Source organism: Leptonychotes weddellii, chromosome 6 (genome assembly GCF_054177405.1).
Source record: "Leptonychotes weddellii isolate Sample4059 chromosome 6, ASM5417740v2, whole genome shotgun sequence".
Lineage (NCBI taxonomy): Eukaryota > Metazoa > Chordata > Mammalia > Carnivora > Phocidae > Leptonychotes > Leptonychotes weddellii.
The window spans coordinates 11,638,186-11,710,274 of NC_138374.1; positions in this window are offsets into that span (position 1 = coordinate 11,638,186).

Sequence of the window (72,089 nt, forward strand, 5' to 3'; positions counted from 1 at the left end):
TTCTACAAAAAGATTAAGAACACAAATTTAATTAAATCCCTATATTTTAAGTCTGTGAATAATATTGTTTCAGAAATACTTAATTATTTTTTTTGTTGTTTTGGATTAGCTGTTTAAAGACAAAAGACTTGAGGCTCCATTTAGCTGCTGCCAAAAATTAATTTAAGTAACCTAATTGACTACTTGCTGTAAGCTACATACAGTCTTGGTGCTTAAATAATTTAATTCTTTGCAAAAGCGGGTATGAGATTTACACCCTCTTATAAAACAATGCTAGATCATACTATTACCAAACACTCACGGAGCCTCCATCCAGCCAAGCTCAATCCTGGCACTTGGTGTGCCCACAGCCCACACTGTCATCTTTCACACATCATGGGTGCTCAAGGAATATTTGCTTGTGATCCATGGAGGCCACAAAGCCAAGCCTCAGGCTTGCCTTCAGGGAGTGAATGTTGGGAAGACAAAGCTTATGGGAAGTATAAAGGCCATCTATGATTCATAACCAAATGAGTGACTCTGCCATGAGTCCAGAGGGGAGAGAGTAAGAACACTAGGGATGCAAAGGCCTGGGGAAGCCTGCAGAAAAGGAGCAAGCTGGTTAAGCTGAGGAATCCTTGGCTCTGAAGGAAGAAGAGAGGAGAATGGAATGGGAGGGGAGGAAAGGAAGGAAAAGACAGGGAGAGGGAATACCGTGACATTGACGCTTAGTACACATTCTTTTGTGTGTTAGCTACTGGTTGTGGATCTATGACCTGGGTCTCCACCTGAAGGGAGGAACTGTGCATAATGATGATGAGGATGATGATGACAGCAATCACGATGGTGAAGATGTTGACAATGATGGCAGTGACACCTACTGAGCTCTTACTATGATCCAGGGACCCAGCTGAGCATTTTATAGGTATTATCTCATCTAATGTTTACAACAGTTCTATGAGGAAACACACATAAAGTAGGTTCAAAGACATTAGGTAACCTGCTCTGATCATATAATTAGAAAACCCCAAAGCAGGGGCCTGAATCCAGGCCGTAAGATTCCAGGGTCGCGGTCACACTTGTTAAGTGGTCCTTCATGTTTCCTAAAGCTGTTGACACAGGGTCTTGTTAAAAAAGTGGGGGGAGGGTGCCTGGTGGATTTTCATCTATTGATTTCTGAGTCTCTGAAGCAAAGGATGTTTAATGGAAAGTAATGCAAAGGGAGAGAAAAGGCCAGCTAAGAAGAGGGTGGGAACCAAGGAGGTTAGGGGGAACTGGCTTCCTGCTGGATGTGCCATTTAAACCAAAACATAGAGGAAGAGCAAGAGCTAGGCAAGCTAAAGAGGCGAGTGTGTGTGTGTGTGTGTGTGTGTGTGTGTGTTTGTGTGTGTGTGTATGTGTGACAGAGACAGAGAGATTGAGCATTTAGAGATAGGGGCACTGGCAGGTATAGGAAGGGAGAAGGATAAGGATGTCTCCAGCTAGGGGAAAAGTCTGTGCAAAGGGCCTAGTGTTTTCAAGGAACTAACGGAAGTCAAGTGTGGCCGTGTAGAGAGCAAAGATGAGAGTGGTCTGCAAGCCACTGGACAGGCCAGTGGGTCTGGCACTGACAGGCCTTATAAACCACACGAAAGAGTTTGGACTTGATTCTCAGATCATGGGAAGGCACTGTGGGTCTTTAGGCTGGGAGGACATGATCAAATTTGCAGTTTTGAGCATCACCGGCTATTGAATGGAGAATGGGCTAGAGGAAGGTGTGGATAAAGATTGGAGAGAGGCAGGAGGCTGTTGCAGTCATTCAGGGGAGAGATGGGGAGGCCAAGGGGTTGGGGAGGAATGGACGGAGACCAGGCAAGGCTAGAAGCAGTAGGAAGTGATGACAGATTACATAGGAAAGGGGTCCCTGCTGTCTCCCAGGCTTCTGCCTCAAGCAGTTGGATTTTCACACTTCACACACCTCACTTTTTGCATTATTATTTCCCCACCTTCCTTTCTAGCATGTAGGGGGAAGATCTACTCAGAAGCATGGTGCAGGAAGATGGGCCATTTGTCTAAAAATTCAGACTTGCTGTAATATTAACTATCTAAGTAGTTTCCTCTGATGATCCCTACAAATTCTTATTCAAGAATTTATTGTCCAAGAAATGAGACTACTCTGTACTTTTCTTTCAAAGGATCCTCCATAAGGCAAAGACTTACGGAAAACAAACTTCATACATTCCTAGTGTCTTTCCACCCATTAAGATCAAAGTCCTCAGAGTCATTGGCTCGGGTTATAATGACCATTCAGAGTTTAGGTAAAAATTAATGAAGCACACATTTTGGTTCAATGTAAGGAAGGACTTTTCAAAGAGGAAATGAACTGCCTCAGGGGGGCAAATGCAATTCACTGCTAAGCCTCAGCTCAAATATCACCTCTTAAGATGCCAGCCCTGAGTCCTCCAGGCAGAGGTGGTCATCCCAGCCTTGGTGCTTCAGCACACTGTGTCCTCTTCCACTATGATGTTTACTTCCTCTTATTACATCTTATTACAAAAGATCATCAACTTCTAGCCTTATCCATTATTGTGGCCTGGTATATGGAAGAACCTCAAATATTGTGTGGATGGATGAATGAATGATGTTAGAGGTTTTTAGAGGTTGGATGGTAATGTGGCTGTGATGTGAGGAAATTCAACCAACAGTTAAGGGGTTGGATTCTAAGACTTTTAAGGTCCTTTTATAAAAGTCAACATCCTTTCTAGCCATGAACAAGCTCCACTCTTCCTGTTGCCCTCAATCCTCATAATCACGGGCCAGTGCTACAGGAATTTCTTCTGACACTTCTGAGCCTGAGTTGGAGCCTGAATCTACCCACCTTGCTGACCCTATACCTGTACAGACTTCACTTCATAGCTGTTTTCATTTCCAATTTGGATTTGGCAATTAGGACAGACCTTCACAATTCTTGCAAGGCATGCCAAGAACACTCTTTTCCCCGCTCTTTGTTCTATACTTTCCATCGAAGGACTAATTTCCCCCAATACATAAGCTTAGTCTCCGTATAGCCAAGCCAGGTGAGAACCCAGATATCCTCTAAAAGATGGGTTTAAATACATTTCCTGAAACAGTTTCTGAGTGCTACATTAGGGTGGATATTGAGTTGAGAATGCTCAATATTCAAGTCTTGGGCTTGTTCCTCTATAAATGTTCTCCTATGAGTATTACAGAAAAATCCAGCAGAAGAAACATTTTGTGACATAACCAGGTATATTAGTTTACTGTGGCTATTGTATCAAATTACTACAAACTAGGTGGTAATTTAAAATAAAATAAATGTATTCTCTTACATTGTTGGAGGCCAGAAATCTGAAATCGAGGTGTTGCCTGGGTCATGTGTCCTCTGAAGGCTCCAGGAGAAAACTGTTCTTGCCTCTTCTAGCTTCAGGCATTCCTAGGCATTCCTTGGCTTGTGGTCACATCACTCCAATCTCTGCCTCCATGATACATGGACTCTTCCTCTCCTGTCTCAAAACATCCTCTTTCTCATAAGGATACATCTGAGTGTGTTTAAGGCCCACCCTGATAATCCAGGGTATATTCCTCCTCATAAGATTCTTAACTTCATCACTTTTTTTTTTTTTTGGTCATACCAGATAATATTCACTCTTTAGCCATATAAGGTAATATCCACAGGTTTCAGGGATGAGGATGTGAATATATCTTTTGTGGGAACACCACCCAGCCCACTACACTAGGTAAAACTTATTTTGTCCTATCATTTTCAGAAGATATTCATGTTTTTTTAAGAAGATATTAACGTTACTGAAAAAAGTCATTCTATGCTAGAGCTGGCAAGCCACTGAGAAAGCGGATGAAGCTTGAGACCAGAGAGGTGAAGTGACTTTCCAGAGGTCACCCAGGTCTGGTAGAGCTGGGACCAGAGGGAAGACTCCAGGCATCTAGTGCAGGGAGCTCGAGTCCCATATCACGCAATAATTCCAGTGGAAGTATTACATACGTATGTATTTAGTTAAAACAATTAATTGTGTTGAACTTGCATGGGTGACAGAATGACTTTATGGAAGGGACGTCACTCGAGACAAAGCAAGGCTATAGCCATTTCATTTATTACCGTCCCTTTGTTGTCGGTAAATGTCAATCGGCAAATAAAATGCAAATGGTTAAATATCTCACCCTGCAGTACTTAAGAGTGATGTGAGCGAATTCCATAGCATACATGTGCACGAAGAATAGAGATTCTTATTTTCATAGAAGAGAGCCTAGAGGGGCACTGGAGATAGACCAACATAGGCTTGAGGTGTAATTATTCCATTTTGGTCATGGATCTCCAGTAAGGTGATTAACTTTATCCGCAAATGGAGAAATGTCTATCACAGTGGATTGCTACGAAACTCAAATATGAAAAGTCCAAAAGTACCAAGAAGAAAAGCCTGGCATGTGGCAGACTCTCGATCAGCAATAGAGAGTAGTATCATTATCATCCCTGTATTGATACACGGTGGTTGGGAGAGAAGTACTTGTTAAACAAATTATGTATGTGTATCGGAAAGTGACAAAAAAACCATTAAGGCCAGATCTGGTAAAGATATGAAAAACATAAGAAAATACTTGGAAGTTAATTTTAACATACTATTTTTTAAAAAACCAAATCATGAAAATTTGGCTGGCTATCTTGGGAACTGAAATTATTTTCAAACTTCACAGGTCTTAAGGACTCTTGGGCCATATTTTACTCTACAAAAAAGTGTAATATGCCTATTTATGTCAACAAAACTTCATTGAACACTTAGCATATGCAAAGAATTATACTGGGATTTTCAAGTGCCAATTTTAAAATTGTATTGAGAACAAAGAGCTATTTCATCAAATAAATGAGGGTTCTAAATGTACCCGGACATTTGAGGATAGAACAACTTTAACAAAATTGTGGAGCATGTAACTTTTGTGGAAGCCATCACGTCTGCTTTTGTCTGCAATGGGATCAGGCAAGAGTCACTCACTGTATTGGCTAAAATTGTCAGGATCAGATCAGAAGACCACTGTATAACTTAACATAGTAAAGGATAAATACTGTATGATTTTTGAAATAAGGTAGGAAAATCAAAAGAGGACAAAACTGGAAATAATTGAAATAATCAAATTCACTTCAAAAGAGGCAATCGGAAGTAGCAAAGAGCACAGCTGTGAAACTAGCTGGTCTGGTCCCTTCACTGACAGGACCGAAGACAAGTGGCTTCTCTTTCCCGGGCCTCAATTTCCTCATCCGTAAAATGGGGATAAGAATGACTGACTGCTTCATGGGATTGCTGTGAAGATAAAAACAGCACTGGGGGTTAGGGTTAGTGAGTAGCTGGTACATATTAAGTGCTCAATAAATGTTGTCCATCTATGAAAGGAATCAGTAACAAAGTTAACTCCACTTAAAGAAATTGCAAACCAGTATTTGCGTCTAAACTTTAAAAAATCTATCCTTATCATTTGTATTCCTATTTTATTTGCATATAGTTGCTAACTGGAAGGATTTGTTTCATTGTCCATTTGGTTCATTCACATATTCATTTTTTACACACACAGAGGCAGGCATGTACACACACCCTCACCACGCGCCTACCACAGTGGAGTTTTCCACCAGTTCTTTGCCCTGGAAAGCATACTCATCTAACTATTAGGTCTCAGACACCCAGTAATATCTCACTCCTCTGACACCCTTCCATTTTACACCCCAGAAGGAGTCAGCCTGCATTGTTGTCCACTGTAAACCCTGGCAAGGAGTTCAGAATTTTCCTAGAGGAAAACAGATTCTTGTTTTTTCATAGTTTGAATTTTACGAGGACGGCTCAAATGTTCAATTCAATAGCTTTAGCTATTTTTTTTTTCTACAGAACCTACATTTCCAAGTGCAAGTTAATCCATACTTGCCCATGGTCCTTGGGCAGAAACAGAATAGATAAATCAACAAGTGTCATTTTGACCCGTTCCTTACAACTACCCACTTCATGAAAACTTACCCTAGTGTTATTCAAAAGGAAAAACCTAGTGGACCTGACGTACAGTTCCACCCATTTCTTTTTCATAATTGGCACTAATAAGAATGAGTCACTTGTTTGCACTGGGGACAGAGTGAAAGGGAGAGGTGAGAGCACTCGGGTAATCATGTAATGGGATTTAAAAAAATTTACCCTAGTGCCTTTGCTCTGGATAAAGGAAAAATAAATTGCTGACTGCCTTCATTCCATCACAAAGGATGATGTGCTGCTCAAGAACTCTGCCTAAGAATAGGAACTGGGGAAAATTAAAGGGGAAAATAAAATTGCAAAGCTGCTATTAATGTTTTGCCTTGCTCAGGGTGTAGAATCCTTTGCGAAAGAAAATACTTTGATAGGTTTCCTTTGATGATTAAAAATTTGGAAGGAGATGCTTGGTACAAAAGACCCAATTTACATTAGATAGTTAAAAGCAACAAGAACCACAACTAGGAGATGTTCCTGGGCCCTAGATGGGAAGGAAGCTTTGGAGAAGTGATTGATCTGGGAAGAGAGGGAGTAGGCCCTGGCCACATGGCAACCTGTTAAGCAGATCCTGAGGAGGAACAGGGTTTGTGAGCCATCACCATTGATGGGGATGGGAAAGGGTCTTTGAAGAAGAAGTGACTACTATTTAATTTTCAGCAGTTTCTTGTTGTGAGAGATTATCACCTTCTCTAATATTATCACCTTCTGTGCCTACGTCATGCAGCAGGCTTGAGTGCTGCTGCTTTGGAGAATAAAGAAGACACAATGACACAAGGTAAAGTAGACTGAGAGAGGTGAGCAGCAGGAGGAAGGATGGGAATGCAATGGGAGGACTCCGGAGGAGAAACCTAGTACACTGTAGTTACATGGTACAGAGGGTCCCTGACTTCCCATGGTTTGACGTACAATATTTTGACATTATGATGGTGTGAAAGCGATATGCATTGAGTAGAAGCCATGCTTTGAATCTTGAATTTTGATCTTTCCCTGGGGTGAGAATATGCAGAGTCTTTCTCATCATGATGCTGGGCAGCCGTGAGCCACAACTCCAGTCAGCCACGCAACCATAAGGGTAAACAACCCACACACTTACAACCATTCTGTTCTTCATGTTCAGTACAGTGTTCGATAAATTACATGGAAGAGTCAACATTTTGTTACAAAATAGGCTTTGTGTTAGATGATTTTGCCCAACTGTAGGCTAATGGAAGTGTTCTGAGCGCGTTTAAGGCAGGCTAGGGTAAGCTATATTCAATGCATTTGGGGATGTAACACCATCATAAGGCGATGAAGATCTGTATGCTCAATAAATATTTGTTGAATGAATGAATGCATGAATGGATAGACTTCTGGAAAAACTGGGATAGGAATGCTTGGCTTCCAGGAGCCTGCAGTATTAGGGATGGTGTCGAGTCATTTTATTTGGGTATTAATAAAAAGAGAGCTCCCACACTGGGTGCTATATGCAACTGATGAATCTCTAAATTCTACCTCTGAAACTAATGATACACTGTGTGTTAATTAAGTTGAAGTTAAATTTAAAAAAAAAAAAAAAAAAGAAAGCTTCCAGAAGCTTGTAGGAGTTGGGGATATGCAGGCTATAAATTGTTAAGATTTAGACATTGGGAAATGATCAATATGAAGAGGATACTTTAAGGCTGAGGATAAGAAGAGTGAGAAGTTGAGGATGCCGATTTTAGAGAATTGTGTTTTGTATTTCTGCTTCTTGCTTATGTGTTGCTGGGAGGGAGAAATGGGACATTTTTCTTGGATGGTTCTTTAAACTCTTGACTACATTTGAAGTGGGAAGGGCCAGTTCCATTAGTGAGAAGCAATACTCAATGACATTTCATTTCTCTCAAATAAAAGAAGATGTATCATGTGACACCTGGGTATCATGTAACATCTAGGATAAGGTAGACAGGCACCATTAAATCTCATAGCCTTGGAGTCCTGGACTGGGGCTGGGCATCTGTTTAAAATCATAAGGACATTCCACTAAATCATCCAAGGGGGGAGAACATGGAAAAAACAACTGGGTTGCCAGTCCAACTTCTTGAGGATGACAGAATATATGAAGCTGCCACTTTTTATCTCTATCCTGAAACTGTGGCATTTGGACAACTTCAGACCAATGGCTCAAGAGAATACTGGCATTATGAAATGAACATGATCGCAAACTAGCAAACATTGTGTTCTCCACTAAAATTCCCTCAAAATAACATATATGGAGGGTGAAATGAATTAATGGCTGACAACAGTTATTCTTAAATTCCAAGATTTGAGCAACACCATTCCCTATTTTTACTTACCAAGACACTTTGCATTTTAGAATGGCCTCATTTCAGACTGAGTCCATCTGAAACAGAAGCTCAGAGGAAAGACAACAAGACTTCCCTTAGCCCTGTGGTTCTCAGTAGGGGCGATTTTACCCATCAGGGGACATTTGGCAATGTCTGGAGACATTTTTGGTTGTCACAAATTGGGGAAGAGGGATGCTGCTACTGGCAGGTACGGGTAGAGGCCAGGGATCCTGCTAAATATCCTATGATGCACAGGACAGTCCCCCAAACAAAGAATTATCCAGTCCCAAATATGAATAATACCAAGGTTGAAAAAGTCTGCTTTAGCACTAAAGGTTTGATGTACTTCCAATCAGTCTTCATTTACCAAGAAGCTCTTATGGAAGCTTACTCTGTGTCCAGTGTGTCCTAGTATTGGGATTCTAGAGTTCCGCTCTCCAGGACCTCACAGTCCAGAAGAAGAAACAGGTATTGATGAAGACGAATACAACAACAAAAAAGTGTGTTAGCAAAGGTATATGTGATGGATTTTGGCAACACAGGAGAGGAAGAGAGTAATAGACAATGAGAGTTAATTGTTTTCAGGGATTGAATTGTACCCTTCATTAAGTTATTCATTCAGCAAAATTTATTAAACAGACAAGATGTGCTGAGCTTTGTGTTATCTAGAGATAATATTGTTCTGTGAGTCCTTGACTGGTGATTTTCAAGGTGATGAAGCCAAGCTTTTGAAAGCTTACTTGATTGAAAACTCTTCTTCCATGCAGATAGATATAAGGTGGTTTTCCTTGTGCATAAGTAGTGATATTTCAGACTAAGTTTCTGATCTCCTGGGTTCCTTGGATTTGTCTCAGAGACCACCCAGGGTGGGAGCAGAAGATGGGGAGATGTTAGTATGATGGGCTTCAGGTCCTCCTAGCCCTACCTCTGCCACTTCAAGGCATTTCTGTTTCTTACCTACATACGTATACTAGTGTATGTGAAAGGATCTCTTTTTTTAAAACTTTAAAAGTTCTTGGTTAAGGAATTCACATTGCCACAGTAGAAACCAAGAAATAGCACCTGCTGTGAGTTTTGAAGGACAACAGGCTATAATGGGAGGATGTGACACAGGCAGACAGGAAGCTCAGGTTCCAGTTCATCTTTGCTCTTGACAAGCCAAATGACCTTGGGCAAGGTACTTCATCTCCCCAGGCCTCAGTTTCTTCATCTGCATGAGACAATTATTGTTTTAAATTGTCTCTGAGGTAGCTCTCAAATATAAGAGGCCATTGTGTAATTATCTGATAATACTGATGAAATAAACAGGGTGAGAAAGTGTTTGCATTGCATCCATGACAAGGGTAAAGAAGATCCTCAACCTAAAGGTTAGCTGGGGTTGTCATGGGAGTCCAGTTCTAAGAGAATGGAAACATCAAATCTGAGTCCATGTAGTAAGCTGATACACAAAGAGTTAGGGCTTCCTAATGTTCCAAATTCAAGGTCTGGGCAGCATCCTTGGATCTTTCAGGGGTCTCACTAAACATGCAAATGAGAAAGAACTGACTGCTCTCAAGGTTACATGTCAATATTGAATCACAATGGAAGATATTTATAAGAAACTCTGCGTTTCACATACAACATATACAGCTCAGCGGTTTCATCAAGATATCTAGCAGAATACTCAGCATGATTGGCCCTTTCTTGCTGGTGATCTGGTCTACCCAGGAGAGGCTGTTGAAGGGCAATAACTGAAGAGCAGAGAAGGGAAAACTTCTTCCCCCCTTTTGTTTACCTTAACAGGTGGCATGGCCTCCTTAACTCGCTACAACTTCCCTTGCAATTGCACTGACTTCAGCTCATCAGGCGAGCACATTTCTGATAACAAGAAATAGCCCTCCTTTCCTTCATCCATCCATTCAGCAAAGACTTATTGAACACCTGCTATGTGCCCTGGAGGTCAGGTGCTCACTTATTCCTATTGCCACCCCTGTAGGTAAAGGTGGTTATCAAACAATGACCGTGGCCCTTCCTGCAATCCGTGTCGTCCAGAAGCATTCCATTTTCTGAACCACAAGTTACTGAACCTTAGCATTGCAATTTTCCCAGCATTTTTCCTTTTCGTGTTTTATAACTTCATGAAGTCACATCTCCCCCGGGCTATTGGAACAGTTCAGCTGAGCCTGAAACCTCTTGAGAGAGAAGAAATTAGAAAAAAGAGGGGGATCTTGATGGCAAAAGCTATTAACGAGGCACCACCCTCACAGATCCAACAGGTTCTGTGATACCCTTACAAGCTTGGTTAGTGAGGCGTGCCTCCCCAGGGGGGTATGAGGACACCCAGTTTCTCTAAAGGACCCGCCAGGCCAAACTTCCTGGAGAAAAACCCACTATCCATAAAACACATTTTGAGTAGCACCAAAGTGCATCGTGACCCTTAGCTTTCTTCTTCTGAACAAATTGTTTAAAGACCAAGATGTGTTGGGGAGATACCAGGCACGAAGAATTAGCAGCGGGTGCTATTTATGGAGCTGCTGGGCTCTGCCGAGTTCCCTCTGCCCAGAGAAAGCCATTAATCTTCTCCAGCAAAAGAAAAAAGAAGTAATAAACTTAATAATGATTTAGAGTAAAGGAGGGAGAGAAAGCACTGAGGCTAATACTAAGGTGGATCTCAGCCAAGAGATTAGTTTTTCCCTGTGGAAAACAATGCACATGCACACACATGCACACGCACACACATGCACACAACACGCACGCTTAAAAATGCAGGCGGGCCTCGTTCCCTCCCACCTCCCTAAGCCCACCGCTGCTGTTCAGCCTTTCAAAAGAAGCAGTTAAATGCCTTTCCTTTTTCTGAAGCTGACAGACATACGTCTCTAAATCACACACTGCCACAGAGAATACTTTCTAGATACGCTGCACTCAAAACAAAAAAGCAGAGGCATCCGGGGTTTATTAAAGCTCACAGTACTATTGCTTATCCTGCCCAATAAACAGAATGGAAGCGAATTAATTCCTAGTCGATTACCTTTATCAACAAAAAACGCCAAGACATATTTAAAAACATTTATGTGTTCCCAGAGTTCAGCTACTTGTTCCAGTGTGAAGGTCACAGGAAGCTTGAGAAAAAGGTTTCTGTCTTCATATAGAAAAGAGATTCGGCCAGGTACATAAGCATTAAAGCCCCTTTGCCATAAAGAGTCTTTCTCATTAAGAAATTCTCTTTTTGTCTAGTTCTCATGTCCTGTAAACAAATAATGATGAGCAAGATACACAAAGAGATAACGTGTTTTTTTTTTGGAAAAGATGCATAAAAATAAATATGCTTCCAGAGGAAGTGACTGTCCTCATTTGAGTCTTTAAAGTTCTCCGAGTGCCAGTGAGCGGGAAGTATTTTCATTGCAAACAATTCTGCCTTTTTAAATGTTAAGTATCCTTTATTCCTGGACACCAACCCGAGACAATAGAAAGAAAGAGAGACCTGGGCATCCAGGCAGAAAACAGGCCTTGTAACGCAGCCAAAATGAATTTGGGATTCTTGTGCACTCCAATGTGAAGGCAGGAGTGTTGAGTAGAAATGTGTAATGAACTCCAAGTGGCTGCCTTTCAGATCTCAAGAGCTGAGACTGACTTGACGCTGGGACCGTTGCTTCCCCTGCTCAAGTATTCAAGCGACCACGGCACCCGAGAATAACAATGAGAGAGGCACAAAGACCACCACTTCGGCGTGGTGTTCACGGAGGAGATGGGCTACGTGTGCAGGAGCAGCCAACCCCGAGCGCCCTCAGTGTGTGACAATTGCTAAATTTTGATAGGGCTTTGATGTAGGAAAGAAAATCGGGATTGGATGGCCATTGATTAAGTTTATGTCACTTTGGGGAAGCAAGAACACTAGGGACTTCACATTATAGCACCTAAGAAGGAGAATAGTAAATCATAGGACTTAGTTAAGTAAAATGTCTCTAATGAGACATGAGACTGTCATTATGTTGTCTACATTGTTAACTATACGAAAAATATCATCTCCTGCTGTACTTATGTTAATAATGCCTATGATCTCAACGACTGTTCATCATGACAAGCCTGTAAAGTAGACGTGGCAGGTATTATTATCCTTATTCTGCAAATAGGAAACGGTAGCACGGAGAATAGTTTGCTCTGTGTGAATAGGAAGGTAATAGAAACTATGCTTGAATCTGGATCTTCGGGGATCGATTTTGCTGATCATTATGCCATAGCAAATTTAACACGGAACACAAAGTCTCTAAATAACTCTAAAAGTCTCTAGATGCAACTATGGTGTCCTTGGGTCAACTGTTTGGAACATGGGACTGATAAGTCAAAGACAGTAATAACTGTAGGCTGAATTATAAAACAAAACAAAACAAAAGCAAAAATCCCCACCAAACGAGTCCTGTTTCATTTGATAGCCACAAACCACAGCCCTAACTTCCTCCAGTGACCTCGCAGGTATGTACTCGGGATCAAAAGTATTTGAAATAAGGCAAGAGGGTACATAGACTGGCAGAGATTTCTTATCACAAACGGGAAAAAGGAAAAAAAAAATCAAGACGATTTTGAATTCCTTGTAAGTCAATTGATGAATTTTCATAATAAAAGACATTGCATGATCTGAAGGTGGCAAAAGTATAACTAATTTTGAATTTTTCTGCCCATATGGGAGGAAAGAATACCACAACAGTGTAGTCTCCACGTCTGGCTGCCACCCATCCTTTCACACATTCTCAAAACTACAGTCACTCTGGTCCTTTGCACGTATCACAACCCAAAGGATGGCATTCAGATAAGGCAGAATTGCCTTTGTTCCCATTTAAAGCAGTTTTGAACTTTCTCTTCTAAGTTTCAACAATTACAAGGACCCATGACCCAGCTGCACAGCTGACATTACGGGGAGGCTCCATCAACGTCTAGTCCACAGAGCCACTGGCATTTCATTAGATTTTTCTTTGACGGTTCCTTTATTTTCTGGGTAATGACCAATGCCTCTAATTTGCATTTCCCCCTTTTTGAAAACGCCCTTTTAAAAACTTGCTGACTAAATAGAAATGTTCCAGAAACTGGTTAATGAAGGGTAAGAAGCATTCTCATTTTTACTTCCTCTAAGACGAGATGATCTGTTTCTGAACACACTTTTCAAGGCTATTCACGAACCATACCCAACTTCCATCGAGGGAGTTTTGTTTTGTGGGGCTTTGTTTTGTTGGCTCCTTCATCGCGAACATAATTCAGAGCAACATGCATTTATACCTACTCAGGTCTGTATGACACAGGACACTATCAGAGGGGGAGAGCGAGGGGGGAGAGGGCTGAAACAAGGACACACCCTGGATATAAGAATTATACCGGATTGCAGAATATCCCTATTCCAGAAGAAAACCCCAATGCTGTGTCCAAACAGCAACATAACACATGGAACCCTCAGATCCCATTTTTAAAATGTCCTATCTCTTCCAGGATTACAGAACTAGTTAGAGACAGTGACTAGATTAGCCTCTCCAGTCTTTACTCCTAAATTAGGTACTCGACTACTACATGATAGTGTATCAACAAGATTTTGGGATAACGTCCGGTGAATCATGCTTTGCATCAAAATTTTCTCATTTATTTTTCCGAGGTCCCACCACTGATTACAGGGGGGGGAAAAGTAGCTCTAAAGGTTCATTTTTTTCTGGTAATTATTTCTTAGATATTGGGTGGGGAGGGTCACCAGGCCATGCATGAATCTGTTACTATTAAAAACCCACAATAAGAACCACACTAAGAGGAATTCAACCCAAAGGAAAGAAGACAAACTAAGAACATGAGTTTCATGTTAAAAAATATAGCTGAAACCAATGACATTTAATTCTTTCTGTTTAATCTCACAGTTGTTGCCATTTCCACGTATACATAACATTTGTTTTAGGTGAAAATAAGCAAAAACAGCAAAATTACACATGGCTGTCCAACATTGTAGTTAGATTTGTTCCATGGAAAGATGTTTTTCCCTAAGTAATACTTACGAAAGTAATCCTATAAACCAAATTCCTATGCTGAAGATAGCCTGTTTTTTGTTTTTTGTTTTTCTTAAAATAGGGAAAAGTTCATGGTATAGGTGGCTTTTAAATACTCATCTCTGGAAGGTCATGAAAGTTCGACAGCATGAAGATGCCCCTCACAGGGAGCGTGGCCACCTGCGATACACCTTAAGAGGCTGTCAGTCCAACCTGCACGTTGAAGGGTGAGATCACATGAAGGAAACAGTCCTTGAAAGCAACAGGGCTACAGAGAAGGTAAGAAATAGTTCATTAGGCCAGGAAGTGCCCGGGTTGTTCCACTTGGCTTTCTAGCCTGCGGTACCAACCGGAAGAACAGGGATGGGGGCATCCAGCCTGGCAACACCGGCGTTCTTTACTATTTGCCCCCAAGCAGGTGGGAGGGAGCCTATTTGGAAGGCTGATTAATCAGTAATTCAAGTAGATCAAAATCACAAAATTAAAAGACAGAGTTCAATCATATCCTTTAACAGAAGGAATGTCCTAATTGCTCTGGTGCCCAACCCAGGGTTTGAAGGGAGTGTGAAAGTCAGAGGGCCACTCCTCCACTAACCTGGGGGAAGCGATTTAGCAAGCCCTTTTACACCAAATCCCGAAAGACTCCCTGCCCCAATCCTCTAAAAAAATTGCACTTCACCACGTTTGCCCTCTTGCCGCCAAGTAAGGCTCCGGCACCAGCAAACTGCTAGGATTTACTTTCCTAAGAATTGTCAGACAGACATCCAAATTCAGCGGAGACACTCAGATGTGTAATGTGGCAACAGTCTTGGGTCCTGCTTGACACTCACCAATGGCCGATTCGTGAAAGCTCCTGCAAACGGGACCCAGTTCAGTGTGAAGAGGGACAGACACATCCACACGGTTCCCACCAGGGCTGTCGGAATCTTGGAGTCTGGCGACAGCCACACTGCATAATCACCCAGACGACCCCAGCGCCTGATCCTGGGGCGAAGGGCACACTCCATCCCATCGAGGTCCTTTGCTGCAGTGTGTCACTTGCACCCACGCGGGGGTCATTGCTCCGGCAGAGTTCTCCCCGCCTCCTGCTCTGGAAGCTGCAACCTCGGGCCAGAAGACAGGCAATTTGGGCACCTGCTCTGCTCCCAGGCAGCTTGCAAAGCATGGGAGCTGGATTTTGAACATCCCCTGGTATTTATCTCTGGCTAACGAAGATGCTTTCATGACTATTAGTAGAGACGTGATGACAACAACTCTGAACTTGATGAGTCATGTAGAATATTTACTTGGGCTTTTTATACACTGCTCTGAACAATATCGAGTCCCCCCCATACGTCACTTAAATACCTTTAGCTTTCTCTGTGATGTCATGCGAAGCATGTTTTTAATAAATGTTTGGGTCTCACTACCATATTCTACTGGGACAAGCTAGATACTCATTTGCTTCTGTCCCTTTGCAGATATTTTAAATGAGAAACGAGAGTTGATGCTAAACCTTAGCGGAGTAAAATTTATGAGGTATTACTGGATAACCCTATAATCCGTAAAGAGCATCATATTTGTTTTCCCTAACTTTAAGGGATTATTTACTCCCATTTTTTTCTAAGGCAAAGTTATATTATTACTGGATAACCCTATAATCCGTAAAGAGCATCATATTTGTTTTCCCTACCTTTAAGGGAGTATTTACTCCAATTTTTTTCTAAGGCAAAGTTATATTATTGTTTTATAATTTCCAGGGGATATAGAAAACTCCACGGACATTCTGGTAAGTGTTATTATTACTGCTTCCAGATGGGGAAACTGAGGACTTTTTTTTTGTCTCAGAAAGCACAGTCTATCCATGGCAGAGATGGGGTAAGGTCATAGGAAAATCCAGCAGTCCACTCATTGAAACACAGTGGACTGTGACTCCATCCTCACTGTGATGAGATCCAGCATCCCATCAGCCTGGCCCACTAGGGAGGGATGGATTGGCTGTAAGGATTTGGGTACAATTGTTATAGAAACACCGCAGATGTACAAGGCAAACTCTTCCAAAGGAGCATTTTCCTGTGCTGGAGATATTTTTTTATTATTCTGATGTCTTTCATCTTTACCACTTCCTTGACTCAGTTGCTTTCTCTGCCTTTTGGAGTTAAGCGACTTTTGTAGTTAGACAATGGGAGATAATAAAAAAATTAGGAATTAATTAAGGAGGTCCAAAAATATGACTCTCAATTTAAATACATATATGTGTATATCAACTAACAAGTCAGTGACGGGGATGTCACTTGTATATCTTTTTTAAGATCTTCACAGATTATTAGCAATTAAAGCATAAGCACAAATGAATATACTTGGTGCATTTAGGTGCATTGGGGTTTGGGATCTTTGTGAGCCTGTGTGATGTGTGATTTGGGGGTATTTGACAGCAATGTCAAGAGATGGCTCTAGCTCTCTGCGGAGAACTGTAGCTGTTTTACTTGACTTCCCCTCCCTCCCAATTTCATACCCTGCTCTCCTCTCAAACCTATCCAACAAAGTCTGCTAGGTACTGTTTGTAAATTTGCATAAAACAATATAATTTTTTTCTGCATTTTTTCTTTATTTTTTAAAATGTTTTATTTAAATTCAATTAAATTAACATATCCTATATTATTAGTTTCAGAGGTAAAATTCAGTGATTCATCAGTTGCAATCAATACCCAGTGCTCATAAGATCATGTGCCCTCCTTAATGCCCATCACTCAGTTACCACGTCCCCCGCCACCTCCCCTCCAGCAACCCTCAGTTTGTTCCCTATAGTTAAGACTCATAGTTTGCCTTCCTCTCTGTTTTCATCTTGTTTTATTTTTCCTTCCCTTCCCCTATAAAAAATATAATTTTTAAGAAAATGGAGCAACAGGATATGCTAACATAAAAAATAATATGCAGATATATAATAATAATACAAACCCAAAAGCCGTGTTGCAAAAGAGACAAATTAGAAAACTTACATTGACTTTAGAGCTGATTAAAAGCTGCCCTTTAAAGCTACACTCTGGCAATCCTGCATTTCCAAATCACTTTGGGTTTCACAGATGTTTCATGATCATTGGCCTTAAAGGGCACTTAGCTGTTTTGGCAGTGGGAGCCCTGCAGACCCATGACAACGATTATGCCAGAAAGGAGGGGTAAGATTTTTCTGGTCAGAGGAGTTTTGCTCAAAACGGAAAACCCCTTGAGATACATCGATTGGATATTAAAAAATTGTTTAACGATTAGTTTATACAGTGCTTGGAGGGGAAGCAGGAAGGTCCTCGATGTCCAGATATATTAAGACTGAATTTCTTAGGGGAAAAAAAGAAGAAGAAGAAAAAAAAAAAATCCTTGTTTTTGTCTTTTGTCAGGAGCATGTGCCAGATGAGAGATCTCGCTGGCAATATTGTTGCTAGATGTACTCACTTATATCTTTAAAACAGAATACATGTCAGTGAAAACATAAACAGGTGACCATCCTAGTTGCTCAAAGAGAATTCTTTTCAAATGACCTGACTTCAAATACTCCTTTTTTTTTTTTTTAATTGACATCTGAGTGCTTTCTCAGCACTCAGAATTGAAAGCTCTGTAACTGTTTTTGCTACAGACCAATTGATTTTTCTTTCTGGTATGACTTCACATATCATACTGTTTCACAACCACATACATCAATACAAACTGATTTTTAAAAAGCTCGAATAGGAGTCATTTGTGGGCCACATCTGTGTATAAATATAAGTAATGGATATTTTTTCCCCAACACGACAAAATAATAAGGAGCATGTCATAGTAAAGTTAACTTATTTCGTTGATGAAACACTGCCCTGCTTTATGCCATACAATGTTGTTCATTTTGTGCGGAAAATACAAGTAACTACCAACCCCACGGGAAGAGTGCGACAGGGACGTGGGTTTCCTATTTGATTTTTTTAAATTGCATGTTTGTGGAAATGATTATTCCAGTTTCTAATTAAAGAAGAGCCTTGCTATCAAAATGCCTTTCAGCACGTCGTTTGGGGCTAGGTAGCAGGAACCCGGTTTGAGACGGAAAGAGGCCGCACAATGCGCTTATTAAGGAACTTTCCTGGCGGACCACTGAAAAATATCATAAAGTGTGACTCATCACATCTGCATCAAGTTATGAAAAAAGTAAGGCTTGTTAACCTGCTGTTTGGAAACCAGAACACTTTTATCAGTTCATATAATTGCTAACCCCTTATTCACTGCTCAACACTGGAGAGTTCTTTACCTCCTAAGATCCCACTAATTGCTGACAGATTTGATTTCTCCCTGACAGCAGGAGTCCTGTTTCTGGCCTTTAGATCAAGTAATTGCTTTATTTTTCTCCCTCTGCTCTAAAAAACGGAATTCCCTTCTCCCCTGCTTGAACCCCCTTAATGGCTTCTTTTTCTGTTATTAAATCCTTGCCATTTAAATCACATTTAGCGATGTTTTGAATAACTGATTCCAATTACTAAAGCTCTTACCAAGAAGCAGCTGAAAATGCAAGTCATTACTTGCCCACAGACAAGCAGCTCTACCTTGCAGCCAAGTCTCTGGTGAACTGTATTGTGTTTCTCCCCAGTACGGGGCAATTTCTCCGCACAGGAGGCTGATGTTCAGCAAATAGACAGCTGCTGGAGCTCTCCTGCACTATCATTTGTGCATAATAGATAGGAGATTTTATATTTATTTTATAAATAGCCCAATTCCTTAAAGAAATCATTCCCTTCTTCCCATTGTGGCTGGGGTGGGCCACTTGGAACAACGGCAGAGATGAGCAGCTGACCGCTCTGTGACCCACCGTGAGGTTGTTCTTCAAAGGTCTACGAACACATGGCGGCCCAAATAAAACAGCGCAACCCGGCCGCCCGGCCTGCCAAGCCCGGTGCTCGGCGGCATCAGATTTTGCTTTGACGGTCTGGTTTGCTTTCCCTTGACACTGTGGAATTAAAAAAAACAAAAACAAAAAAAAAACCTCTCTCTCTGCCATTTGTCTTCCCCCTCGTCCCATGCTATTGGGTGTCGCTATCCTTTTTGTGTTCTTTATTTACTTGGCAAAGGGATGCGGCCGATATGTTTCGTGACATGACCATAGTTCTGTTATCATCGTATCATTCCTGGGCTCTGCAGAGATTCTGGCTCGCACTCACATAGGATGTAAGATGGCCAGAAATGTTAACTTCGTTCATTTTGGTCCATCTCATCTGACACATGGTTTTGGCCTTTACTGATAGAGATTTTCTTGCTAGGTTTGTACTGATGAAACATGATTTGGTTGGGTATAATATGTCATTCGGGAAAGCCTTTGTGACACAAGGTAACTGAGCAGGTGTGGCATAATTTATACATCTTCAGCCTTCTTCTTTTAAACATTGAATAACCGATTAATTGTATATACTATACATAACTGTTGGGTTTAAACAGTTGACAGGGACTGGCCCTCACTGCTAGTAGGCCCAACTAACCTGAGGAACTGACAAATGTGAAGGCAGACCTCATCCTTCTACCTTTATTAACTAACAGTATGTCTCAGCTATGACTGGGGCTAAGGAAGGTTATCACGAATTTCAAACATGACATTGTCAGAGAAATTGAAAAGTCCCTCAGCTTTACGTATTATATCCAAAGGTAAAGAGTTTTGTGTATGAGGCTGTATTACAGAGGTTTCATATCACCGTTATAAAAATAAGTGATTCATGTGACAGTTAATTAATTCTCTAGGTTGTACCGGACTTTCCTCTATTTTGATGGGGCTCCAACAGGGCAACAAGTAAATTCTATACAAGAGAGTGATAACTTTTCTACCTAACTCATTGACATTTTAGTTTTCCTCTTTTTGTCAAAGTAGTTAATTTAAGATAAACGTTTAAAATCCATTATTCTATTATTTGACCCTCTTCAAAACAGTGACAAAAAGCACACAAGCCTCTGGAAGAATTTAAGTGAGACGTCAGAATGACAGTGATTCAAAGGTCTCACACAGCCCGTGGTGTAGGAGAGGGGCAGAGACGCCGAGAGAGAGGTAAACAGCAAATTCACCCGGGATTTTGTCTTTCCTGTTTTTAAACATTGCCTCTTAAATTATTTATGTTTGATATTTGTGAAAAGTGCTACCTTGGATGGCTCAGAAACCCTGGTATTCTATTTGTATGTGGAGAAGGACGCCAGGGTGGTGGCGCTGTCCATCCTAGAGGCTGTATTATTAATGTGCTTCAAACTTAAAAGCCATTACCTCATTCCCCTCATCGAGCCTCAGAACCAGGGTGGTGCTTATTCATCTACAGAGACAGGCCCTTGTTATGATTCTGGGGCTGAGTACGTATCAGCAGAAATGGTCCGGCCTTCGCCAGCATCTCTTATAAATAGGGAGCTTTCCATTTCGGCCCTGCACCTGGTCTATCTTTCACCTCCTTTTCTGCTCTTTGTTGAGAAATTCATTTACAGAGGGGCTGCCAAAACCTCAGTGCTCAAAGGGTCCCCAAATCGGGGGCAAACAGTATTCTGTAGGGATCATCCAGATAGCATAGCTTTATGACTTTTTAAGTCCCAAACTCATCAGGTCATCCAGAGGGGGGCAGGGAAGAGTCTCGCTCTGGAGCCAGACGACTGATTTGAAATCTGCTGGTTATGAGCTATGTAACCTCTGGCAAGTTGCTTCTTCTCCCTATGTCCACATCCTCATCTCCAGTGGGGATGATTTTAACGGTATCTACCTCATAAGATGAAGGATTGTGTCAATTAAGCTCCGAGAACACTGAGAACAGCTCATGGCATGAGATAAAGTCTCCAAAAGTACAGCTTTCATTGGTCAACCCAGCACTGCCTCTCCCTGGTCAGCTTCCCTCCTTGAATGGCATTCACCTCCACTTACCTGCTGGAAGTAGTCAGGGTCCTCTGGTATGTGCTTTTTCCTTCCTTATCAAAGGAAGGAAAGACTTTATTTAGTTTAAGGAGAAAAATGACCCATAAAACATTAGGTTATTCTCACCGGGGGTACTTTTGCATTACTAGGGATCTAAAACTGGCATGAAAGAGATACGAACAGTGTCCTTTTAGAGGCCAGCCAAGAGGTTTAAGGGTATAGGAGGGGTATAGGGGTACAGGAGGAGTTTTCCTAGGGCCCTGAAATCGTGGCATTTGGCGGGGGGGCTGCCTCCTCTATGTATTACCAAATACAATTACCAAACACTCCAGTGGAAAGAGTAAGATGTTCATCCATCATATCATGTTGCTGAATAGCCCAGATCAGCCCACAGTGCCTTTTGATCTGCCTGTCTGCACCTAGAAAATCCTCTGAGAAGGAGGATGAGAAATTAATGAACTGCTTCCTGGACATGGAGTCAGCACCATCCTTTCCTGGGGTTGAAAAGGTGCAACTTGACATTCCGATCCTCCTCAGTGGAGCTCATGACAAGGGTAAAGGACAGTTTGCAAAATGCTTTCATTTGCATTTCATCATAACAATTTCACAAATGTTTCAGCATTCCATATGGCAGTTGCTTTTTGATCCCGAATATCTCTACAGACTAGTATCAACAAGGATGGGAGAACTTGCACCTCTTCTCAAAACACAGGCTTTCCCCCAAGGGGACTTTCATGTAAGTGGCATTTCTTTTGTTTAGTCTAGGAGAGGTGCTGTGGACCAAGGAAGAGTGGCCAGGAAGGAACCAGCGCACACTCTCCCTCCTCAGGACAAAGGAGTCATCCTGCTGGTCCTGGGGAAAGGAACGACGTGGACTGAGATTTGGAAGACCTGGCTCCCCACTGATGAGCTGGGTGGACTTTGGCGAGTCCTTTCCTTCTGGCCTGAGTCTTCTTAGTCATAGGACATTGAACTGAATGATTTACATAGTCCTGTCCACTTTCAACATTTAATGTTTGGAAATAAATCAGTCTTCTGTTTCCAGGAATCCAGTGTTTGCCTGCTTATCCTATTTATAGCTATATAGTCTCCTAGAGAGAGAGAGGCACATGTAATATTATTAAAGAGTATATTAAATATTCCAAAGAGGGGCTCCTGGGTGGCTCAGTCAGTTAAGCGTCTGCCTTCAGCTCAGGTCATGATCTTGGGGTCCTGGAATCGAACCCCACTTTGGGCTCCCTGCTCAGGGGGGAGTCTGCCTTTCCCTCCCCCTCTGCCCCTCCCCCCTCCCCCGCTCATGCTCTGTCTCTTGTTTTCTCTCTCAAATAAATAAATAAAATCTATAAATAAATGAATGAATATTTCAAAGAATTCTATCAGGCTGTGTGTGTTTGTGTATGTGTGTGTATACATATCATCCCTGTTAGTCACTTTAAATTAGTTCCACTAAGACCATCATTGTTTCTCTAGAGTTGGTTTTTGATATTTGAGAAGAGCATGCAGGAGGGATGCTGAGCTTATCTGAGTAAAGTACCTCAGAGGTGCAAAACTTCCCTAAATATTTGGTGCCATTTATGAGAAGGAAGGAAACTGGTAAGATTATTACATCTTTACCTCTGAAGTTCTCCGAGGGCATAATGCTGCTTGGCCGTCATGTTTGAAATCAATCTTAGAACTCATCAGGAAGATAGATTTTTTTTTATTCAGCAGTAAATATTTTTTTTTACTTGGATTTAAGGAGACATCAGACAATACAATACAGCATTTACTATTTTTTATTTATTGATACTATATAGTGATATTACACAATATTATATGTCATATATAATACCTGATATAATATAATATAGTATTATTAATAATAATAATGGTACAGCACCAGGATTGACCAAAATAGTTGGGTTCTTAAGAGTTTGTCAGTTCTTTGTAACCTGGTAAAACTATCATGAAATTCGTTTAGAGCATTTCATTTAACAGACCACATCTGTGCCCTTAATGAATAGTAATTAAAACTCACAGCAGCATTCCCATTAGGTGGCAGAGGCTTATTATACACATCTTCTAAAATAGGTAGACTTTAGACCTTGTAGTCTGCCCTTCTATGTGGGTGCCAGCCCTTAGGAGGAAATTGAGACTTAATTTGAATTTTTCCATTTCTGGAGGACTAGGTACTCTTTTCAAAGTAACTATTAAGACTAAGAAGCAAAATTCTGGCTTGATCATTTGCCATGACAGCATGGAGTGGTAAAAAAGTACCAGTGACAGATTCTAGTCCTGGTTCTAAGTGTTGTGTGACCGACCAGGGTAAAACATGCATCCTTTCTGATCCTTAGTTCCTCATCTGTAGCATGAGAGGTTGGATTAAATCCTGCGCAAGATCATGTTTGGCTCTAATTAGCACTGAATTTCTCACCGCTCCAATACTCCTTCTGGCATCAGCCACCATGGCCAGCAACATTTCCTGGTAGACTCTAGCTATCCTTGGGAATCGACTCTTTCTATTAAGAAAGGTATAAATAGTCTCTGGGTAGCCCACCCCTTCAACTCAGGGCTTTAGTTCCTTCTTGTTAGGGGGATGATCCCTCTTTTCCTTCTTTATCCTGTCTGGCCTGTGGCCCCTGACTCTGTCTAGACAATGGTTCCTCAGCTGCCTTCTGTTGGCAATATCTTCTGGAACCAGGCTGCTGTCAGTCAGCAGACTCTGACCTACTGTTTCTGGTGGATTTCTTAGCTATGGTGAAACTTCATGGGTCTAGACCCTTTCTATCTTCCTGGTCCTTTCCTTAGCTTTCCTAGTCCTTGGTCTTGCTCCTACAAGCTGTTGCTATTCCCCAAGATGGCAATGATCTCTCTCAGCAAGATGTGTCTTGTTTGGGCTCCTCCAGAAGCCAACTCTGAAATAAGGATTCGGATGGCAAGTAGTTTATTTGGAAGGTAAAGGAAACATGGGTAGGGAAGTGGGGGAAAGGGCAGGGAAGTAATTCAAGTAAAAGAAGAGAATGATCAAGCAACTTACCACAGTAAATAACTGGACATGAAATCCCACAGAAACCAAGGTGGAATATGTGCTCTGAGTTGCTACTCCTAAGGAATTGGACAGCTTCAGCCACCTTTCCTTCTTGAGACCTTGTTCTTTCTGGCTGTCGACTCACTACTTCTTTCCTCAACTAATGACCAGTCTTTGTCCAATGGCTGAGTTTTCTGCTCCAAATCTCTGGTATGTTGCTATTGTTTCTGTGTGGCCTCTCTCCTGAACTATTTTATGAAAAGTCCAGTGGTTTAGCTTTCCAATATTTCCCCATTTTTCCTGGCTTTGGCTCCAGAAGTCCAGGAGTAAGGTTTAAGGGGTCTGATAATGTCATACTTCACATTTGTAAGGCACTTTATGGTTTATAAAGGAATTTCATGGCCCCTTATTAAAGAGCATGGAGATGAGAGTCAAAAGGATTGAGCTTGCATCTCGGTTCTCATACTTGCTAACTCTGTGATGTTGGGCAAGTCATTCCTCCTTGCTTAGCATTGGTTTCCTCATCTATACAGTAAGAATAATAATGGGACCCCTGCCCTCCTTATGTCCCAAGGTTTGCTGAAAGGTTGAGCAGGGCACTGGGGTCTGGACAACCATCAAACACTCAGTCTACATCTTGGTTACCTGGTTTTCCATAATGTCAGTGCCCACAGCAGCCTCGTGAGGAGGTTGGTAGGATGATGTTTTCCTTGCTTTAAGGACCAGGGAACAGAGAATCTCTTCTAACTCGAATATCCGAAACTGTAGTTAGTTCTCCACTGCATGTGAGGGATTATTGTAGCTTCAAATCAAATCAAATCTAAAATACATTTGTAATGTTATGTTCTCAAAGAGAAAAGCAAATACATGGCATTCTCTGAATTAGTACTGTCACAAATCTGAGATCTTGGAACAACTGGGAGAGTATGATACTTGGATCCTTTAGAAAAAGTTTTGCTCTCCCTCTGCAGATTAACCACACAGTTAACAGGATGGGTCATTTGAGATTCTAAAATGTCCTAATAGGGTTGGGCTGAGAGACCGAGAACTGTGTACTTATCTGTTATTGCTTTTTTAAAATAAAATTCTCCCCAATGACTTTTAATTTCCTAGAGAGGGGGCAGCCAGCCTTTTGAAGAAACTCATTTATTTCAGGGTCAGTCCGAGTTTCTAATGTAAACGTCTTTAGGGGCTGATTTGGAAGAAATAGGGCAGGACATCCCCACTATTGCCTGAAGGCAATTTGCATCTCTTAAAGATGAAGAGGCAGAGATTAAACATAAGCTGAAACTCATCATGACTTATATATCATGGGATTTTTTTATATATCATTTCTCACAAATCCATTTTTAGAAGTTGAATATGTGATTTTTAAAGTCAAATATCTGCAAAGGAAATTGGACTGACCCGAATCTGCCTTCAGTGTTTAATGGTAAGGATGTTGTGAAATTTGAAGCAATTTTGTTTTCCATGCACATATTCTTTTTTAAGGAAGAAAATCTTTCTTTGCTCCACATTCCTCTTTGTGCCCACAGAAATGCTTGATTTGGTTTGGTCTGAGTCAAACAAACTGTTCTCATCACAGTGGAGCAAAGGAAAAAAGAGCTTTTCATTCAAGTTATGGGTCCTGGAAAAATTTGTATAAAAGCATTCTGTGTAAATGTAGTTGTTGGCCACTCTTTTGTGAGCTATCTGTAGAATAGTTATTTTCTCCTGCACCCAACAGGAAAATAATGGGGCACGAGAAAATTCAGCCTATTAAAGTGTAGGGAGTATAGAGAAAGAGCTTATAGAACTCCTCCCTCCTTCCCCCCGCCCCCATCATATGAACGTTCGTGTACATCTATGGAGAATTCTTTCTCTATTTCCATGCTTTCCTTCAGACAGTGCCCTGTCAACCGCGTGGGTTTAAGAGGTGAACTACAAGATGGGAACCATATCTAAAGCTGAATTTCATGTGAAGGTATGGAATACAGATTAAATCTCCTCTAAGATTTGGTTAACATATATAAATAATTATGATTCTTGAGTCACTTTAGTGAAAGGTAGATTTTTAATAAGAAGGAAGGTAAAATGAGCCAAAAATAGAAATTACATGATTAGCCATTTCCTCTAATGCAAAAAAGGCTTCTCAGCAAACAACAACAACAAAATATCATCAGTGATCACATGGGAAGGAAACTAAAACCTCAAACCCTTTTAGAGACGGTTAAACCCAATCATCCAGTATAATTTGGAGATCATAGAATAACTTCTCCAGTGCACCGGGACACAGCTACTGTCAACTCTGAAGCTCTTTAAAAATCTCTAGTGTGTCAGGAACAGCTGGGATATTAAAACTGGAGCTTGAATGGGCCTGTCTGGTAAATCAGGGGAGATTGGAACGCTGGGGAGGAGCCCTGGTAGTTTCTCGGTGGCAGAGGTATAGGCAGGCTGGTAGAGCTTCCTGAGTTCTGGGAAATGACCTGGGGAGAAACTCTTAGGATCCTTGGTCCAGGAGGGAAGTGGAAATGCCATCCAGTCCGCCCACCTGCCTCCAACCTAGACCAAACTTCTAAAAATCCCATGGTGCTTATACATTGTCATTTAGTAGCTTTGCTGCTGAAGAAACCTTGAAAAAAAGGCAATCCGTTCGTTTTCCCCTTCTGAAAATCCTCCATCGACCTAGAGGAATTAGGGGCTCTCACATCATTGTTGATTCTCAGATGAAACATTGCACAGAAGTGCTGGGCAATCGTCATTCACCAGCCTCCCCCCCACCCCCACCCCGGCCTTTTCAAACAAGCTTTGGAAACACTTAAGTCTTGGATGTTTTGTCATTCTGGCTTGAGATCTAGCATGACTTAAAAACACTAACCAACAAGTAAATGTCAAAAGATGAAAAAATCTTCTGCCATGTTCTGGTTTTCATAAAAAATATAGATTTAATAAGTTTCTAAAGGAGAACAGAATGGCCACGTTAGAATCCTGCCAAACTTACAAACTTTGACAGTCCCACATACTGAGATGAACAGGAAAATGCATTTCACAAGAAATAAAATACATTTTTTCATCTTCTGGATTCATTGAAGAAGATGAAGAAAAGACATCTGTCCCAAATTTCTTTGAACGAACTGAATGGTATTTCGTTTTCCTGAGCCAGTAAGCTTACTCTTTCTACTGGATTACCTTCGAGGACTTTAAAAAAATAATTTAAAAGCTATCATCAAACAAAATCAAAGAGACAAATTGAAAAATCTTTGTCTCTATTAATGTCGCAGGACTGGAAAGAAAAATTTCCGTAGATGTAGAAAGAATACCAATATAAGTAATCAAATATTTATGTGGTTGCTCACCGCAGGGTTGCATGAAATAGGTAAGGTATTTTGTGGTATTATCACTTTAAAAATAGGATAATTATAGCCATTTCATAGCTCTTGTGAAGATCATATAAAATTAATGCTTCTAGCTACAGAAATGTAAGGTCTATTTATTGTTACTTAATTTAAGATTAGTTGATGGCAGCACGGGAGGTGGGTCACAGTGTGGACTCCAAGAGCAACGCTCTCTTGGTTCAAACCCCAACTCTGCTTCTCACTACTTAATCATGAGGCAAGTTTCTTAATCTGCCTATTCTTCATTGTCATCATCTGTAAAATGGAGATACTAATAAGATCTGCCTCATGTGGCTGTTGTAAGAATTAAACGAGGTAATATACATAAGTGCTGAGTGTCGGACACCCTGTAAACATGCTGTAAGTTATCTCTATGTCCCCGTTGTTGCTGATGTGGCCATCATCATGGCCATTGTTGTCATTTGTGTTACTATTCCATGCTTTGTAACTGGCCTCTCTGGGGACAGGCTACAGTAACCTAAGTGGTCAAGGTTACAGGCAAGGATGTTTGAAAGCAAATCCCAGGGCTCACATTCTCTGGATTTCCAAGTCATAGGTGAAATGAATGGGAGTAGGTTAAAAAGTCCCAAAGGGACAGGACAAGAAGGGTTATGATCTGAGTCCAAGAAGTGTGGGGAAGTGTATGAGAAAGCCTAGTCTGAAGACACTTCCTCTCCCCTACCATCACCAGCACTGCTTTGGGTCTGGACCCTGAGGCTATAGTCAGGGGGTTGCCCTGAGGACCTAAGGGCAAGGCACCAGGAGTAGACATGTCCCATCATCATCCTCTTTCTGAAGGATTTTAAAACATACTCTGGAAAAAATATTACAAAATAGCAAATATTGAATATGTTTTAAAGCACTTCTCCAAAATGGTAAGGAAGTCTCAATTTGATCTTCAGATAAGTAAAATTCTTTGTATGTATACATGATGTATCAGGGTCTCGAAGGACCAATTCAAGTAACCTCTCCAGATAAAGTAACCTTCTGGTCCACCAGGGGACTGTATCATCTAATCCAACAGTGTCCACTCCAGGAGGAGAGCCTTCCCACCATATATATAAATCTGTGTCTAGTTTGTTAATTCAGTAAACGTTGTAAGAAAAAGTCAAATCATCGAAGACATCAGTAAAACAAACTGGCATTCTGGCTTTATGTAGACAAAAGATCTGAAGTGTTGATTTTCAACTAGCACTTTTGTCTCTGTATAAACTACTATTGTAGACACTTTTCCTGTGCTTGATTATAGTCCTTTTCTGTTTTAATAGAAAAATCATTCAAAACTCAGTGACACTGCAAATTTTTGTTTTTATTTTACTTATATTTGAGGAGAAGAGGTAGACTAGTTCCCTTGGTTGTGCTTCTCTATCTTCAGCCTGCTTTGGAAATGTCCAGGGTGCTCCTTTTAAAGGCAGATTCTCAAGCCCCACGCTATGAACAAAGTCAGCAGCTTTGACCTGTGGGAAAAAGTCGATAGGTATAGAAATAAATATTAGGGCAAGAAACGTCTTTCAGAAAAATTAATGCCATGTGGAGTGCCTCTCTGTTTGCAAAATGAGCATTAGAGTCCTGTGCTGAAATGTGTTGTAGATGTTCTGATACAACTATCTCCAAGACTAGTTCCAAAACCTAACACATCAGTCTTTCTTGTTTGTTATATATTTTTGTCTGATTATACAAGTTCTGTTTTTCATAAAATATATATTTAATTATTTCTAAAGAAGGGCATAATTTTATGGTAAGCTCTCTTTTTTTGGAATTAATTAGTATATAAGTAAAGGAATGAATGCCCAGAAAAAATACAAGAATGAGCAGAAAAACATTAGCTGGAGACAGGATATTTCTCCCTTTTGAATATATATGTTTTACATAACAGGAAATTCTGTAGTTTATTTTTAGAAGGATGTAACATATATGCCTAAAGAAATAACCATAATCTGCTCTTTCATGAGACTATAAATAAGACCTACTGAAATTCCTAAATACTACTTTTTCTAGAATGTTCCCAGCAATCACAAAGATGGCCTCGTCTGAATAAAACTAACACCATCTGAGAATATAGCCACTAAAATCTTTAAATTCACAACCATCATACATTTTATTACTTGAAGTTTAAGGGTAGAATATTCCTTGAACTAAAATGGCCCCTCTTTTCTACTTTTGATAAGTAAACCCAATCTGATGACTGCTCAAGGACAATAATATCTGTGCACCCAGATACTCTCTTTTAGCTAGTTGGCACCTATCCTAATATTCTTTCTGTCTCTCCACCTAGATTACATTTAAGCTCTGAGGATAGCCTCTCACCACCCCCTTCCCCCCTGCCAATATTCCCCAGGCTTTAAATACCTGTCAACTCTTTGAGGGAAATTGAACATGGTTACATTCAGAATTATTGGTGTTTCTGAAATGACAAAAATGGATGTAAATGCACCCTGTTCTGCAAAGAAAATTAAATACTTGGATGATATGGTTAAGCAGAAATTTACTAGTGTGTCATCATGTTTGATAACAGCTTTGCTAACAGTTATTATATCAAAAATCATTATTCTTTCCTTATAAAAGGCTCTCACAAGAGAAATATTTCTGGATCTCATATGTCTTAAATTCTAAACCTTGAATGTTGTTATCACTAATACCTAAGAGATTAGCCACAATCTGATGGATGCCGAGGACATTTACTCTGATATGTCCAAAAGCAGAGATGAGAAAGAAGAGGTAATTATGAGAATGAATGCTTGTATCTTTATTGACCTATAGCCTCATGATATAGGAAGGCTAATCGAAGAATTAAGTCATCTGAGGCCATGGTTTCCATTTTCACTGCCCATAGATTAGAGACTATATAGCAAGGAGAAAAACATCACTGGAACAGTCAGGAAGCCTGAGTCCTAATTCTGACCTTCTGGTCAATTAGTTCTATAGCATTGGGCAAATAATTTAAATCCTGTTGGAATTAATTTCCCCACTTGTGAAATAAATGAATTGGACGACATAATCCCAAAATTCACCTCTAGCATTAAAGGTTTAAAATGAACATGAGAGTGTGCATGTGTGTGTGTGTGTGTGTGTACTCTCCATGACTAACAATAAAGCCAGCTAACAAAAAGCAAGTGAGTAACCAATAATATTTTTCGATTTGTTCAGTTGACTGACAAACAAAACTCTATGCAGATATTTATTGTTTTTCAGAAATGCCTCCAGTCTGTGAGGTATAAGAATGGGAGAGCAGAAGTTAGGTATTCATCTCTTAGTCAAACCAAACCTATAATCTAAATCAGATTGATCTAAATGTTAGAGATCTCCTTGGAGCTATCTGTTCAGAATGCTTGCACAGGAAGCCAGGAACTGTTCCCTTGCAACAACAGTGGACAATTTGCCTTTAAAAATTACTTTTATATTTCCAAAGTAGCTTACATTACCAAGCAAAAATACACAGAAGTGCTCTAGCTGCAGAAATTATTATTCCGTATTGAATGATCCATTGACAGTTTCTCACTGCAAAAGGAAGACCCTTTGTTCTTTAGGGCCTTAGCCAAAGTAAAGAGAACCATACCAACCAATAAGCACATTAAAGTTACATGAATTTTCCTTTTGAAGTAAATGTACATAAGAATTTGTATGGATATGCTACTGCTACAATAATTTCCATTCAACACTATAAAAATGATGAGAAGTTCTTCTTCCTATCAGAGAAATGTTAAAAGCGTTACCTATCATCCTTGTTCTGTCCTATTTTGCCATAACCTCTGACTTAACCAAGGTGCCGAAGGCCTCAGAAGCCTTCACTTATTTTCTTCTACTGGAAGGTACTAGAGTCACCTCAAGAAATAGCCCCAGGATTAATAAACTCTAGTCCACATTCATTTGTACTTCCTGCCTTGCAAGAAGGTGAATGGAAAGGGAGATGTGGTAAGTCTTCCCAGGAGCCCCTGGGATTAACTGACTGAATTAAACAGGAATGTCAGGTAGGGAGAGGGAACCAGAGCGGAGGAAGACAGTTTGGAAGCACAGCCTCCATCAGAGGCCTCACTATGGGAGGTCAGCAATCATGTCATCCTCCAAGATGACCAACAAGCTCTCAGACTCAAGGAATACCACCCAACCTAGCAGGACATAGAATCTGCTTCTTACCAGATGATGGATCTTGAGCCAGTGTGCTAAAGTTTTGACAGAAATGTAGCTCTGCAAGGTATGCAAGCTGACCTTGTGTTTCTGAACAATGCCAAAGCTGAGATAGTCACTGAGTAAAAATAAATAGAAGACAGGTTTGTTCCAAGTCCATAGAACATTTGACAGACACTGTCATGAAAGAATTTGCTATGGCTTATCACATCTATCATCTGCTTGTGGATTCCAGAAAATAGTTAAAAAGTTAGAGAAGCTTGGATTTTGTCTCTGTTTTTAATTTTTTTTAACCCTAAAAAATTGTTTTCATTATCCTTATTAAAGTTCTAGAATTAGTATCTTAAGGAATTGTTAGCACAGGCAATATGGAGAATATTGCCTATTTGGAGAAATAGTATTAGCCAATCTGAGTGATACAGGAAGAGGATATGTTTCCCTTAATAGTAGGGTACGTTGTTCAATTTAGTCATCTAATGACATCATATTTTCAGTCAGAAAGTGGTAGGAGATATTCTGGAAGCGTGTTTGAGGTTGAACAAAGTTTTAGGGCGCCTGGGTGGCTCAGTTGGTTAAGCGACTGCCTTCGGCTCAGGTCATGATCCTGGAGTCCTGGGATCGAGTCCCACATTGGGCTCCCTGCTCAGCGGGGGGTCTGCTTCTCCCTCTGACCCCCTTCCCTCTCTTGCTATGTCTCTCATTCTCTCTCTCTCAAATAAATAAATAAAATCTTAAAAAAAATGATATCCTATTTATGAAGTTGAACAAAGTTTTGGTATGTGCCAAGATGTAATTCCCACAGGTTGAATTCTACCTTCATTCCTTTGAAAACATTCAGATTATAAGCTGTCATACAATGAAATTGACCAAAAGTTCTGCAGAAAAAGTAGTTCTGCAGGTCAAATTATTCTGAACAAAACAATCATTACTCCTTAAACGAAACCTGAAAATTCTTGCCTTCTGGTTCCTGCTTAAGCTGTTTCTACCTACCAGACTGTCCTCTTGATATTGATGGTTGCATAAGCAAATCATATCGTTCATTCAACAAACATTTACTGAAACCGTGTTCTACGCAAGACATCGATCTGGGTGGTGGATGATGAACAAAAGACAAAATGCCTACACTCGTGGAATTTCCATGAACGTGGAAAGAGATGGATGATATCAAGTTTACATGGCCATATCAAGGTAAGACTTGGTGAGAGGACGTCCAAGCTACTCGTCCCATGCTTAGGATCCATTTTTTGCCACTATATTCTCCCACACACACCTGTCCCCATTTCACTGACCTGCCCCAGCACCAGGTGGCCAAGGAAAGAAGCCACCTGGCAGGCACAGGACCAGCTTTTTGTCAACACAGCAGTCAGCTCATTCCTCCACAGGGAATTTCTTGCTGGTGGACATCCCTGTGAGACTCAAGGATGCTTTGGGCCCATTTCCAGAGGTCTATCCACATGCCCCTTCCAGACTTTTGGGTCTCCAATCTTCTAGTTTTACTCGTTATAGGCTCCTGACAAATAGTGAAGCTACTTGTTTCTGCCCAAAAGTGTGTGTATATCCATACCTTTCAGGGCAATTCTGCCTCCATACAAATTGGACAGTCAAGCATCCTGCTCACAGCTATACCTGCTGCAGGAAGTCTCCTTCTCCAATGACTTTAGGCGAACACCAGCACATCGTGCAAACCCATCTGGGAACCAAGCCTGCATTTTTTTTCCTGAAAGTAGGTTGTACCTTCCCTACCTCTGCCCCATGATGTCATAGGTGTAAGTTGGAGGAGAGGTATTGGTGAATGCCATGGACATCTGGGCTATGTGTTTATATAATATACTATGTCTTCTGGACACAGTCCCAAATATACTTGGCCTGAGCCCAAATACACCTTTTCATTACACAATAGATTGCTACTGTGCCCACCCCGTTTTATGACACAGGATTCAGATTATGAAGAACAGTTCCATTTGCACAGTCACTTGATGACCTGCAGGCAAGCGCTCAATTTCTACAAGGGCCAAGTAGCACCCCCAGGAGGCTAATTTACAAATGACAAGTGATTCTCTGTCACAGAAGGCAGGACCTTGCTCCAGAACTTTAGACGTCTACAATGTAACCTTCCAAAGGGCTTTCCAGAGATGCCACAGAGTTTGTGCCTTCAGATTACGCTTACTCATTTGGCCCAAACTCCAGATCGGTTGCCGCATAGTTGGGACCTTAGTGGAGAAAAGAAATTCTCAGGCATTTCCAATTCTCATCTCCTGCAGGCAAAGCAGTCCTCTGTAACGCAAGGCCACCCTCCAAAGAACTTCAGGTGCTGGGTGTTAGAAGCAAAAACACACCAAAATGTGAGACAGGGTGCACAAAAAAAGGGAGAAAGAGAGTTGAGAGGATCTGAGGGGAACACCATCGTAACCCGCCATGTCTGCTGTGTCCACCATGGTCCATTATATTTTGCCAGACAGGTGGAATGCACAGGGGTATAATGGAGACCACCAGCACCACAACTTTAAATCTTTCAGGGTAACCCTAGCAACTTCCCCTGGGATGTAGTATTACTTCTGATATTCTGTCTTGATCCAGGGAAGCAGCACTTTTTACTACATAGCTCTTACTCCATAGATCAGGGAATCAGGGTGAGGCTTCTGCCACCTACTAAGTAAACTGATTCTAATTACACACTCAGGAACTGCAGGCATGACAAGAGCCTTTGAACCACAAAGGAGACTTGGCCCTAAACTCAGTTTATCACATGACCTCTATTAGCTCCAAGTGAGGGATCATGATGGCACTTCTGGGTCCCAGATATTAGTCTCCAATAAAGCCTCCCATCCAGAAGTCTCTGAAAAGTCTTGAGTATTTCTCTCTTTCTCCAGGTCTCTTGACTTCAGGTCCATCTGAAAAAAATTTGGGAGATATTTATGATTTATTATATTACAGTTAATTGCAAGAACCTTCTTCTAGAACAGTGTTTCTCAACTGTGGTCCTGTTGACATTTGGGATTGGATAATTCTCTGTTGTGGGGGACTGTCCTGTGCATTATGGAATGTTTAGCAGTTTCCTTGGTTTCTACCCACTAGATGTCAGTGGCATCCTGCTCCCCCCAACCCCAGTTGTGACAACCCAAAATGTCTTTGGACATTGCAAAATATCCTTTGAGTGCAAAAATGTCCCCAATTGAGAACCCACATTGCTAGAGGACCCAGCCTCCTTTCAATCAACAGACTCTGGGTCTGCAAACCGACTTAGATCTGGAAATTGGGTGAAGGACCATGATTTTCCAACGCAGTGCTGACATCAGCTTTCTGCTTGCCAGCTCATATTTTTAAATTATGATTATTTCACCAGCTGGGTAGCTGGCAGTGGGCTCTTCACATAGCTAACACTCTCATTAGCCATAGCCACAGGGCCCTCTAAGGTCAAGGCATCCAGCTTGCTACTCCAGCCTTGAAGCCCATGTTAGGAATTACATGTGTCTTGTCTCTAAGGACCAAGAGCTGTCACCTGGCTTTTGCCACTCCAGACTCCCATGATTCCCAGGGAGCCTGTTTCCATGAAATATCTCCTATCATCCTTCTAGACTGGAATGGTGAAATGCTTTCCCTGAGTGAGCAGTTTGGAGTCACATTCATAAAGTTTTTATGAAGGTCCTTCAGGAAGACATCCACAGTGGTTTGTTTGTCCTCCTCCCCTTGTCCCTAACTCCTGATTCCTGGAGATCACATTTCAAAATAAGCCACCTGCATCAGGCCTTTGTTTCAGATGTGTCTTTTGAGGAAACAGGCTAAGACTCCTGTTATCAAGATTGACCCTAGGGGGTGCCTGGGTGGCTCAGTCCTTAAGCATCTGCCTTTGGCTCAGGTCATACGTCCAAGAGTCCTGGAATCGAACCCTTCAGCGGGAGGCCTGCTTCTCCCTCTCCCTCTGCTGTTCCCCCTGCTTGTGTTCTCTCTCTCTCACTCTGTCAAATAAATAAATAAAATCTTAAAAAAAAAAAAAAGAGTAACCCTAGGAAGCAGACCCTCAAGGTAGGATTTTGTGGCTGGATCATTCACTAGCCATTTGAGAATAAGACTCCCATTGCTTGTGGTAAGTGGGGTGGTGATAACCCCTTGGATGTAGATACAGGCAAAAGTTATTTGTGGTGCTTGAATGTTATGGGGACAATAATAATTATACAGATTATGGAGTGGCCTGGTCTTTGCTAAGTGCTTTTAGAAATCTGGAAAAGGGGAAGAATCAAGAAGCTCAGGTCATTCACTATCAACTTAAGTCATGGAGTGAGATCCTGAAGGGCTCTCTGGCACGTTAGGATGCCCTGCATATTACACAGCCACAGAAGAGACTGCTTAAAATTAGACCCAGGCTCTGGTTGTTAAGGGACAGAGCTATAAAAGAATCTGTCTAGTTGATGCGTTTAGGCTTGTTTATACCTCTGCCTTACATCAAGAATCTTAGCTGGGACTCTCTTAAAGAGGGAACTGAAGAAAAGGGCTAGTGGAGGTGGTTTATTTTGGAATGTGAACCTCATGAAGCAGGACTAAGGGATCAGGATAGTAAAACAGAGGAATAGGGGTAGGACCTTCACACAAGCCTTATGAAATGAATCTCCAAACTGTCTGCTCAAGGAAGAATGGAAAAAGCATTTACCCCTTGGCTCCTATCCTTTGTCAGTCAGAGATTCCTAACAAGGAATGTTAACTCCCCTGCGTTTCTGGATCACGCATGAGTTAGTTCCACATGGTTTCTGTGGGATGTCGCACTTCATGGTGTCGCAGAAGCCCCAGGGCAGGAAGCAAGAGACGCAAGACATGGTCAGCTCACATATGCCCAAAAGGGTTGAAACCTTTACGTAACTCTTCCCCAGAGTAATGGCTAGAGTAAGAATGGGGGCCCCGAAAGTTTAAAGTAATGCACAAAATATACCTGATACAGCCAGGAAAGACAGTGTTTCAGGGAATGGGAAATGATAAATTGTGTCCAATGCTGCTAATAAGTAAGATGAGGACTGAGAGTTAACCTTCAACAACATTGGAGGTCATGGTGACCTTGACAAGAGCAGTTCTAATGGAGGAATGGGGGCCAAAGGCTGATTCATCCTCCTAGACTCAGCTTCTCTTCAATATGACTATGAAAAAATAAGGCCCAAGATAGTAACACCCTCAATTTCTGCCATGTAACATTCAAATCTATCTTGGCAATCATCTTTGGCTTCTTCCCTTTAGTTGCAAGAAAGGAGGCAGTCCTCTTCCTGTCCAAGGGCTAGCCTGTCCTCTCCCAGCTTCTCAGGGTCTTCAGCCTCTTCATTATTCGCTTTTCCTTCTATGAATAAAAAGGATGGAGAACAGGAAGCATTTAAACATGTTCAGGTCTTCCCCAGCTCCACATTCCCTTCTAGATACAACTTGCTTTTCTTTCCCTAACTTACCTTGAAAGAGCTTCTACCTTCACTATCTCTGTGTTCTTACCCCCCACTTGTCACTTCCTCACCATCTGATTCCTACCCCCCGCCTCCACTACACCACCAGGGCTCTTGCCACACTGAATAATGACCTCACTGTCATTCCACCTTCTCTGTCTGATATTTCCTTCCTTCTCTGTCTGAACCTCTTTACAGCATTTGATTCCTTTGACCGTTTCCTCCTTCCTGACACACTCTCTTCCATTTGCTTCTTTGACAATGCATTCTCCTGGCTTTTTTCCTACCTCTCTGCCCCCTTCTACCCCCCCTTTCACCCCCTCTCCCCACTTCTTTGAAGTCTCTTTTTCCTCTGCTTAGACTACAGGGTGTTTCTGTCTCTGGTTTCCCTTGCTTCTGACTCCTTGGTTCTCCTCCAGTGAGCTCATTCCGTCTTCTGGCTTCCACTACCATTTCTCTATGCTGGTGATTCCCAAATCCATACCCCACATCCAAATCAGTCTTCTGCATGGCCCAGTGGATGTCTGCACTTGCATGTCTTCAAAGCACCTTGAATTTCAGCTTGACTCGAACAGAACGCAAAACTTCACCCATTCACACTCACCAAACTACTCTTCTTGTTGAGCTCCTTACCTTGTTAAATAGTGTCACCATCCCTCCACCAGGATCATCCTGGCCCTTGTCTCTCTCTCTCTTTCTCTCTCATTTCTCTCATCTAATAAATGAACCAATCTTGTCAACACTAAGTTCTAAATTACTCTAAGATCTATCCAGTCCTTGCCATGCACACAAGCAGACAAATGTCAGCTCGTACATGCTATCACAGCTACAAGGGGTGTTATAGCCAGTGTTCATTTTGATGGCCAGTGGCCCTAAAGCACTGATTGTGAAGTATTAATATCATCTTTATCTACCACCTCTCTCCCAGTACAGGCCACCACCAGGTATCGCTTGGATTGGAGCATGACTCCCTGCTCTTCCTGCTTTCAGTCTCTGATTCATTCACTACTCATCATCAGCCAGAGTAATGTTTCTGAAATACAAATCTGTTCATATCATTGCTCTACTTAAAATCTGTTGCTGGCTTCTTATGTTCTCTATGCCTATAAAACTCTTCCTTTTTTTTTTTTTTTTCCAACTGGCTAACTTATATTGAGACTTAAGACTTCAGCTTAGACATCAGCTCCCCTGAAATCCTTCTTTGACTGCCCACTCAAGTCTTGGTTGCCCCCCCCATTTCTCTCATGATATACTCTGTTTCCTTGATTGAGACAAGTTGGCCAACACTCTCTCTTTCTTTCTTCATTTCACATTCTATCTGTAATCCATGCCGCTAAGGCTTTCATCCCCACCACTCTACTGAAGCCACACACATCAAAGTCACCATCTTGCCAAACCCAGTGATGAATCTGCTGTTCTCATATCCCTGGACTTCTCAGCCGCATCTGATGCTGTTGGCCACAACTTCCACCTTGAAGCACTTTGCTCACTTGGCTTTTGGGAGACTGTCTCAGTTTTCTTCCTACTTCACTGTCAGATCCTTATCAACCTCCTTAGCTCCTCTACCAGGCCTCTAAGTGTTGGAGTCCTCAGCCTTCTTCTCTTTTCTCTATGTTCATCTCCCACCCCAGACAATGCCATCTAGCCTCAGGGCTTTGAATACATTTATATGCTGATGACTCCCAAATGTACATCTCCAGACCTGACCTTTACCCTGAGCTCTAAATGCTCTATCCAATTACTATTTGACATTTCCATTTAGATGCCTAATGGCATCTTTTCCTTAATATACCTGGAATAGATTGAACAGTGGTCCCCAGAAAGATAGGTCCACATCCTAACCCTCAGAAATTGTAAACATCATCTTATTTGGAAGAAAGTTTCTTTGCCAATGTAATTAAGCTAAAGATCTCAAGATATGATCATCCTGAATCATCCGAGTGAGTCTTAAATCCAGTGACATGTTCTTTTATAAGAGATAGAGGAAGAGAAGATAGAGACACAGAGCAGAAGATGTAGAAAGTTGGAGGCAGAGAGTGGAGTTGCACAGCCACAAGCCAAGCATGCCTGAAGCCACTGGAAGCCAGAGGAGACAAGAGATGGATTTTCCCCTAGAGCCTCCAGAGGAAGCATGGCCCCGCCGACATCTTGATTTCTGACTTCTGGCCTCCAGAGCTATGAAAGAGCAAATTCCTGTTGTTTGAAGCTACCAAGTTTATGGTAATGAGTTACAGCAGCACTAGGAAACAAATAGCATCATGCCCAAATAGTATTTTTGATTTCCTCTCCCAAACTTTTTCTCCCCCATCTTCCTCATATCAGCCAAGTGTGCTAAAAGCCACCTTATTCCTCAGGTCTAAACCCCGAGGAGTAATCCTTGGTTCCTCTCTTTCTCTCCCACCTCACATCCATAAGCTGTATCCTCTCTATTTTTTTAAAAATGACCCCAACCCTAATCTCTTCTTATCAAACCAGCTGTTACCACACGGTTTCAGGTTGATGCCAGGTTTCCTCTAGACTGTTGCCTTCACCTCCTATGTAGTTCCCTGGTTTCCTTCTTCCTTGAACAACTGCAGGGCACTCCTAAACTCAGACACAATCTCGTCTATGATTGAAACCTCCAGTGGTTTCTCAAGTCCTCAGACCAACCATGGTACCAAAATGGGCTCACGGGCCCCAAGTGGTCTGGCCTTTGCTACTGCCCAACTTCATCCCCACTACACTCCCTCTTGGCCACTCCTCCAGCTGCTCAGCTCACCTGTCTGTTCCTCGAGAGCACCAAGCTTCTCCCACACACAGGTGCTTACACCTGCCACTTCCTCTGCTTGAAAGGCTCTTTTCCAAGGTTCTCCCATGGTCTGTTTCTCTCATCCATTAGACCTCTCTCCTCCAGAGTCTTCCCTAGACACCCTATCTAAAATGACACATCTTTTTGTCATCTATCCTGCTAAACCAGTATACTTTCTTCATAGTACCAACTATCTAAAGTCATATTATCATATGCTTACTCAGTTATTGAGTGTCTCCCCTACTATGACGTAAGCTCTGTGAGGGAAAGGGCTTTGCCTGTTCTTCGAACAACCCTCAGAGTCTAGAACAATACTTGGCATACAGTAGACCCTTAAGATATAATTGTTGACTGTTCAGATAAATGAATTTTAACTGCCTCTTTATCTGTCCTTGAGCATATCTGTTCTTAGGCATATGTGTTAAATCTTTGGATCTATAAATGAATATTTTCTTGATTAAATCAGCTGGAAGAAATCTCTCCCTCCTCCGAACTCATACATGACATTCCTTCATATGCCAACACATTAGCCTATCTTTGAGGCAGTTCATTCATATATGCCCTTTCTCTCGTTGACTATAAATTCCTTAAGCTCAGGACCACAATCTCTCTATCTTTAGTTCCACACAACAGAGTTTGTCATACATTACAGAGAGTGGTACTTCAATAGATATTTGGTGACTGAATGAATGAATGAATAAATGACTAAAAAGGACATAATCTGCCAACTTATAAACTTCCACATGCTTAAGACTGTTGAATTCTTTCAGATTTGTCCCAGATCTGTTATTAGCTCTCCACCAAATCCACCACTTGAGGTATTAGAGTATCAAAAACTTCATTCCTTCCCTCTGAGCACTGAGTACAAGAGGCAGCAAGTAGCAAAACACTCATGATACCCATGGGCCTATTGGACTCTTTTTTGGCCACTAACACACTTAATTTGGTGTAGTTTAGCACATTACAAGATTGTTCAAGAGTACTATAAACGATGTCAGACACCATGAGAAACCACTTCAGAAAATCATTGCCTGTAGCCGGATCAAAAGGTGAACACCTGGAAACTAGCAATGCTAGAAAAACAGAATAATCATTTTTTCCCTCTACCCTTTAGATATTTGCACCTTTTTGCTCTAAGGAATGTCTATATTAACTTAAATTTTAAACTTCTATAATATAGTTATAAGGTGTTTGTATAATAAGAAAACACTTTGGCATCTGATTGAAGAAGAATTATCCTGGGTTCTCTCACTCCTCTGCAAAGATTCTGGGCTATTTTCGCATCATTTTATTTATTCACGTCATTTGTTCAAATTATTCTATTCTGATGTTATTTCCAACACAAAGATAGTCATATTTAGCCAAATTATCATCATCATCTTGAATTTCCAATAAGTGAACTTAATTGAACTTTATATATTTTAACTCAAATATTTTAAATTGACTTTAAAAAGCAACGTGGCAATGTTTAACTGCTTTGAGCCTCCTACTTAGGCAAAATGCAGGGCTCAGAACATGATGCTTTTACATCTTTATATTTTTCTTTCTTTTTTTTTAAGATTTTATTTATTTATTTGACAGAGAGAGACACAGTGAGAGAGGGAACACAAGCAGGGAGAGCGGGAGAGGGAGAAGCAGGCTTCCCGCTGAGCAGGGAGCCCGATGTGGGGCTCGATCCCAGGACTCTGGGATCATGACCTGAGCTGAAGGCAGACGCTTAAGGACTGAGCCACCCAGGTGCCCCTATATTTTTCTTTCTATCTCAGAAGACAGTTGCAAAAAACACGTGGTCGAACAGAGTTCTTATATGAATGACAGTTAACGCACCCCATTTTAATCCAATCATTTATTCCTTGGAGTGTTTGCTTACTCACTACTACCTCTTTAGAGCCTCACAAAATGATAAATGTGGTCAAGATGGCCTCACCTCGGCTGTCAGGATGCCTGGGAAAGGTAACTTACACTAAACTGTGGGTAGATATCCAGCCAGCATCTGGCCATAAGACGTATCTGCAGCAGCTTTGCTCACCAAGAGATACTAAAGCTGGACTTTCTTAAAGTAGTGTGGGAAAAGGAAATGAGATGTGGGAAAAATTAAAACTTTTTTTGGTCGTTTTATAGCTTGAACGTGGTTTATCTGAAATTTTGTGAACTTGATATGCTATTGTGTTAATGCATCAAGTCTGCAAAGTTCAAAAAGAGATGGTTTGTTTGAAATTATGGCACCAAAATGTGTTTCCACTTAGGATTTTACAAAACAAATGCTTTGGAGATTTGGAGAAGGGCATAGCACGGAAAGAAAGATCTTTCACATTTTATGTTAACATTCACTTCTCAGTGCTCAGAGGAATTCGGCCCAGTATGCTGTGACAATCACATTCGTGAAGCCCCGTTTGGATTCATCTCAGTCTTGAGGGGAACATCCAAAAATGCCCAGGAGAGTTTTTTTCTTCTGAAAAGTGAACCTGCTTCACTCTGAAGACACTTCTTAAATAAGATTGTTACTTTCTTGAAATGTTACTAGACTGGAATATATTATGAGTTATATATGCCTGGACTCCCTTGTTTAAAAAATGTAAAACTATGAAATTAATCAACTGATCACAAATGTGTTTCCAAGTGGACAGTTTTGTCCCAAGATATTTTTTCCTAGTTTATATTGAATGACCTGCAATATAACAGATAAAAAAAATAGGTGTGTGTGCAAATATGTGTGTATGGTGGGGGGGGATGCTTTGTGTGGTTGGTATTCATTCATTCATTCATTCATTCATTCCTCCACCTGCACACCATTCACAGAGGGACTGGGAGGGAAGAGCTGCAGAATGTTGGAGAGGGAGAGATGACAACGAAGGGCACTGGCACTTGATTTTTCAAGTCCGTTCTGCTGAGAATACATCCCAGTGCTCTTCAGAATCTCTCCCCTCTACTGTGCAGCTTTAAAAGGCTGAAAGATAAACACATAAACAGAAGCTCTTTGTAAAGATATATTTCCTAAACTTGTCATTCACATCTGAGCTTCAGAATTTTTGGCCTAGTATCACTAGCCTGTTAGTTACTTAATCCTTTTTAGCTTATTTGACACACACAAAAAACCAAATAAACATAAAACACCTTAAATGAAATAATTTTGTTAAGGGGAAATTTCTTTCACTGCCATACATAGATGTGCTTCTTAAACATATATTTTTATATCTGTATATTTTATATATTATATTGGCATTATATTTACATATAAATATATAACAATATATTTATTACATACTTGATATAATAAATATAGTAATACACTGTGCATATAGTAATATATTTATTATGTAAATATATTTATTAATATACTATAATATGTTTATATTATATTTACATGTAATATCTATTTTTCTGAAATATGACATATTAAAAAGATAAATATTCAGAAAAGGTTTGCCACCTGAAAGTCACTCTGGTGTGACTCTGAGACTCAGCAAAGGAACATCTCTAGCTTTCTTGAACCCAATGTTCTCAAACTTACTCGACCATATGTACCTGTCAGTATGTCCAGAACATAATTTGGCCGATGCTGAAGCAGAACATTTCTTTGGTTCCTTACAAGTCAAAATTTTGTAACAGGAAAAGGAGTTATACTTGGAAATACTCCCGTAACTTCAGGAGAAAGTTAACATGGAGTGAGTTTGAATTCTGATCCTTCCCATGCTACGTGACTCACCCACCAAATAAGGGAGAGAGGCAAGATATTCTTTGCCATGTCTTACAAATGAAACTTAACTTCTTTGATTGATATATATGAGATACAAACCCAACAGCATAGCCAAAAAAGTACATTGCTGGCAAAACAACATGACAAAGGATAGCATGAGGTTCACGAGGAGAGAATGCTAAGAAATGTTCAGTTCCCCCAAATATTGAAACCTGGGCTTCACTATGCATGCATTTCTCCAACTGCCACAGTCCTCACCAGCAGGATCCCAATGGACTCCAGGGCGAAGTCTAACATGGAAAGCTGCTTGTTTGCACCTGCCGGGATATGACCTTAAGTAAAGGAAATAGGTTTGGCGAGTTGAGGATGTATTTCTTAGGAGAATAAGGAAGATGAGCTTGCCCTTCTGAGAGGCATGCAGTCCAGGTGTGCAATTCAGAACAGGGAGCTTTGAGATCTTCAGCTGTATTTTGAATTCTTACTCCCATCCACCAAGTTCAAGTTTAAGGTGGGGAAGAATGATAGGTGGGAGTGATGGAAGGAGCAAGGCCCGCAGGTAGAAAAAGGAGCTGCCGAATCACTCCATCTTCACTACCAGTCACCTGAGATGGACATCAATGCTAGCTTTGTCCTAAATGAAGGCTTAGGTCAAACAAAGGCCTCTTGCAACACACCTACAGCTTTGGTTAAGTTTCTTTATTATTCACCACTGAATGGGACATGAATTCAATATGCTCTCAAAAGGAAAGGGCTTGGTGAGCTGAAGCTGTCTGAGTTTTCCTTGGAGCTTTTTTATTAAAGTCCTGATGATTGCTGGCCTACAGAGCAGGTAGAATATAGGGCCATGCTTTGTAATGCACAGCATGTGAACTCTACGGCAAACCATGCCATTTTAAATAACAAGTAGGGGAAAACTGGCTTTTAATTATTTCACTATTAAGCTCTAAAGTTTATTTTACTAAATACCATTGTTAATGTTCTAAGTTGACGTAACTTTTGAACAAAGGAAATATCTTATGTTGATGACTGTAAAGAATCACACGCATATCCATTCTCATAGTCTCCCAAAGTTAAAGGTACAATATGAGATACACCATTGAATACATAATAGAATCCTTGAATGGTTCAATGGATGGCTTGAATTAATAAAAACATAGGGAAATTATTCTTTAAAACCATGAATTCACAACTACAAAGCTTATTTTTGCTTTGCTATTATTAATACAATAAGAAGTTTTACTTTGACCTTGGAATCACAAACGTGGAAAACATTAACAGTATTATATTTACATGTTCTGAGCCTCTCTTTTTCTGTATTAAACTGAGGCTTCTGATAAGTTCGGAGGAGTCCCTGTGGCACCAAATAAAACTAAACAATGCATACAGACTAAGATCAAGGAGGTCTAGTGAACCAAAAGATTCCAGCTCCTCGATAAAAGGAAGTCTGTTTGAAACCACTGGCAATTATTAATGTTTTAAAACTATAATTTAAGGAATCATTCTTTGTAAAAATAAATATTAATGTTTTGGAAAATCTGTCCTTTATAATGTGCTATATAGCAGGGTTTTCAAAGACATTTCAGACTCAGGATGTTGATAAAAATGTCCTCCTACTATTAACCTAGCCTTTTTCCTTTCGCCAGGGTATGATTCAACTGTCTAAGGATGAATTAGAAGGCGGCAGGTGTCTTTAATGTAATAGCACATCCCTCATAATAAAATAAGCCACCTTTTAAAATGTTATAATTTTTCCTTGAATTTAATACTTAAGGTCCGGTTTTGGCAACATAAAATAAAACGAGATTTTTGTCTTGCCCATAGTCAGTTATTCTCCTCTGGGGTAACAGAGTAGCAGTTTGTTGCAAATGGTGAGTTTTGCAAGGTTTCTCCATAACATTGCAACAGGAGCACTGCGGGTGGGGTCACAGACAAGAGAGGAAGACACAGCGCTGGCTTTCTCTTGCTTTACAGTCTAAATAGGCCAGTAGCCATGAATCATGCTTTCATGGAACATACTCCAGAGACAGGTATATCACAAAGAGAAGTAACGAGGAAGCAACTGCCCTGGTCATCTGATCGTGGTATGTCCAGCAAGTATTCGATACTAGCCTTCCCCAAATAGGATAACAGGCTGGAGACTTGGTCTGAAGCCTATCACAGCCTGAAAAGCCCTTGCGTGAATCCAAGCGTCTGTAAATATTGTTGACTTCAGCTCAGTGGTTCTTTAGATTTCACGTTTTCTTAGGTTTCCTGCTGAAATGACCACTTTGGGAAAGCTTGCAGGATGAACCACATTTCTGAAGGTAATTTCTGTCAGAGAAATAAAAGATACAGAAATAAAAATAGAAATAAATAAGTAAAAATGAATCTGTAAGTCTTAAAAAGGGTATTTCCTTTTCAGGCTGGTTAAAGTATATGCAATTCTAAAATATCAAACTGGAATGATGTTGACAAATTATCAAGATGGGTTTCCAGCTTAGTTGGTCTTTAGATATATTACAGAGATAGTGCTTCATTAAGGGAAGGTGAGGGCTGAGTCAATTTTTTGGTTGCAAAGGTTGGTAAATGTTGATTTCTTAATGGCCAAAGTAAGCCATCTCCTAAAAACAAACAAACACAACAAAAGTAACAGTTTGGATTGACCTCCTTATTCTCAAAAAGGATGTTTTCATTCTGAAAGTGTATATACTTATGGTAATTGACATGTTCTGTTGATTTACTTGACAATTGGTAATGGGCCCCAAGTTACCAGGATAATCTAACTCCTTCTGAAACTCCCTAAATGGAGATATTTTCAGACATCTGGGGTTATAGTTGCCATCAGTTTCTGGTGTCCTTTAGAATAGTTTTTTTTTTTGTACTCAAAAGACTGTTCCTCAATTTATTTTTGGTTTAAACAATTAGTGTCCAATTTACCTAAGGAAAATTTTAAACTTAAAAATCTCTTTAGTCCATGTATAAGTATAGCAAATGTTAACACGTTTTTAAAAGGGATTTCAAATAATGTTCGGTCTCATTAGTTAAACACCTTCAAACACTTTAAACTTGACTTATAAATTTAGTATATTTCTGTTTTAAGTACTTCAATTATCTGAATTATAGAAACCCCAGTATATACTTACATAGCTTTTATATGTTTGTACATGAAATTTAAAGACGTGGTGACACCGAAGTTCTCTTAGATGATACAATATTGTATATGACTTTAGTAAGATTTCATTTTAAAAACGCAAGTCTAAATAAAGTGACCAATCATCTTAAACTGAGGGATGTCCAGGATGCAGGAATTTCAATTTAAAAACAAAGTCAGTCTTGAGCAAATCAGGACAAATTGGTCATCTCAAGTAAAAAATCACACAATTACAAATTTTCAATCGAAGTTACAAGACTGTCATTCCAAGTAGGTCAAGTACATAAAATAACAAATATGAATGGTTTACTTCTTAACCTCTGAATATTAATACTTCAATTTTAATCATTGTAATCTTTTCTATACTAATTCTGAATCTTCCCAGAGTTAAAAGATTCTCACCCACTAAAAGAAGTCTATTACCATCCCAGGTAATTTAGGTTACCTGGAAACATATTTGGGTCTGGATGGGAACTGGATTTTTGTTAAAGACCCTGATGAGTCTCTGGGCGCCTGGGCGGCTCAGTTGGTTAAGCGACTGCCTTCAGCTCAGGTCATGATCCTGGAGTTCCGGGATCGAGTCCCGCATCGGGCTCCCTGCTCGGCGGGGAGTCTGCTTCTCCCTCTGACCCTCCTCCCTCTCATGCTCTCTGTCTCTCATTCTCTCTCTCTCAAATAAATAAATACGTCTTTAAAAAAAAAAAAAAAAGATCCTGATGAGTCTCACTGAATCTTGTTTTACGGTTGAAATCTCCTGGGCTCATCATATAGGTAAGCTCAATGGCACTAATTGTTAGGAAAATGCAAATAAAAACCTCAGTGAGCTATTAATTCACATCCATTAGGATGGCCACTATCACAAGCAAACAATAACAAGAGTTGGCAAGAATGTGGAGAACTTGTGCACTATTGGGGAAATGTGAGATGGTGCAGCTACAATGGAAAACAGTATGACAGTTCTTCAAAAAAAAAAAAAAATTACTGTATGACCCAGCAATTTTACTTCTGGGTATATACACCAAAGAATTGAAAGCAGGGTCTCCCAGAGTTATTTGAACACCCATGTTCATGACAACATTATTCATAATAACCCAAAGTGGAAGTAACCCATGTGTTCATCAATGGATGAATGGATAAACAAAGTGTGGAATACACATATCATGGAATATTACTCAGCCTTAAAAAGGAAAGGAATTCTGATACATGCTTCAACATGGATGAATCCTGAGGACATTATGCTAGGTGAAATAAGCCAGTCACAAAAAGACAAATATCATATGATCTTATTTATATGAGGTACCTAGAGTAGTCAGACTCATAGAGACAAAATGTCAAATGGTGGTTTCCAGGAGCTGGGAGTAAAGGGAATGGGGAGTTGACATTTAATGGGTATAAAGTTTTGGTTTTGCAAGATGAAAAGAGTTCTGAAGAATGGTTGAATAACAATGTAAGCATACTTAAGATTACTGGACTGTATGCTTAAAAGTGCTTGCTGTGACAAGTCTTATGTTGTGTATTTTTTAGATTAAAATTTTTAAAAATTAAATTTGTTTTTGGTTGTGTTAAGAATCAAAATGTTCTATAATGAGAAGCATTGATGAGGATGTGTAGAAATAAGAACCCTCATGGCCTGCTGGTGGGGAAGTAAAATGGTGCAACCACTTTGGAAAACACTCTGGCAGTTCCTCAGATGAGGAACTCCCATAGGAGGATATGTCAGTAGTAAATTGTCACCAATTTGCCAAACTTATAAGTCAGTAGAAACTTCCCAAACTGGAAAACAAAGAGCAATTAGACCAAAAAAGATGGAACAGAACATTCAAGGACCGTTGGACAGCTACAAAAGATGTAATATATGCATGATGGAAATACCAGAAGGAGAAGAGAGAAAGGAACAGAAGACATTTTTGAAACGATAATGACTACGAATTTCCCCCAAATTACTGTCGGACACCAAACCACAGATCCAGGAAACTCAGAGAATATCAAGCAGGGTAAAGGCCAAAAATACTACATTTAGGCATATCATATTCTAACTGCAGAAAATCCAAAGATTAAGAAAAAAAATCTTATCTTGAAAGAAGCCAGAAGAAAAATGAATAAAATGTTGGTCCATGCTACAACCCGGATGAACCTTGAAAACGTCATGCTGAGTGAAAGAAGTTAGTCACAAAGGCCACCTAGCCTATGAGTCTACTCATACGAAAGTCCAGAACAGGACAAATTTATAAAGACAGAAAGTAGATTAGTGGTTGCTTAGGGCTGGGGGAGAGTGATGGGAGATGAGGTGATGAAAATGCTCTAAACTTGACTGTGGTGGTGGTTGCATCTATCTGTGAATACACTAAAAACCACTGAATTGAACATTCTACATGGATGAATTGTATCATAAGGGAATTTTATGTCAATGTCAATAAGGCTGTGAAAAATGCTTTTGTTAAATGTGAGGGTGGTTGTTCTGAGAGCCCATACTGTCTAGTTCCTTGCCTGCCCACAGAAATCTGAAACCAATCCAGGTTGAGTCCTTGATTAGATTTTGCATTTCTCTGGCTCATGATTTATACACGTTCTTTTTTTTATATATAAAGGTTTTATTTATTTTTATTTGAGAGAGAGCGAGCGAGCACGAGCAGGAGGAAGTGCAGAGTGAGATGGACAAGCAGACTCCCTGCTGAGTGGGGAGCCCAATGCAGGGCCTGATCCCAGGACCCTGAGATCATGACCTGGGCCGAAGCCAGATCCTTAATCAATTGAGCCACCCAGGGGCCCTTACATATGTTCTAAAATACTGAAGACCTTTGGATCCCATGAAAACCTTAGACATACAAATGCATTTTCTATCTAACCTGATGGAATCTTGCATTCTTTCCTATTCTTGAGACTTAGAACTCTTAGGGAACTTTAAAATAATATCCAAAGAATTCTGGAGACCTCACCTAGGCTTGCCACCACCACACACAAGACCCTTCTATTACCACCTGTGATATATCAGTTGAAACATCAGTTATTCCTAATGTGCTTTTCTGTGGCCAAAGGATAATTTTCAAATAATATTAATTCTCTGAATCACCAATTTGCCAAACTTATAAAATTCACCCAAATTCCTTAAAATTTGATTATTTTGCCTATACTAAAGTTTACATAAATTAGTAATGGAGGGGATGATTTCTATAGCTTTGACAAGAATGTTATATTTGTCAGGAGCCAGAGATCACAGGGTAATTTAGTCTCATGAACATACTTAATATTCAGAAAAGGAACCAAAAGCCATAAATGGGTATATGTGACCCTGAGATTTATGACTTTTAATTCATATAGAAATGTTGTAGTTTGCACTGTTATTGGCTGAATTATACCCCCCAAATTCATAAGGTGAAGCCCTAGCCCCCCAATTGTGACTGTATTTGGAGGTGGGACCTGTAAGCAAGTAACTAAGGTGAAATAAGGTCATAAGGAAGGGACCTTAATCTGATAAGGCTAGTATCCTTAGAAGAAGAGGAAGAGCTCCCAGGAGTGCTCCCAAACAGAGGAAAAGCCATGTGAAGACAACGAGAGGGGGCCAGAAAATCCTACCAGAAACCAACCCTGCCAACACTTTTATCTTAGATTTCTAGCTGCCAGAATTGTGAGAAAATAAATTCCTGTTGCTTCAGCCACCCAGTCTGTGCTGCTGTGTCCAAGCAGAATGATACAATACCAATTTTTAAAAATTATTCTGATGACTTATTCTATTTTGATAAACCTTTTAGCCCTTTTTAGGATTATTTCACCATTTTCCCAAGTCACATGGCAACTTCAGTGTGTTGTGTTTATCAATTGGAGGCCAAAATTTAATATGCAATCTGGTGGTCCCTTATCTTCCTAGTTATTTTTATACTTGTTTTTGCCTTACTTTTTTTCATCTTTTAGCATTCTTTAAGGATTTGTTACCACTTTACTCTTTCTTGAATAATTCTTTTTTCAAAATTAACTTATTTCTTTGAGAGAGAGAAAGAGTGGGGGGAGGGGCAGAGAGAGAGAGAGAGAGAGAATCCTCAAGCAGACTTCCTGCTGAGCTCGGCGCCCGCCGCAGGGCTCGTTCCCAAGATCCTGAGATCATGACCTGAGCAGAAACCAAGAGTTGGAGCTCGGTATATGTGCTGCTGAAGTGAGCACAAGAGTTGGAGCTGAATTAACTGAGCCATCCAGGCACCCCTTGAATAATTCTTTATTTATGGCTAATGTATTTCAACTTTGTATTTTGAATTTCTACTCACACATTGGAATCCGCTCTTAGCATCTTCACTTCATTTCTGCGTAATAACATATTGTCCAGACGACATAACCCCATGGTTCCTGTTAGAAAGCAAGATTTCAGCAAATCGTATAATAAAGTGTTCAAGAGTTTACCCAAGTTTTGGTTTGGTTTGGTTTGGTTGGTTAAGTTTTGTTGTATTCCTGCTGGCCCAGCCATTTGCAATGAATTCGTCAGTGTGGTTCAGTTATATATCAAGTTCATTGAGCGCCTGAGACATTGAGCTCTTCCCAAAAGCTTCAAACACATGGAAATGGTCATATTGTATTGGTCTGATTAACTACACAATGAATTAAGAGAAGTACAGAAAGCTGGATTGAAAATACGTTAATAGAGAAACCTATCCCATTGCTTATAAATCATGACAGTCCACACAATTATATTTGTAATTTGAAATATACAAGATATTTTTATTTTCTCAAGTTGGAGTATAGTGAAGCCTGTGATACTCTGGTTTGATTAACCACTGTAGCCGCAGAAAAACTCAAGCCAAATGAAAGTTTTGAAAGAAAAAAATCCCTAGGAGTGTTTCAACCATCTCACGCATCACGGCTACTGATAGTATGAGACAAAATGAATGGAAACTATTTGATTTTCAGCAAATTGTTCATTCGATAAATTGGTTTTCCAGCAAGCTGATTTTCTCCTCTCCCTTTCTGAAGGTGTATGTGACCAATATCCACATAGAAGTTTAAGCAGGAAGGTAAACTCATTCAGTAAACTGTGAGTCTTTTTACTGGGTATCATGTCCCTAGTTGAAACAGAAGAAAACAATGCGTTGGTCAAAGAACATGATACATTTGCCATCTGAAGAGACCTTCAAGTTAGAAACATTTTTAAGCTTAACTGAGGTTACTAGTGACAAATTTATTCTCAATGGAAACACTTTTTGTGTGTTCTATACTAACTAGAAAGATAGCTTTATTCAGCTGGCCATTTTAAAGCACTTAGTAAAACAACACTTGACATGTAACATTTTTTCCTCTTGAAAACAAATTTATCTTTATAAGCGTTTGAAGTGATAAATATACAGAACGTAAGTGAATACTTCTCAATGACTTCACATGGTTACCCGCCCTGCACTGCTAATGTGTAATAAATAGATGTTTTAAATATTTGCTCCTCGAGGTCTCTTCTTGAACTTAAGCATAAGTTATCTAAACAGTTGAAAAAAGATTTATAGTTATGAAGAGGCCTATATGTCAAGGAAAGTTTTATGATATGTTCCATAATAAATTAGCAATAAATGGATACAGGTGACTGTGGAATTTATGACCTTTAATGCTTTAATACTGCACTAAAGAAAAACTAATTATTAAGGTCTTAAAGGGTAATATAAGAATACCATCTACAAATTGTCAAATTAAGCTGTTCGTGCTAGGTTTTTGAGGTAGGTGCTTTTCAGGTGGCCCCACTAGAGAGGCAGATGCATATAAATAGCAGAAAACTCGATGCCATCAAGTAGCAGAAAAGCAACAGTCAGGCTTTCCAGCTGAAACGAAAGGAATTACTTCTAAACATTCTTCTTCTGCTTAAAAATAATCATTCTTTCACCACTTTAGTGACTTGCTATTTATACTGGGGAAAAAAAAAGGCTAATTTCATTAGATTCTCCCATGGCCTTTGTTGCACATCCCCCCCTCCCCAAGTCCCAGGAAGATGTTTGAAGACAAGAGGTCCCAGAAAAAGTTATCTGGTTGAAAAATCAAATTGAAGCTACTTGCAGGTTTTAGAAACTGTCCCTTCCATAGGGGACTTCAATTAAAGCACTCATGGTGGGGAGGCATCTGTACTTTCATCTTTAGTTTTTCATAAGAAAAAAGAACTCACCCTTTTATTCCTAATTTGAACCTCACCAGGAGGTAGATGAGTTTATTTCCTGGAGGGAAGAGGCTATTGTCAAAGTCGGCCTCCAAAGTGATCTTCCAGTTTCCAATCTCTCACCCTTTTAATCCATTCTCCACACTAACACCAGAATGGTCTTTATTTTTAGGGGGAAAAAAATGCGATTATAGCACATCTCTACTTAAAATCCTTTGACGGGCTCCAACTGCTTTAGCCCAACGCCTAAGCAAGGCGGACGGCCTTTGTGACCCAGTCCCACCCATCATCCTTCCAGGCTCGCTCCCTCCTGGGCCCTCGGCTTCAGTGCGTTGGGTCACTGGCCATGCCTGCGTGGTTTGCTCATGACTCTCTGTGTCTTCACCCTTTGTTTCTGGTGCCCCTTCACCCTCTCTCCTTATTCTTCCCCTTCTTTCAAGGACCAGCTCAAAGGCCACTTCCTGTGTCTTGTCACAAATACAGCCGTTGTCCTATTAGAATCCACAGCTTTCTCAATGCTTCCATGTCATCGTATTCTCTTCCTTGTGTTGTACTTAATTATGTAGGAGTCTGTCTTGCTACTAAATTGAAAATCGTGGAAGGCAGGGCCCTCGTCTTACATCTGCTCATCCCTAGCATCTCAGTGCATAGGTATAATAGTGCTTAATCAAGGTTTGTTGGATGAAAAAGCTGGAGAGAGTGAGTTGGAGGGAGACTCGAGGGGAGATGTGTTAAAAGTCTGGGACACGCATCAGCAAGCTTTTCTTTCTTGTGGGTAGAGGAAGGCGAAGTTTTGGAGACAAACCAAAGTGGACTTTTCATGTTTCCTTGTTTCCTTAAGAGGCTTCTAGATAAAAGCCTAGAAAATGCCTGGGTGGCTCAGTCGGTTAAGCGTCTGCCTTCCGCTCAGGTCAAGATCCAGGGTCCTGGGATCAAGTCCTGTATTGGGCTCCTTGCTAAGGGGGGAGTCTGCTTCTCCCTCTGCCTGTCACTCTCCCTGCTTGTGCTCTCTCTCTCTCTCTCTCTGACAAATAAATAAAATAAAATCTTTAAAAAAAATAATATACATTACCTGAGATTGAAAGATATTTATGCATGGGGAAAATTAATGAGGAAATTATAACTATAATAATAAGGGAAATAAGACGAGGTCACTAAATCTGAGAGACTGCTGTGTCCGAGGGAACAGGACTTAAAACTAGAATCAGAAGACTGAAGTGAAGTCTCACCTCACTCTGTGATCTAATGGCAAGTGTTTATTTTTTCTTACCTTGCTTTTCCACCTCTGTAAAAATAGGGATTGTGATGAGTACTTCCCAGTGTTTCAGTGTGGATTAAAGGAGATCATATATATGAAATGATGATAATACTTACAATTTATTGAAGATATACTATACGATAGGCTTTGTGCTTTATAGACATTAACTTTAATTTAATTTTCTAAAAGTGCACTATGTATTTGTCACCATGCTATTTATTGAACAGGCATTGGTACTCTTTCCCAAGTAGTCATGAGTAGCCTGACTTCTTCCGGCTTTGTCATATCAGATTTCTAGCCAAGAGACATGCTTACTGATGTTCTTTACCTTAGACAAAAGCATCTCACAAATGTTTCCAGTGTGTGCAAGTGGCTGATGTTCAGCATTTAACCATGTGCTTCCTTAGAAACAAGGCCAGCTACAGTCTAAACTGTGAGGGAGGCAAAGATTTATATCATTTGTATATCGTGGTCTTTGTCTCCTCTGTTCCCACCAGCAAGACTGTAGTGTCGCCCTTGACCTGCAAAAGGACTTCATCTCTGGCGCTCAAAAATGACCTCCTACCCTCCCCCCAACCTAGTAAGGGAACCAAAGAAGGAGATGAAACTACTTTATGGCAACTGTAGGTGTCCGCTTCAGTCCTTCTGGGTGGGTATTTATCATTTTGAAGAAGGATACAAATGAATAGATCTATTTAGTCAAGAATTTTTAGTTTAAGACTGATCCAGAGGCAGATTTGCTAGGAATTAATGAAACTTAACCTTTGGGGTCCTTCACTGGCTTGATCGCCTTTCTAAAAAAACATTTACTCAAATCATTCATGTTTTAAGCCCCACAAAACTTGGAACAACCCCTACACAAGTCCTATCTAAAAGGTTCCAGCACAGTTCTCTGCTTGTGGCTTGGCCTCTGGGATTGTCTCCTTCCTTCCCTATTACTACTCATGATCTTTGATTCACTGTATGTGCCTTGGGTAAATCTAAAGGATAGGCAGGGCAATAAGGGTTATCATGGGAAACCCCAAATATTACATCAGCTCTCTGTGGCTCAAGGTGTACCCTTCAACTCTAATTCCCAGAAAATTCCATCCTTCCACTCTGTGTTTGAAGGAATATGTTTATGATTACTTTGCTAATAAACTAAATTATTAAAAATGTATAATGTGAAGGGGTAGCCATGGGCATTTCTTTGTGGCGATGGAACAGTTCTGTATTGGATGGTGATGGTCGTTACATGAATCTATACATATAAATTTCATAATACTACGCATTATAAAAGAATGCATGCAAAAACTGATAAAATCTGAATAGGGTTTGTAGTTTAGTTAATTGCATTGTATCAATGTCATAAGGGATATATGGGAAATTTCTGCAGTATTTAGACAACATCTTGTGGTTTTTAAATTATTGCTAAAGAAAAAGTTGAAATATGTAATGGATTATTTCTAAACTTATCTGAGTAATTTTCAAGTTTGGGGCTTAGTTGGTAATACTGGTAGAAAACCATCTCTAAGACACTGGCTCACTCTATGAAAGCTGCTGCCCTCTTCCAAAAATGGAAGAATAAAACAAAAAAGAATGTAGGAAAAGTCTCAGCTTTCAACTGTACCTTGTTTTAATATATATTCCAGTGCAGAATAAAAAGTCCTGCCTTCTTCTGCCTTTCTCTATGTGCCAGAGAGGTAGGCGCAGATTTTGAGGGGACTCCTGCTGTGATCCTCTTTCCCACTTGTCACTAATCACAAGCAAGAGTCGGGAGGCTATCTGAGGGCTGGATGTGCAACAAGCAGATCTTCCAAGTGGTTTATTTATTTTTTTAATTAATTTATTTTTTGAAAGAGAGAGAGAAAGCGTACAAGCACAAGGGGCAGAAGGAGAGGGAGAAGCAGGGAGCCTCCACTGAGCAGGAAGCCCGATGCAGGGCTTGATGCAGGGCTCAATTCCAGGACCGTGGGTTCCCAACAAAATTCGAAGGACATAATTTTGGGATAAAAAATTGATCCTTATCCCAAATGGATACATCAGATACAAAACTACTTGTTTACTTTATTCTCCTTACTTTTTCATTCATAAATGCAGTAAATCTTCATATTGTCCTGGCACAGTCCGTGTACTTTAGAAATCACCAGGCTGGTCTAACCTTCCACTCAATTCAAACATCCTCTTTAAACCACTTTGAAGGGGCACCTGGGTGGCTCAGTAGGTTAAACGTCTGCCTTCGGTTCAGGTCATGATCCTGGGGTCCTGGGATCGAGCCCCATATCTATGTGTCCTTCGAATTTTGTTGGTGAGTGTTGAACTTTATTTTTAGACCCTATTTTGTTTTTATACTATGTTTCATGACATAATGATGATAGTAGATAATTGCTTATTTAAAGCTCTTGGCAAAATAAAAAAACTGGCGATTCTAAGTCGCCCTCCTTGCCATGTTTTTCCTTCTTATTTCACCAACCTGTGAAATCCAACAGGATTAAATGTCTCTAAAGCATTTTTAAATTCTAATAATTGTTCATTCACGTAGTGGTTTATTTAGGACCTCTTACTTACAAAGCACAGTCTTAGGCATTCTGGGATTCTGCCCTCCAAAAAGTCAAGATAAGACAAGTGCAGAAATAATAATAATGCGAGATAGAAAGTGAAAAGTGCTGTACAAAGTTTGGAAAATGAGCTGGAAATTTATTCTGACACCTATAAACACACATAAAGCTGGAAAAGGTGAGAACCGAGATGTCAAGTGGCATGAAATTCATTGGCTAGAACTTTTGATAGAAAGGAAGCCTCATATCAAGACCGACAAGGGTGAAGGCTAGAGAAAGGCAAAGCCTGTCAGGCTTGAAATAAACATGCACTAAACTCAAGCAAGTTTAGCGGGGCTCGGACATGAATCAGAACACACGTCTCGGGGGTCCTCACAGCGTGAAGGGAATGAAATAATTTATCTCTGTACTCTTAAGCAGGTTAGCAATGACACTTCTTTACATGCTGAATCTAAAAAAAATATATTGACTCTGACCATATAGAATTATTTGGAAGTGGATTTTTTTAAGCTGAATCCTTAAAGCCAGGAAATTAAAAAAAAATCAGTATCTCAATACATGGATTTATAGAAATGATGAGCAAAAGAAAACAGAAAAGCAAGAAAAGGAAGGAGCATGTGAAAAGAAAGACAAATCACAGAAGTTACCACTGCAAGAACTAGGGGGTTGGGGGGAAGCAGAGAAAGGTTGGTGATGGAAGAAGTCAGAAATTCTTCCATTGAACAGAAGGTTTCGTTTTCTCATTTCTTATTGTCACTTAACAGTTTTGCTCACAAAACACACAAATCACTGTGTGTTTGAAAACTCCAGTGTGGTAGCTGTATTTGTTTTAATGTCTACACAGGTGAAATTCCAGTTGTCAGACTCATCATTAATTGCTGACATTTTATCCAATATAGTTCTGGCAGCTTTAAAGCTTAGTCTAACAGTTTTCCTCCATTTCTAAGGTCTGCTCTATAATTCTGTAATAATACAATCTTGAAACTACATTTAAGAGCTAGAAAAGCATAACCATTTCTAATGTAAGTATTATACCCTGCAGCACATCTTCTAATACGGTTATTTATAGGGCCAAAGAACAGATAACTCAGTTCTCTAGTGCTTACTACTTTTTTTCCTTAAAGATGTTTAGGTAGATTTCAAATGTGGGTACTATATTAGTTATCTCTTGCCGTCTAATCAACTACAACAAACACAGCAGCTTATAACAGTACATGTTTATTATCTTAAAGTTTCTGTGGTTCAAGAATCTGGGCAGAACTTGCCTGGGTCCCCTTCCAAGAGTTGAGCAGGCCAAAATTACAGTATTGGCTGGCCTCGTTCTCATCTGAAGACTCAACTGAGGAAGAATCTACTTTCATGCTTATTCAGGTTGTGGGGGAATTCATTCTCTGCCTCTGTATGACAGAGGATCTCGGGTCCTAGAGGCTGCCCATAGTTCCCTGCATCATGGGCTTCTCCCCAGGCAGTTCATAACACAGCAGCTACTCCTTCCAGAACAGTATGAAAGTAAGAGCTAGAAAGTTGAGTCTTCTATAATGTGATGTAACCACGGGAGTGATACCCCATCACCTTTGTCATAGTCTCATGGTTAGAAGCAAGTCACAGCTCCTGCCCATACTCAAAGGGAGAAAATTATTCAAGGATGTGAACCCCATCCTTGGGCAGGGGTCACTGGGGAGGGTATTCTTAGGGTCCGTCTACCACAGCTACTAAAATCAACTTTTCCTGATTCAGGCATCATTTTATATGTCAAAAATAGACATAACTTAGAAGGTGAAAATGATAATGTGGGACAGTGCTTTTAACAGAGAGCAAAACAGTTAAGGTAAAGAGAAAAAACTTTAAAGGCGCTTTTTGTAAACTCAGAATATGGTAAATAAAATTCAAATTTACTTTTTTTAAAAGATTTTATTTATTTATTTGACAGAGAGAGAGAGCACAAGCAGGCAGAGAGGCAGGCAGAGGGAGAGGGAGAAGCAGGCTCCCCGCTAAGCAGGGAGCCCCACGTGGGACTCGATCCCAGGACCCTGGGATCATGACCTGAGCTGAGGCAGCCGCTTAACCAACTGAGCCACCCAGGCGCCCCTCAAATTTACATTTTAAAAATTAATTAAATAATAATTGAGTGGAACTGAATAAATATGTTAGCTAACTAATTTCTTGAAATGTTCACGTGCTAGTGATTTTTTTTCTTTTTAAGATTTATTTATTTTTAGAGAAGGGAGAGGGGCAGAAGGAGAGGGAGAAAGAATCTTGAGTAGATTCCCCACTGAGTGCAGAGCCTGTTGATCCTGAGATCATGACCTGACCTGAGCTGAAATCAAGAGTCAGCCACTTAACCGACTGAGCCACCCAGGTGCAGCCTTGCTAGCAATTTTTTCACATGCTCAAATAGGGTTCAGAAATCTAAAAAGCTAAAAAATAAAAAAAAGCAACATAAACTAAGAGAAAATATTTGCAACATATTTAATATAGAGAGAATTAATACCCAAAATACATGAAAAGTTTCAACAAATCACTAAAGAAAAAGCAAACACCCCCAAAGAAAAATTGACAAAATACGAATATGCAGTTCTCAAAGAATGTATATAGTAAATAAAGACATGCTCAATTGTTCTTATAATTAAGTAAATAAATTATCAAAATAATAATAAAATATAAATATTCATTCACATAATTGGAAAGAAAACAAAAGAAGATTTGTAATCTCAAGAGCTTCCCAGGATATGAGAAAACAAGCACTCATATATTTAGTGAAAAGATAAGCTTTTTGGAAGGCCATTTACTAAAACCTATAAAATTTTAAAAAGCCTTACTATTTGACCTAGCAATTTCATTTCTGGGAAACTATCCTAAAGAAACATTCCCACTTTTTAAAAAGTAATAGAATATTCATTTTAGAATTTTATAACAGTAAAAACACGAGGAATAACTTCAACGTACTATAATAAAGAACTGGATGTGATAGATTCATGTCATGAAATTCTATGTAGCCAATAAAAAGAAAGACATTGATTTGTGAGTATTTACCTTAAAAAAAGTTCCATGACATATGGAGTGAAAAAAACTAAAGAACAATATATAGATTATAATCTCGTGTGTATGTAAACAAGATATGCAGAGATATGTACGTAAGTGTGTAAAACACATGGAAAGGGAACTGAAAGTACATACATCGGACTCTCAACCACCACACCTTTGAGTGGGATGTAGAAGCAGGAGGGTGGCCAGACAGATTCCCATGCTTTGTTTGTGAAATCAAGTTCATTGAGAACAGAAATAAATGAAGTGGTACCTTCTTTCTCTTTGCCATTCTAAATGGGGGGGGGGAACACCTCAATAATGAAAAAATAATATTTTAAAAACCAACTACCTAAATTTATTTTTGTCCTTCCTTGGCAAACTTCTTGCTAGTTAGCTAATTTTCTGGGGTATGATAAAACATAAGCCAGAAATGTAAAATTAAAAGGAAACTTCCCATATCTACTTATTGATTGACCTATCTGTCTCTCTGTTCTATTCCGCTATCCATACTCTCTGTCTTTCCTAAATAGTTTGTACTGCCCTCTTGCCAGTCCCCAAGTTTGTACCTTTTCCCCTCAGAAGGTTTATTTTTCAAAAGCCATGAAATAACAAGAGTACAATGGCAGAATAACAAGAATACAGTAACAAAAATCACAAGATCAATAGAAGAACTATATCAAAATACAGCTTTAGAATTTTGGCATCATCTGAAAAAACTGTCCTGTCTACGTTCAGCTTCCATGTAGAAAAGATTCAGTAGCTCTGTTTTCTTAGCAAAATGATAACAAGCTGCACGGGGTTTGCCATATAATTCTGATTTATTTTGTCACAGTGAAGAATTTTTTAACGTGGCCTCGTGTCACTTTTTGCTGATACGAGTGTTTATTGGCATAATTGGTGCATTTTATTACGATACAAGCAACATTTTTTAAAAAGCAAACCCAACTTTTTTTTTCTTTTACATCAAAAAAGGGACTAAAGAGCTTAAAAATTAAACCAAAAATTAGAAACATATGGCTTTGGGTCTTTGGATTTGATTGGGCAAATATGTACATAAATTAGATTTAGACTTGAACGTACTCATTGCCCATTTTTACTTTATGATTACCTTCAGTCAGCGTAGTGCCTTGTAAAAATGTACCTATGCAGTCATTCCATAAACTCTATGAAATAAAACACATCTCTCTGGCTCCGTGAAGTTCAGAAAATCGGGGTCTTCGCTCCTATAAATGTATCATATTGCATTTACTGCCTAATAAAGTCTCAAAGAACAAGATTGCCCTTCTTTTCACAACTTGATCCTTTACAAATTTACAAATGTAATGCTTTAACCTACTTGAACTCAACTCTGGCTCCCTGAGGGACGATGCTAGGCGAGTAAAAGTGTCTGTTCTAGGTTAGCTGGGCCTTGGCTAGCAGTGGTGGGTACCAGGAGGGGCAGCCGCCTGCCAGCGGGGTACAGCAAGTCTCCTGGCCTCCGCTAGAGGTCTGTGTAGCCCGAGTCAATGAGGTCAAAATAAGAAGACAAAGGGAGTGGGCACGGAGAAGGCAAAAACAAGGGCCTGGTACCAGAAGGTTAGGTCACAAGGAAGGGCAAAGAGCTATTATCAAGATGGAGGTCAGCTCCCTGAAAACCAAACAGAGATAAAACCAAAGAGGTGACATTCTTCAGAACTGAGGTATTTGTTCCTTCCCAGCCGTCAAATGCTTAGAGCAAAATTTCTCTGCAGAGCTTCTGTATTTGAACCATCTCAGCCTGAAAAGAAATTGGGACATTCAGGTGGCTTTGTGGAGGGTCTTGCAATAACAAGCACTCACTCGAAACCCACCCAGAACAAGGGATTTCAGTTTATTTTTTGTTAAAAGGTTATGGTTTAACACGAGAAGCTCCAGAGGCGGTAAATACGTAAGGAAGGAACTCTAATAACACAGCAGGCAGTAACTCGCATAAAAATGTGACCTCGCATAAAAATGGAAATTTCTTTATCAAACAATGAAATGTTTTGTCTACATGACTCAAAGCGTTCTGAACTCGGAGCAGTAAAACAGTGAGTTTCGGAAGTAGAGGCAGGTGGAGAAAGGAGGAAAAGAGAAGAAGGAAGAGACAGCCAGACTACAGATGAAAGCATTCTCTCTCAGGAGCAGGGGAGTGTGCTTCACCTGTCAGATAAGAGGAGCCAGGCCCTGCTGCCACCTCAAAGATTTGAAAATTATCCTCAGGTAAGACTGGATATTTTCTCAACTCCCTGGATGTTTGACATCGAAACCACTCAGGAAAATGGAAATTAAAGCTGTTTCCTAAATCATTCAAAGAATCACTTCAACATCATCACAGAAATTCAACACATATATCATCTAGATAATTTCAAATTAAAGCATTTGTTTGTATCTAAAATAATTATCTAGCTTTCCATTCTGCTCTGCTAGTTGATGCACACTAGAAAAGGTACAAATGATTTTTTAGACTGTGAAATGCACATACCCCACTCGTTTTGAAGTTTTTAACTGGGCAGATGCACCCATCCATGCTGGTGAAGAGCCATCTCTAACTACCTTGCTACCTCCTCAAAGAAAAAGCAGTCCATGATCACCGTCCAAATGCCGACAATAGAATCTGTCTGTTTCACTAAGCTTCAAAACAAACCACCGAAAGCACTCAGTGACCACTGGCCACCTTGTGCATGTTTCCTCCATCTTTTAACAATTCAAAATCTTAAGGAAAGCAAGTAATTTTCATCAAAATGGTTGTAGTTCTGGCTGTCTCTAGATGAATGAGGGGCCCTCAGGAAATAACTTTTTCATAAGGTCTCCAATGACTAACATTTTAATCCAGGTGAAAAATCAAGTTACATGAGTCTTTGTGGCAACCCTAAAGAATGAAAGGAGGTCGGTCTGAAGGTGGTATGTGGAGGTGATGAGGGGCAGGTAAGGAAATATTGAAAGGCCATATTTTCCAGAGAATGTTCTCAGGGAAACAAACACACCCCCCTCCCTTTTCTGTCTCCAGTCCATTCCCTGTAATGTAAGAGATGAATTTCTCTTTCTCCCTCCCTCCCTTTCTTTCTTCTTTCTCTTTCTTTTTCTTTTTCTTTCTTTCTTTCTTTTTCTTTCCTTCCTTCCTTCTTTCTTTCTTTCTCTTTCTTTCTTTCTTTCTTTCTTTCTTTCTTTCTTTCTTTCTTTCTTTCTTTCTTTCTTTCTTTCTTTCTTTCTTCTTTCTTCCCTTCCCTTCCCTTCCCTTCCCTTCCCTTCCCTTTCCTTTCCTTTCCTTTCTTCCCTCATATATGGAGAACCACCTCCACCATCCCATGAATGTCTTACTCTCACAGGGCATTGGGCTGAAACAACCATCTTTGATTAACCTATGGAGAACAAAATCCACCCTAGGTTTTGGAGCTGAAATGCCAGTTGGTCTTTGTTTTACAAATGTTTCTGTAGTTTTATCTTAATTTCTGGTGCAGTTGAGACACCGGGTGTGTGTGTGTGTGTGTGTGTAAGATTTTGAACATAGGAGAAAACTTTCCAGTGAAAAATCTGCTTGCAATGGTAATGTGCAAAATAACTTGTCTGTTTGATCCAGAAAACAGTTGTTCTGGAAGACTATAGACCCATTCTGGAAGATAAGACTATAAAACTGTAAATAGCTTACTGATTAAGCCTAGCAACTTGCTCAACAAGATTCCCTTCAAATCCTAGCCTTGCTTTGCACATCTCAGAGCCATTATGGCACAGCCTGCCCCATCTAACCACCCCGCCCCCTCCCCCCGTGACCTCTATTCCTGCTTGCAACACTCCCTTCAGTATCACCAGCGCAGACTCTAATCCCTTTCCCAATTTCCCCACTTTGAGGCACCTCTGAGACCATGTCAAGGCGGTGTTCACTCTTATTGTAATAGATCTAATAAACTTCTCTTGGCTTGACCAGTTGCTCCTTCTGGTGGTTTTTAAAGATGTTAATGGTCAACACGTTCCTTAACGATATCTGCAGCAGGTTTCATAATGGTCCACTCTGGAACTAAGGTCTGGCTTACGAACTTCAATTTATATCCTCTTCAAAACACTTACAAAGCCTTACCTCACCCCAGGTGAATGGCTCAAAGGACTTGAGATGGGGAGGCAGCTTGGCTTTCTCTTTCAATGGGGGTGGGACAAGAGGGGAGGGGACATGTGGTTTGAGATGACCTTACCCTGTTTGAAGATGTAACATCTCTGGGAAGAGGAAGGATCTTCGTGGGTAAGTGGTCACTAGTCAGCAACGTGGAGAGGTTCATTGTCATTTTGCTGCTCTGACTGGTTCTACATGTTTCTATGTCCTGCAATATGGTGGCCCTTGTGTAGATAGAGCGCATGGCTTTCTTTGAGCAGAGTCAGAGTCGCACTGTCCCCTCTATCACTGATGGCCCCTAAAGAGGATCCTTCTTATCACTTTCCTGGCTCTAAAACCTTTAGTGTATTTTCTCCCCATTCTTCTCCCTTTTATAAACTTTGTGCTCCTTTGTAAAGAGACACAGGAACCACTGAGAAAATGAGAATAAAATGGAACATTGTTCTGAGAATTAAACACACTTTTAAAATATGTGGCCCATGGACAGTAACTGGTAATCTTTCCTATTTTACACAATGCACTGTGTTGGTAATGTTACTTTTGTAATTAAGAATGAAATGTGAGGATGTTGTATTAATTTACCAATTTTAAGAATATAAGAAAATGTTCACAGCATTTATACTTCAAAACCAAAAACTAACCGACTTTGATGTCATCAAAATGCAAACTAATGCAAATTTACCAACAAGTATTTTAAAATTCTAGTTCAGATCAATGAGGAAGAAAATTTTGATGCCAGAGTGATACTGTTTTGACTATTTTGTTGTTGCCCTTTAATAAAGGCTCTTCAATTTGGTTTCTTAAAAATAGATATTTCATTGTTGATGTGGTTAGACTCTATTCAAGGTGTGAAATTAGTATGTGCCAACACGAAAGGGGGATAGTTCTCTTAATAACAGTTCCATGACATGTCTTAAACGCTATGGCTATTTGGGGGAGATCCAAAAGAGCAGAGTGAGAAATATTTATAGCATGTGAGTGTAATGAAAAATGTAATCATGAACAAACAATACATTAAATTGGTAGGACATCGTTTACATCAGATCACAAGAATGAATATCAAAAATACAGTCAATATTTTTGAAAAAACAACCAGCAGTGAAAAATTTATTTATAATACAAACCAGAGACTCCAAAATAATTTGTGGTTTACTTAATTCTTACCGTTCATCCCGTATTCTTTTGAATAAGCTGAAGGAAGGCACCCGAGTAACTACCTCAGCTGTTTTTAATTTTGATATTGAATTTTCAGTGAGATGAAAACTCTCATCTGTATAACAAAAAGAGATGGCATGTCATTTTTAGAAATTAGGATTTTTTCCCCCTCAATGTAGATTCCTATTTAGAAAAAATGTATTACAATAAATTACTATATTTCCAAATTGTCTCATTATTTCTGGGCAAACAATAATTGCATATAAATTCTGAATAAAAGAATATCACATTGCATCTTATGTGTTCTGCAATATGCACTCATAGAAAATCATTACAGTAACAAAACCAGCTGCATGTAATAGAAAGCAAATGATTTACAATGTTACTATGAGAAACTACTTTATTTCATATTATCATAAAAAGAGCAGAACTGAATATTTGCATGACAAACAGAAGAGTCCAGGAAATTCCAAAAGCAACTCTGGTTTTTTTTTTTTTTTAATAGGTATTAATGCTGGAAGGTGATTTGAAAGCCTTCTACTCTAGAGAATATTAGCAATTATAATTAGCAGTCATTATTAGGCCAACAATTAAAAAAAAACTGCAAACATTAATAGAATATAGAAAGAAATACTTGGAGTAATATATGCTTCTATCATACAACATCTACGTTCCAAGAGCTTACATTTAGTGATTTTTGAACACTTTATTTCATTTAAGCTGAGAAGTAGAATGTATTTTGTTCCTAAAGGAAGCTTGACCCTGAAATTTGAACCACACTGAAAGTCTTCAATGTCTATGTTTTAGTATGTTTTGTATGTCAATAATCGTATCTGCCTCCCAACAGCACAGCCCAAGTGACTTGGCCCTGCCCACATCCCTAATGAAGGGGAAACCCGATGCAGCCCACAGGTCCCCAGCTCTCTCCTTCCACCCTCCCTATGCACAGGTGATGGAAACCGAGCTGCTGTGATGTGGCCTGCCTCAAGAAAAGTTGAGCTGGGTTGACAACACTCCTTCTGGGTCATGAACTTAAGTCCTGGCAAGGAGAAGGAGCATTCAGATGAGGAAGATGTGAGAGCCGTGAGGCAGGGACAAGACACAGAGTCCAGGGTAGGAGTGGGTAGTTAGCCACACAGTGAGAAGAGGAAAAGAGACTGAGCTGAGAGGCACATCCGTGGTGGATCACAGGGGCAAGCTGTAAACCCCGCTGCTGAGAATCCCAAACGTCTCGTGCTCCAGCTTGGATCTCTGGGACACCAAGCCCAGAATTGGCTCCTAGACTTCAATATCCATATCTCTATTCCCTATCTCTAATTTTGCTCCACTTAAGCAATTTAACTGGTAGGAATCTCAGGTTTGTGCAGCCCAAAAAACCTATAAACTATATACATAGTATAAAATTATACATACTAATAATATATATCCCATACACAGCTTATAAATAATATAATAAATGGTATATAATATTATGTGATTGCATATTTTATATTTAATATAGTATAGTATAATGTTTACAATATATAATGTTTATATATAGTTATAATAACATATTATGTAATATTAAATATATTAGCAATCACATATTTATTATATACTATATATTGCATATATAACATTGTAGGCATATATATATATACATATATGTATATGTATATATGTATCACTAAATCAGAGACAGGGCCCAGGACTCAAATATCTATGCCTGAAATCCAAGCCCCAAGTTCTTCATTAGAACTATCAAATTAGTGTTCTCCTCAGTGATCACGCTTTTTAGACAATCAACTGGTTCAAGTTATTTAATAAACTTTATGGTCAGAGCAGTGGATGAATATAAAACATATTTTAAGCATAATTTAAAAAATATACAAAATGAGTACAGTAAACTTGTTTATGCTTTCATTACTTACCATCATGTGTCACAGTGACATCATACCATAACACACCAAATGCTACAACAGGGTAGGCATCCCTCTGAACCTTGGTGTTCTTCTAGGATGTCTTTGCTTTAGAAACTTGAACTGTATTGGTACCCAATGGATGAAGGATATGTGATTAACTGTATCAAGTGCTGCTCATCAGCCAAAGAAGACGACTGAAAATTGACCCAGGCAATATGTAGGTGTAGAATGGCTGAGACAAAAATCTGATTGGAGCATGTTCAAGAGAAAATGGGAGAAAGAGAGCAAGTGTGGACACATCTTTCCGGAAATTTTTCTCCAAAAAGAAATGGAAAAGTGGGATGGTAGCCAGAGGGGATGTAAGGTCAAATGAGTCATTGCTTTAATATGAGAAATATTAGAGACTCTATATGTGGATGAGATTTGGTCCAGCAGGTCCCAGTCTCCCTTTTTCCCCTTCTCCCTGACCAGTGACATCTTTCATCAATTGCATTCCTTCCAAAATTCTTCATTTACTGCATGAACTTTGGTTTTTATACCTCTTTCCCTCCTGGCTACTTGGAAATGGCAAAGCTGAGAATGGATCCTGGAACAGCAATGAGTCTGGCTCTGCTTGATGCTGCCTGAAACTGGGAGGAAAGTCACAAGGGGACTGGGTACTACTGGGAATGAAAAACACATCAGTTATTATCAACATGTTATCAACCTTACAGCCACATGAGCTTGCGAAAGTATGTTTTTCCAAGAAGGCACTAGGCTTTTCATTTCACAATAAATTTAAATTCAGTCTGTCAATACAATGTAATCTATCTTTTCTGCAATGGTCAACCAGTTTTGATCCATCACATATATTTATCCACTTAGCTATCAAGTTCTTATTTATTCACTGCCTTATAAAGCTGATTGGATTTAACATAGTTTGAATGATAGCAAACTAGAATTTTCTTGCCTTTAAATCTGTTCAACCCTTAATCATTTTAAGCAACTTTTGATGCTAGGAGAATGTGTGAATGCTAAGAGGTATATATTTAATAGATACACACCTAAAATTATGATAAAATCTTATATTTATAAAATTCTTATATTTATAAAAAGTTTAATAAAATGCTTTTACATACATTATTGTGTTTTACTCTGCAGGAAATATCCAATAAATGTAATTGGTAGGTTGAGATGGTGTGTGAGTTTTGTACTCCCGAATGAGAACCCAGTATTTTTCCACAAGAGACTACGTATCAGTATCAGCATTTTGTCTTTTGATTATGAAAGTGCAAGAATTCAGGAAAGTAAACAGTGATTTTTTTTTTTCTCAACGTGTTCACTAATACATTTCAATCCCTCTGCAGTTTATGGGTGTCCAACCGCTGCTTCACAGAAGATGCTATGAGTTGCAAAATAGATCAATTGTTTTTTGCTTGTCTGTGCTTTCACTAAAGCAGTGCTAGGCTCTGGGATTGTGTCAAGGATATTATGATAATGCTTAAAGCCAACTGAAGTACAAGAGTTGTTCAAAGGATATGAAGGATTTGGTTTCCAAGTTTCCTGCCTCGTCCTGATGAGAGTCATGCCTGAAGAGGAGAGTTCACCACACAGACTCCCTTCATTCTTCCTGATGGGTTAGGAAAACACAGTGGGAATGTTTGTGTTGACTGTAATGTTACCTCTTTGAAATTAAATGAGATTGTGATGTTAAAGAATTTAGCATAAGGTGAGCAATCAGCAAATGTTAGCTATTGTTTTTATTAAAAGAGATAACATGCTTAAAATTGGAGTAGTGGTACATGGGAGTCAGAAAACACTGATTAGTTGCCCAATGTTTGTTACTAAGTGTGCCGAAGGATGGCATACTTTTGTTTTCAAATTCATTGTTTTCACAATTCAATGTGAAAATCTAGTATATTAAAATATTATCTGATATATGATCTATTAAGTTTCTAATTCAGCTACTTGTAGAGATGGAAGCTGTATAATTTAGGGAGTCCTTATTTTTCTGCAATTCAGAAATCAGATTAACTCTTATGAAGATGTTAAAATGATAGTTTAACAAATCATTATTAAATTTCAAATGAAGGTTTGAAATATTATTAAGGGGTTCTTATATTTCTATTTTTGTTTGGAAAAAGGGTCTAACAACGTTGCATTTGGCTTAGGACAAAAGTAACTCAGGGTCCTCATTCCCTGGCTCTCGCCCGCTGGGCATCTGCTGCAGCCCCAGATCCTTAATTACTTGGTGAAGAACAGCCCAGAACAACTCTGCTGTCCATTCTTTGCCTTCAGATATGAGGAAAGCAGTTGCAAAGAGAAGTGGAGTTGCACCATCAACCCAACATCAACAAACATCTTTTGAGCACTTCCTACATACCAGGCCCTCCCTTAGCTGTGCCCAACCCTTCATTTAATCCCCCCAACAACCCATTGTGTAGGCAAACAAACCGAAATTTAGAGAGCTGATTTGCCCAAAGTCACACAGGTAGTTAGGTGCCCAAGGGATGAAACATATCCTGGGCTAGGCACTCAAGGAAAGTTGAGCGAATGTCTGTATCCCAGGAACTGTGGAGAAAAATCTTGTTTTAGAAAATGTTGCCAGCCCTTGATTCTAGAAGTGCCTAGTGCACGAGACTTCAGGAAGCCAGTTTGCTCCATTCCTTTCCAGTGTCCAAGTGCATACAGAAAAGGAAAACAAAAACCCTCAAAATTACAAAGAGGATTTAGGCAAAACTTTTAACTTAGAAATTCGCCTCCTACGTCTACTTGTCCATGTCTTACTACTTTGACCGCGATGACGTGGCTTTGAAGAACCTTGCCAAATATTTTCTTCACCAATCTCATGAGGAGAGGGAACATGCTGAGAAACTCATGGAGCGGCAGAGCCAACAAGGTGGCCAAATTTTCCCTTAGGATATCAAGAAACCAGACCGTGATGACTGGAAGAACGGGTTGAATGCAATGGAGTGTGCATTACACTTGGAAAAGAGCGTGAATCAGTCACTACTGGAACTGCACACACTGGCCACTGATAAAAATGACCCCCATTTGTGTGACTTCATTGAGACTCTTTACCTGAATGAGCAGGTGAAATCCATCAAAGAATTTGGTGACCACATAACCAACCTGCGCAAGATGGGGGCTCCCAAATCTGGCATGGCAGAGCATCTCTTTGACAAGCACACCTTGGGCAACAGTGATAGTGAGAGCTAAGCCTTAGGCTTTCTTCCCATAGCCACAAGGGTGACTTTCCTGGTCACCAAGGCAGTGCATGCATGTTGGGGTTACCTTTACCTTTTCTGTAAGTTGTACCAAAACATCAACTTAACTTCTTTCATTTGTACCATTCTTCAAACAAAGTAATTTGGTACCCCTCCCCGCCAAAAAAAGAAATTCACACAAAGCCCTTCATACTTGGATGGGAGTGGTTTTTTTTTTTTTTTTTTTAACTTCTTCAATATTTTTAAGACTTCAGGTTACAAGGGCACAGTTATAGGCACAAATTACATAATGTAAATACCTTATCCTCTTGCATAAGCCTGATAAACAACCACAATAAAACACAGTGGCTCATTGATGTCAGACTGTCGGGGAGATGTTCTCGGTAATCTGAGATCCAAGTACGGTGATAAAAGAAATTTATAGTTGCTATTTTATTGAGGAAGAATTTAAGTTGCTCAAGGTCATATAAGCCATTAGCTGTTTGAGTCAAACAACTTTTGTCAGTTCAATGTTCCTTCCGTTATACTACTTAACTTCCTGGAAGCAGGTATTTCTTTTAGGTCTACATTGCCAAGCTAAGTCCTATGCTTAATTTTGTATCATCAGTGATGATTCCAATAACTAGAAAATGATTATAATACAGTCTTATAATAATCCTTCCCTATATCTTAACCTGTAAGTGCTCTGAAGGTGACCTAATTCAGGGCTGGGTAAAAGATAAGCACCCAGTTCCAAGCCAAAACTATCTTTATTATCAGATATTCAGATGGACTAAAACATTGTTCAGGCTGGCTGAAAACTGCTAGGTAGAAATGGTATAAAATCTGACCTTGGAACAAGAAGAGTTGGATCTTTCCCTCAAAATGCAATCCCCCACTCCACCCAGCCAGTCTGTGTATAACACACACACACACACACACACACACACACACACACACACTATATCAAATACTTTTAAAGCCCTTTGCTTTGTTTAGCATAGATTAAATAAGTAGAAAGGGAGAGACTACTAGATTACCAGATCCTACGTAGGGAAAAAAAAACATAACCACCAAATGTTTTTGCCAACTGCCCACTACTTTAATGTGTCCCAAATGAACATATATATATTAGTTCCAGAGATATAATAATTTTAATCCCTTATTATTTGTTTAAAAATCCTCCATCTTGGATTCTAACTGAAAATGAAGAACTGCTAACACGTTTACAAAGTACAAAGGTGATAAGTTTACATAACTCTGATCAACATTACTTTCAATATTACTCAAAATTATCCAGTCTCTGTTAACCTCCACATACATCTGTCTATACAAGTTGCAATGTTCTAGGAGATTTCAGAAAGGCTCCTGATGATGAGACAACTGAAACTTGAAGATAGATCTAAGTTGCACAAAACTTTTTTCCATAACGATAATCTTTGCTCTTCAGTAATTTCATATATATGTAAATTTATTTGATTTTATAAATATAAACTAATCACATATAAATTAATATCTATGAGACATAACAAAAGAATAGACTATAAGTTATACATATTATATGTTAATAGTGCATATAGTATAAAAAGATAGCAAATAGTATATATAAGTTAATATGAGTTAATGGGTATTATATGGCATGTATAATATGCATAATTTATAATATACATTATATTATATGTCATATCTATTATGTAACACATACATATCATACACATTATATATAAATAGTACATATTTATATATATACAATAATATACATTATATATAATATAAAAATATATATAATACATACAAAGGACTTTGAGAATTCTGAAGATGGAAGGGAACCCAGTGGCACAGAAAGATTATGACTTGTCAGGATTACAACTCTTCAGTTGCAGACCCAGGAATAGAACACAGATCTGATGCTCAGGCCCATGGGTTTTCCACACTACCTACCATTCACAAATTCCTAATAATTTCACTGCCAGTTGTCAAAAAGAGGCATGATTATGAAAAAAAAAATTCCCTGCACATGTACATAGGAGATATATACAGATATGTCTGCAGCATTGTTTATGATAGTAAAAAAGGGGAAACAATTTAAACATCTTTTGGAAAGAAAAAGAGCAAATGGG